Genomic DNA, 72,089 nt, shown 5'->3' with positions numbered 1-72,089 from the left:
GAGTGCATTGCACAGTCCTTGTCTCCCAGTTCTGAAGTTTCCCAAGGTTTAGCATTTTTATCACATGCTGCTCTTTACTCACTGTGTTAAAAGAACTATTAATTATTGTTATTAATTTCTCTTTTTTCAGCGCTGAGAAGTGAGCTAAATTAAGCTTTGGTGGAAGCCAAACTAACTGTCGACTTCATGCATATTTGTTCTCCATCACCATATGCACAACAGGGTGGCACCCTGAGAGCAACAGCACAAATTCCAGCGCTTCACCCGGCAGGGACCAGGGATTTTAAAGAGATTGCCCACAAACATATGACTGTTCCCACAAGGGAATGCTGTTGATTTAAAGATTTTTCATCTACCATACTGTGCCTCAGTTAGCACTGTGGGTTTGCTGTATTTCATGCAGTGTGAATTCTAAACATTGGACATAGGACTTTTCTATGTGTGTGTATGCAAGATGCACCTCTTCCCTGAATCCACCTTTATTCACCTCTCTAAAAAATTCTGAGGTTCCCTCTCATCTTTTGTCTAAGCTTGTCTGCTCCTAGTGTTTGAAGGATTTTGCTTTTGATGCTTCCCCTCAACTTTCTAGCCTCTGCTTCTTTTTTTTTTTAATAGAGATCTCCATACACTTTCATATTTCTAGACATGCAAGAATTCTTCTGGCTTGCTATCAGAGTAGGCAATACAGCTTTCTACTGTGAGACAAGTTTGCGTATTAGCATGTTCCTTTTGAATCAGGATTCAGGAATATCACTACTAGGACAAATATTAAAGAAGGGGCCTAGAGTCAGTGAGGGTGGGCCATGAACCAGGTTTGTCTCAGTGAACAAGAAATTGAAAGCTCGTCCCTCCAAGCTATTAGTAAGAAGCAGATTTTTTTAACAAGAGAAAAGCAGAACTTGCTTGATAAAGCCACGTATTACAGTGATCCTGCCCACTTGATCTTCTTGCAGCTATGACTTCAACTCGAGGAGATGGAAGCATGGTTACTTGGCTAGATCTGTTCTTGGACTACCTTAGGAGTCAAGAGTCTTGAGAAGTGAAAAATAAAAAGAGAGGAAGTGAATGTTCACCCTCTTAAAAAGGATTAACACAAAAGAGATGAACATACTTTTTCTGATGTAAAAGCAGATAGTGCAAACAAGAAAAAGTAATAATAATTTTAAAGTGCCCTTTCAGCTAAAGTATTCAGTGCTGCTGCTTTAAATTGTTGATGCTGAGTGCACAAGGAAAGCTAACAGTGCTCAGATTTGTTATAAGAACTTCTCTCTAAAACATAAAAACCTTTCCTATCAGAGAAAGCCTTTCCCTTCTCTGCTTCTGCCATCTTTTTTCATATTGCTATAAAAAGGCTAACAGTAAATGTCAATGAAAATGAAGGCAATGTGGAAATACATAGAAACTGCTGCTGTTTTTTTTTTTTTTCCCTGTGAATTCTTTTAAATAATTTTGACCTGTATCCAGAGCAGTTTATGGAAGCACAAAACAGTGCATGTGGAACAGCAGGCAAGAATGTGGAGTGAATACTAATGCACTCAAACACCCTCCCCCATGCTCTCTAAGCCTGAAAAATCCTTCTGCAGCGTAACTACCAGTTCCTGTAGGGCTTGCTTATATCCTCATGGAGGAAAGTCCTTTAGCATTTAATAGAAAATTATTATCTTTTCATATGCTTTTTGAACTGTTAGAATTTAATACAAAATTATATCCTTGCCATATAGTAGTTTGGGAAAAAAAACCCCAACAAACTACAGAAGTATCATGAATAAATTCTAAAAGGTTTTTAGGGCAGATTTTGCAGGAGAATAATATACTTTTTTATAGGACCTGCATGAATACCTCTTATTAAATACAATGGGATTTCCTCACAACAGCAGAATCTTGAACTAAATAGATAAATTTACCAGGACAAATTTTGGCCCTTTAGTGCAAGAGGAGAACAGAAAGGGGCCACTTGTGAAAAAACAAAAGAAAATTGAGAGAACAAAAAATTGTCTTTTTTTCCCCCAAGTATAATATCAGTTCTGGAAGCCAAAATACTTAAATTATTTAAACCTATTCTGCACAAAATGCCACAAAAGGCCTTTCTTTTTCTTCTAATTTCAAAGGCCTGATTGCAATCTGACATACAACCCAGAGATGCCAGCTGAAGTCAATGAGGTGCACAGGACACAGTTTGTGTCCAGGCTGGTATCAGAACATTTTTTTTTTTCACTAAACCATTAATTTTGTGAAAGGGACCGTGTGATGTCTTGGCCTGCAATAGCAGAAGACCGCAATCAGTGACATCCTCTTTTCTGCTCTCTCTGCCTCATATTTCTCATAAATTGGGTGTTCATTTTTCCTCCCATTCTGTCTATAAAATGATTTTACATGTTCAGAGTGGAAATACACTTAGGTAGCCACCCAGAAGGACGATGTGAAATTTCAGCCTAAGTGCGCATTGGATGCCTTATACAGTAGACTCAAGCAGCTCTGAGGACAAAGTGGCTGCTGTTCTTGTTCAAACGCGGAGTTTGAAGTTGTAAAGGGATGAAAAGCATCACAGTTCCATAACTAAATGCAGCAAATATGCTGTTTACAAACCCCGCATGTGGGTGGCATGGGCTGTTTGGAAATGTTTGCTAAATCGAATATTCAGCCTGATGCCCGCGGAGACAGAGATCGCCTGGGAGTATGGACATAAAAGGAGAACTTGCACATTACTTCTCCAAGGCCATTTCTCCACAAAAGGACGGGTGGCCCAGTGTAAGGTTCTTGAAAGAGCTGACTTCAGTTCTCTGCTCTGGCACCGCCTCGCCTACGCACTCCCAGCAAGACATCTACAGTGATCTCCAAGTTATTTTGGCTCTGCAAGCAGAGATGGGATCTGACTATCTTGCAAGATGGAGCCTGTCATTTATTTTTGCCTTGTTTTTTCATTCGGTTTGACTAAAAAGACATAAACTGGGATTGCTAACAGATTAATCCTTCAAATTGCGATGCAGTTGATTCTGCAGTGAGAAGAGCTATATAATTACCTTGGGTAGGTAACTAAGAATTGGTGCTGACAGGCCCTGGCATTTAGTGTGCTGACTGTGACAATGGAAAGATTTATTCAAAAATACTGCATCAATTAGAGTCCATATTTTATTTCACTGCAATATGCTTCTTGGTGTTTTGCTTTGTAGCTTATTTAGCAAAATAAGCTCCCTGTTGAATACATCAGCTGACTGTTAAAATGAGTCAAAATCCATGGCTTTCCACAACAGCACTGCACAGAAAAGAGAAAAGCAAACTAAAGCCAGACATGCAGACGAGAAGGGTTGTGAAGGAGATTCATCAGCCCCTCTGGCAACAGCAAAAGCCAGACAGTGATGGTTATCTCTCCATCTCACTCTCCCTGCCATGTAGTAGTAGGGGCTGGATCCAAGGAGAAGGGGAGAGTGAATGTGTCTGTTTGGAGCAGAACACAGATCAAGGACCTCTGAGAACTCTTGAGTGGATTTCCATTGCCCCACAGTGAAGAGCTGGGGTTTTTTCCACCCCTTATCTCCCATCTCCACATCTTCAAGCATCCTTGCTGCCTTGTCCTCATCACACCCCTCCCTCACCCCATCTTCCATCCAATAAGGAAGAGGCATAAAGCTGTGTGTGATGTTGCTTGCCATTACTACCCTATTCATTTTCCTTGCATGTTGTAACATTTCTGTTGGAGCCTTTCTTGACTATTTGCATTTTATATTTCCCTGGTTTACACTACTCATAATGGGGCTGTGGCCTCTTGAATGTTTTCTGAATAAATGAGATCAAGATAAGGTTAAGCATAAGGCAGTGGTATCCCACACACCAATTAAGAGCAGCAGTCACTGTGTTAGACATCAAATCTAAACTTAGGGGAGACTCAAATCATGTGTGGGTCCCACACATACCAGCTAGCTTCATTGTATGCCAAACCCTTGTTCCTGAGATATGTAAGCACATGTCCAACTCTGAGTGTGTCAGGAGCCCACTGCTTTGAATAGGGTTACTCACACTATGAAGCACCTTCCTGAACTGGAGCTTCAGTATTGAGTTGAACAGCAGAAAAGAAGTCTTTTAAGATCCATTGAAAAAGTTCTAATTCAAACCCCATGTAAAATGTGGGCTAATCTGAATCGGCTACATTATTTCTTTAAAAAAATATACAGCCCTCTTGGCAAAGCTCACTTGTTATTGAATTCATTTTTATACTGCAAGTTACGGGAAATTAGATAATACCTCACATTTTTCTTTGTTATGGAAACAATGTGAAAATATTTTAAGTTAACAAATGCTAACACCCTTTAGTAGCCTTCAAAACATAACTAGAAAATGAACATTTTTCTTTACGATGGTTCTAATTAAAAATCACAGATGGACACTTCTTTTCCCCTACAACAATGGGAAACCTTTTTAACTGGTGCATTTCAATGGAAGAAAATGCAAGTAGATATAGATCAAATAACATCTATATGCAAGTAGATATAGACTAAATAACATTTTTGTTTCTTTTATGCGAACCCTTGTGGAGGTCCTTTGCTTTCTCACATGCTGGATGGTTGCTTGGGGCATGTCACACTTTGTGAATTGTGTACGTTTGCCCACCATTGCATTTGTCCCAATGACTTTTCTGTGAAACCACAGTTTGTGGTACCTCCTAAGGGTATTCACAGTGAAAACTTTGTGCATCATTTTAAGGGTGTTGAAATGGCTGAAATACAGTGAATAAGAGACATACAGGAATTTCCCTCACCAGCAGGAGATGAAGTAAACAAATAAGAAAATACAATTTCATCACAAACCCATGGAGGTCGGAGTTGGGTCACCATGTCAAGCAGTATAGAAGAAATAGCTTGGTCTCCATGTTCATTAAATACACCTTTCTGCTGAAACTGCAAGCAAGAATGCTAATTAGCACTTGCCATTCTACATTGGACTGACATTGTAAGATGTCTAAATATTCATCTGGCTAAAAACCTAGTTTCTTGTGACCTAAGTTATTTCTGAAGCAATTATTTGAAGGTAAACAGTTCTGTTTCCCCTTTTCAAAACCTCTCTCTCCATCTTCTGCTATTCTAATTTTGCAAAAAATGCACAGTTAATTCTTTTAAAAACCCCAATAATTTATTGCAACAATAATGTTTTGTATGTTGGTCAAAACACCATGACAGCTGTAAAATTTTGCACTGAAACTATTGTATTGGCTAGATTAATTGTATTGGCCAGATTAATGGACTACAAATCCAGAGAGATCATTTTGCTTAGCAAACCTGTCTGCTTGTCTAATACAGGTGATGCAAATGCTCTGAACTGATTTAGAGAAGATCATGTGGAAATACATCCCATTTTGATTGTAAAAGCAGTCCCTGAAACCTTAAGGTGTTGTTCCACTGATTAATTACTACAGCATAAAAAATGCGTGGCTTATCTTGTCTGCATACATACAGCATCAGCTTCTCTTTCATGCCATGTAGTTCACAGAACACCACTCCACCTCAGTATTAAGAACCCAGCAGCTCTTGTCCAGTTTTTCCAAAGAGACATCTAGCCTGTATTCAAAGACATCAAGAAGTGGAGAATACACCAGTATTCTTGGTATTTTGTTCCAATGGTTAACCACCACAAGAATTATTTCCTGACTGTTTATTTTCAGTATCTTCTGATTTAAATCGTGCAGACAGTTCTTCCTGATGTCATTTTGAACAACTGAAGCCTCAGTCCAACACCTATTTAAATCAAGGGAAACATTCCTATTGATTACAAAGAATATTGAACCAAGCTCTGAATTATATATAGCACTTCTCTGCAGTTTATGAGGTGAATGTTAAAGAAAGTCTCTTAATTTTCCAGCAGAAAGAGAATATGAATGATAGAGAGAATGCTGCCCTCTCATGGTTTTATGGATAAATCTGTTCTCATAGTATATTAAAAATACAAAAATTTTATTTTTAGGCTGCTGCATGCTGATCTGTTCTCTTTTATGTACTGTACTGAAAGGCAAACTTGTAACAGGCATCACTTCTGCCATGATAAATGATATAAAAGCACTGAAAACACAGCCCATTAATGGCAGATGTGGAGGTAATGAAGCACAAGAAGAAAGGGTGATGCAAGAGACAAGTTTATTATCACTGTTTTCCAACCAGCTTTGTAAGCTGAAGCTAGCTGGGATGCAGCTGGGTACTCATTTTGTTCCTCTTGTCTGAAACTGTGGAACCTCATATGTTCCCAGGATGAGGACTCATCCATTCTCTAGGTGAACTGTTTCCCACACCATGCTTTCCCTGCAGGGGAGAAGAGCTGAGCAGAAGGTGCAGGAAGAACTTTTTTAATTTAAGAACAAGTCAGTTCAGCAGTGTGCACCCAAATTACAGGAATCTTTTTCCCCTCTAAATGTCCTGTACATGCATAAAGGAACAGAAATGGGTACACTGTGACTGCAAGCAAATCAGGGCTACAAACAGGTCCTTGGTTGCTGTTGAGCAGTATGGAACATATCCAGTATATGCAACATATCCAGTGTATGCAGGGCCCAGGGCAGCTACAGAACTAACCACAAAATCAGAGCTACCATTGGCCTTCTGTGCCCTCCATGTGCACTGTCTGCCCTGTTGATAATTTGACCTTTATTGTCTTCATGACCAGTTGAAATTTCACAATGAAAAACATCACATCAAAGGAGAAGACCCCATGTGGTGATTTCCCTGGAAAAGGATTCCTACAGCCTATTCAAAGAAACCTGCTATTTTTTAGTAAGAACTGGATATCATACCATATAACCTCAGACCATGAGCTCAGTCATGTCCCACATTCTGTGGAGTCCTTCATGTGCAAAACCATGAAAGAAACCAGATCAAGATGTGCAGACCGCTGGAACCTTCAAGTAAACATTACCCACTTTTATCTATCACTTCCTTACTAGGAATAACCAAATTCTATCTTGACTAACTGCTAAACTATGTCGAATTGGAAAAAAAAAAAAATGCATAAAATCACTAGTTATATTTAAACAATCCCTAGGCCAGAATAGACCATTAGGTCATGTAGCCTTGTCTCCTGCATAACATGAGTCATTGAATTTCGCCTAATTACAGCCAATAAGTTATGTTTGACTATAACATAAACCTCCATGAAAGCACTGGTGTGAAAATGTCAAGAAAGAGGATTTCTCTTTTCCTTTAGCAGTTTGTGAAGGTTAAATCTCTCTTTCTTAAGTGTTTGAGTATTTCTCCTTTACTTCTCACTGGCAGGTATCTCTCTGTCATCATTTATAGCCTCATTGACAAAGTATATCTTAATTTTACAGATAGATCTTCCCAACAGGTGTTACTCAAAGGATTTTTTTATTTAATGGAGGCTTTCTAAAAAAATAATGGCTTCATCTCCACAATGGTATTTCTTAATAGTTATGGGAATTATAATAGTCAAGACAACATAATGTAAAATAAGCTTCTGTTCCAATGTGAGGTGGTAAACTCCTGAAGTTATTGCACTGAAAGGGGAACTTCACCCTTAACACACTGTGAATAATATGACTTACCCATTTTCTCAAAATAGGACTGAGAAGTTTCAGTCTAACCATTCTAAGGCTAAAAATTGTCTTGGATACCATATGTGAGTATTCAACACATTTCAAAGTACTTTATTTTGGGGCAGGTTATAACACTGTAATGGGTTGAATGGCAGCAGAGTAATTCTGGTTTCCAGTTGGTCTCAGGGAGGAAAACCTATCATTTCTATCACAGTCAACCAGATAGATCCCTCCGAGCACAGACTGGATTTTACTAGTCTTGAGTGTCCTACAGTAAGTAAGAGTCCAGGCTTCCCCAGTTACTCATCTCTGTCTCTCCCTGGTGCCAGTGTTGTATGTTATGATAAATAATTTTTAAAGATCAGAGTAAAGGTAGAATAAAGATATACTGTAAATTCTTTTTCTCCCCCATTTCTCTGTAACAGCTTTCTGGGCTTCAGGAGTCAACTCACATATAAAACCCTATTCAAAAGATCACTTGAACATATCCCTGTGTCCCTTCCCAAAGCAATTACATAAAAAAACCACAAACAAACAAACAAACAAACAAAAAGGACAAGAAAAGCTTATTACTATTAATATTGCTGTATAGATGAAAACAGTGTAATTACTTGCTTGGTACATGTCTACACAAGAAGCAGCTTCAGACTGGCTAGGCAAGCTTACCTCTTTAATCCCTTTCAAAAGACTCAAGTGGAATAGGTGTCTGGCAAAGTTATCAGATAAGGCCCACATTGAGGAATATTACAGAACTCAAATTTCCATTCCATGAAGAGAACTGATGGTGGCAAACAGAAGGAGATGCACCTATAGAAAATCCACAGATCCAAAGGGAAATCTCCACAGATTTGCATCCTCTCTGATCCATATGATGGTGTAAGAGGTTTGTGACTCATTCAGATACACATCTTGCTAACAAGGCTATCTTGTTACCCAGGTACTCTGGGTTGGAATTATAAATGTTTCCCTAATAGAGGGTTACACTGAAATATGACCAGTTTGCATTTCTCATACTACATTGAAAAGGCATATAAGCAATGATGCAAGTTAAATAATGTTTGTCAAAAACTACCCTGACATTTTGATCCACCCAGTCTGCTGGTAAATGTTCTTTCTACCTCTTCGCATCTATACGAAATACAGCATGGCACATTTTATATACGCAGGCTTGGAAAGCTTTTAATTCTTTACACCATTCATCTTCAGAGTCTTAACCAGAAATATACTTTACAAAATATTTATGCCAGTGGCTACACCTGATGTTACAGGGAAGAGCTTCAGAAGACCATGCAATCCTAGCAAGTGATATGCAAGCTCTGTAGCCTGAAGCTTTAGAGAAGTGGATTACAGGCAGTATTACAGACTCTCCAACTTCCAACATTACATGTAGCCAGGCACAACCGCTACTATCAAAACCCAAGCTGATAAGGAGGATAAATAGTGATGCTCCAGAACATATTTTCAGTCAGTATTATCAGAGGCCAATTAAGTTTTGGGTCTGTTGCTGTAAAGGACACAAAGCTAATCCTGAAGGGGCTGAAGGATAGATGCCATAGAGCTATCCACCACATGAACTTAGTCTCTGAGCTAAAAGAAATTAAGAATGGGAAATGGCATTTACTCATCTTTGGGTGCACTGAGCCCCACTTTTACCTCACTCTTGAGCATGGTGAGGTGCCAGAGAGCCCGTGGTAGAAACTGCATGCCAGTTGCACTAGGTGCTCTCACTGTATCTCAGAGTTGCTGTTCTTCTCTGTGGAAGTCTTTTTACTAAAATAGCTGTAGAGCTAAAACATCTCCAGAGGTACAGAATAGAGACTTACTATCTCCTTTATATGAATGTTTTGTATTATCTGTGCTTTGGGCTTGGTTTTTTACCCATACCTCATCCTGCCTTATTAGTATGGAAAAAGAAGGTGATGACTACAGAGATTACAAGATTTTTTTATTTAGAATCCCTCAAGGGTCATTTTGAGCATTTTTATAGCTATCTGCTCAAAGCAGAAACCAAATGGACAAATGAAAGAGAGAGGAATGAAGCACTGTGCAAAGAAAGGACTGAAAGAACTGGGACGACAGTTGGAAAAGGGGACAAGTCTTCTAAAAAAGTTAGAAGTAACAGCAAAATTAGCCATTCTCTATCCATATTTAGCATAGAAGAGGAAGAAATCAAGTTAAAAGAGCGAGACAGGTGTAGGCTGCAGTCTGGAAAAATACTTTCTGCTTGGAAGACAATTAAATACTGGAAGAGACTGTGTGGAGAAGCTATGGCTTCAGTGTCACTAGGGTTGTATAAGGAGAGGTTAGATAAACATTTGTCAGCTATGGTTGATTTTATCTGGAGTCAGCAGAAGGTCTCCACTGGCTTCTCAGGGTCCTTTCTAGGGAACAGCTGCAGTCCTGAACAAACTCTCAACTTCTGCTCTCTATCAACTGACGTGAAATCACAAGAGCTGCAGTATGTACAAAAGCCTCAGGAAAGAACCAGGCAACATTTCCGAAAGGTTTAGGGAGAGACTTTCCAAGTATACCTGAAGACTTTAGGCCTATTATACCCACTGCCACCACACTGGGAGAGTGGGTTAGCAGAGGTGGATGCGTGAAGTCATGTGGTTAAACAACATTTGCTATTGGATGTTTACACCAGCAGACAGGAAACAAAATTAACAAACTCTTGGCAGAGTTACCAAGGGAGAGCTTTTTATTTATTGTTCATATAGATGTATTGCCATTTTCTCCTGCTGAACCTGTGTGCCTTTTCCTCCAAATACAGTTCCAGCAGTCTCCTATAAATTCTTGTACTTGGTGGCAAAGCTGTGTTATGTGTTAAGGGCACATCAGGAGGGCACAGTGTCTGCAAGAGAACTTGAGCTGTGGATGTTGGTTTCAGAAGGAGATCCACCCAGAAGCTATTTAAACCTGTCCCTTGTTTTTGCCAGTAACACCAGAAAAAAGGCTTACACACAGAAAATCACTTTCTCCTAATACTGGCAAGACACCTTTTTCAGGAAACAGAGAACAGCTCCAAGCAGAGCTTCTTTTCCTGTCTCCCTGATAGTGCTTGCCTACCAGGTCTAAGAAGCAGCAAGTAGGTGCAGAACAAGTTTGAAAAGATTGGTTAGCTATGGGGGAAGTAGCAAAGCTTGGATCTGCAAGGAGCTTAAAGTGCAGGGATGAGTTTGGGGTTTATTCTCTACAAGAAAGCAAGTGAGGTATTCATACCAACCAGGTGAGGAAGCGCAGGGGAATACACCTATATACTCTTACCACTGTAAAATGAATGTGCTTATATTCTCTGAGCAGCTTTGCAATGGCAGGGAGCATCTTCTAATAGACCCTTTGTTCAGGGGAGGCCTTGAGAGGCTGAGAGAAACCCAGCTGCACATTTAGAACAACAATCATTCCCCTGGCTACACCAATCCTTTCTGGGAAATCAGGAAGCAAGTTCAAGGATGGTTGAGGCTCTTAAATATGCCACAGTGCTTTTATCTAAGCAAGGCATATCCTCTGCCCATCCCACAGGCAGTATCAGGTACTAAATTTCCCAGCTGTCATGTAGTGTCTGTCATTCTTAGCACCCAATCAATTTTTCTAGTGGGCCTTTTCATCCTTTCCAAGCATTTTAAAGTAAGATTCAGCCTTTTGTTGCAGTCAGATGTCCCTTCCAACCATTTCTAGGATTTATCTCATGTGCACTGCAGACGTGCTGTAGGCTCTGCTCCAAATCATGTTTCAAGGACCATTTGTTTTAGTCATTTCTGGTTTATTCTGTACCGCCCAGCACAGCCTAGTCCAGGCACTTGCTCTCCCAAAACAAAAGCAATTCACGGTGCCAAAACACTGTCTTCTCCACCCCTTCTCTCCTGGGTGAACTCACTGTCCCCAAATCATTTAATCTTCCCACTTGGCTGTAGGATAGCAGCTGCCTCTTCCAATGAAACTAAAGCCACTGGCAACCAGACCTTCATTCCTGGGAGAAACACCAAGAACAGTTCATCCGTTTGTTTCTCGATCGTTTGAGGCTGTTTCTACCACAGTCAGAGACAGGAGATGGAAGGAAATGTTCTTCAGTCACAGGAAATTCAGGGGGTAGGCTTGAGGAGAGGGGAGGTAACTCAGAGAGGAAAACAATAAAACATAAAATAATGAAATGAAATAATAAATAAAATAAAATAAAATAAAATAAAATAAAATAAAATAAAATAAAATATGTTCAGTGCCAGAATCTGAGGGGCATTTATGAGCGTACAGGAAAATACAAGCATCCCTGTGGTCTCAATGTTTTATGAGTGCAATAAACCTAATATGGATTCAGTCCGATCTCTAAAATTCTACCACAGCATGTTATTGCTAATTCTTGAAGATTAAAGCAGCCTTTGGCTCTCCTTCAGTGGCCCAGTATGTATTGCAGGCTGCCAGAAAATAAACAAGCAGTATTAATTGCCCTCTGTGATGGTGTTTCTTCCAAGAATGGCTGGCAGTATCGCTGTAGCCATTGCAAGTTCTCACCAATGGCCACAACTGAGAAGTGGACAAGTAATTGTGGCCCCCTTTTTTCTGATTTCCTACATTGGCCGTAGGTATATTGGACAACAGTGAATTTGGTATTAAAGATATTAAGACTGCACCATACCAAATGCTTCTCTTCAGGCATTCATTATCTACAAGAAAAGTATTGAACGACATATCCCAATGTTAAACTTCGCCAGTAACTGGCTGGGATTTAAATTTATTAAACAGTGGAATTCACACTGGAATCACAACAGCCTTCTCCTTTCCTGGGCAAAGTTTTGACTGATGACAGGGTTTTCCAGTAAATAAACTCAATGGACCTTCAGTCCTTCCAGTTGAAGAATCTCTTAATTGTGAGTCAACTTAGAGCTGCATTCCATGAACTGGAGAGACCAATAAATACAAAAGATGCATTCCACTCCATTTTAAGAGGTTTTTTCCTTTTTGTTTGTTTGTTTTTAACTCAGTGCAGATACCAGCTCCAATACAAGTTCCCAGCTTTCCTGGTGCTTTGCATAATACGTTCCTTACAGGAAAACCTTAAGTGTGCTCTTGGATTCAGACTTTTCTATGCTTGCGCTCTTTCCAATACTCAGGGGAAACAACATGTTTCCAAAGCTTCTTCAATATTTATATTTTAGAAGTAATAACTGGTGTGTGAGAGCATTGCACACACCCAGCCTTTTCACTCTGAAGCTATTTGTGTAAGTTATAATAAAGACAACATGTTTTGCAAATTGCATTGTTTCCAGGCCCAATGATTATAATTGTTCACACATCAATTAGTACTCTACATATGTTTTCTCAGATCCTTAGATAAAGTGGCAAGAGGATGCATCAGGTGGTGTGGAATACTGACATAATTTTCTGATGGCAGAAGAAGGGAGGCTTGTGAATGAGTTCTGACAGCTCTGGGAAGTTAAGTCAGTAGAAGGGAGACTACGGATCAGAGTGTTGAATTTCCATTGCATTTTATTTAAAATGTAAGAAAGAAAAAAGAAACTGTGGAGACATGTAAGCTGTTAATCATTGCAAATGCAGCACATGTAAAAATACAAAAAACCTGCCTTACAGTACACTAAAAAATGGTGCAGCATTTCTCCAATGTAACCAATAAAGTTGAATAAATAACTCATAGCAGACAGTATATTCAGGAAGCTAGTGTTCAGTATATGCTGTGAGAATAAACAGCATTACATTATTGTATTCCATTTAAGAGATACCTGTATTTTCTGGAAAAAGGTTAATCAGGCCCTGTCCGTGGGAATTTCAACCTAATGACATTTAATAGCTGCCTGAAGAGGACAACGGGGGACAATGGGCACTGCACATCTGATCATCCTGTTGCCTGGTCCTTAGACTTTGGTTTTTGCTGTGCTAGTTTCTTGTCATTACCACTGGAGCTAGGATTTTTGCCGAGGGAATTTCTGGAATTCAGTGTTCATGAGTTACGTAGACATTCTTGTTGCTTTTTGGTAGTATGTCCTTTTCCTGACTCATGGCTTGAGACCGGTGGTCTAAGAGACGAAAGAAAGGAGGGTGTCACTCCAGCTTCAGCCTCGGCTCCCAGCTCCAACTGTATTCCTCTCACCACCGAGCGTTTTCTGGCTTTGGAGATGATGGAGGCCTGTCCCACTGGACATGACAGGCGGGCCTGCAGAGGCCCTGCTCTGCTCAGCCGTGCCCTGCCGCGGTGCGGAGTGGCCCACCCGGCTGAGGCCAGGCCGGCGGTCAGCGCAGCCTGGGGGCGAGCCTTTAGGTGCCATGCCATTCATTCAAACAGCGGCAGCGTGACACGCTCCTGGGGACTTGGAGCACTGCTTGAGAAGATTATTCACTGCAGAAGTGGCATGAGGATATTTGCAGCAACAACTTTAAGCATTTGTTATTTATAATGAGGGCACTGCAGGAGGGCAGCCACAGACTTCCTTGCAGCTGGAGTTCTCTCCAGTAGGAGAAATGAATCTCCTAAGTCAGAGGAGATGGTTTCTAGTTTCTGTTAGTTTGATTCTCAAACTTCCTCAAGATTTTAGAGTTACCTAAACTGTTCTACTTGAAGAGTCAGGTTCTCATACAGATGTTCACCCCTTTCCTTGCCCCACTATTTTTTGTGGCTAAAGCTTTGCTTAGAAGAGCAGGCAGCCAGAAGGTATGTTAGAAGTCTTCTCTTGTCTACATCGTTTATCATAATGGAGTCAATAAATATTGGCAGATCCTCAGATGCCCAAGGCTCTTCTGTTGGAAGAGTTGTTAGTTTTTTCCCTTTTCCCTCCCAGTGATATAATGGTTATGTTATGAGACCAGGACTCAAAGGTTTGTTGGTGCAACATTTTTTCTATATGACCTTGGGGAATGTAAGGAAGCATTGAGTCACTAAATAACTCTTTTCTTACTACTGGGGAAAAAAGTGAAGACGGAAGCAAACTTTCCTTCTCTCAGATTTAATGAAAAGGAGGACTTTATTCAGGTTCTTATCAGGTCAAGAAAGATTTTTGGTTGGCCTGGTTTGGGAATGGAGTTTAAAGCAATTAAAGTAGAATGATGTTGTGGGGAATTTTAAAAGGATAAAACTGTAATATATTTATTTTAAAATCATAACAGTATACACAGGCTCACATAGGCAGTGTCTAGAAAGAAATTCTTATGGTTTAAAAAGTAAAGCCTTTGAACTAAACCCAAATCTCTTGCAGCAAAAGTGAGAAGAATTTTTTTGTTCAGCAAAGGAAATACTTTGTGCGTTTTTCCTTGGTGGAAGCAGCACAAAGAACAATTCATACTGAATTGAAGTTTTGTGGTGTCTCAACTTTGTTTAAAACATTTTGGAAAGTCCAACTTTACCCTGTCTGGTAAAAAAATCTATTTTTTCAATCATTTAGCTGACACAGTGTGTTCTCCTTTGAAGGATGCAGAGCAGCCAGACCAGTTAAAGAACAGTTGCCTTTAAGACAAGAACAGGCTTGACTTTTTCTTGAAAGGCCTCATCCCTTGTTTATTGAAATACAGAACATTTCTTATTCACTTAGATGAGCTGTGGGCCTCAAAAATCCTGTAAATATTTTTGTGTTTTAATATCTACACAAGGTAAATGAATACGACAATTCACACATTCAGTGACAAACCTCCTTTGCAATGAAAGAGACTCCTAAGATGCAATTAAATGCATTGCTTTGACTCCAAGGGATGCATTTAATCCATATATGCACCTGTGGCTGTATAGGCACCTCTAGTTATTACTTCCACTCATAAGAACCACTACCTTGGCTGAGCTCAGCATTCAGAAGCTGTTCTCCTGCCTAGGGTGGTTTGGGATTTGTACAAAAGGAAACTGCAGCCATAAATTGCTTGATTCACTGGGTGTGCTCATAACATGAGCAGAGTGCATCAAGATCTGAACCCACAGCCACCTTCATTTAAAGACAGTGGGAAGAGGTGAGCTACACAGTAACCTGGAGATTATGGTACTTGCTCAAGTAGGAGAGTTGGCTTGTGGACCTTCTAAGATGATAAAGCCTGAGTCCAGAGACTAACCATCAAGTCATAGGTCACTCTGAGTAAGGAGTACACTATCCCTTCTTGTTGAAATCTGGACACTCTGCAACTGAATTTGAGATCTGTGAGTCCAGAGAGACAGCAATGAGGAGACCTACAGTTGGTAACTCAGCAGTGAGGGAGCTCTGCTTCTGAAGCAGGGCTTAGCTTTCAGGTGTTCGGTATCAAAACACTCAAACTTTTTTTGTCTTTTGACCCTTTTACCTCATCATGAAAGAGAGAGAATCTTCCAGTAGTGCTGCTTCTTTGTAACAGAGACCAAAGTGCGCTCTGAGTGGAACTGGATTGAAGTGTAGAGCCGTTGCAAAGCTTTAAATAAAACATAGTTAGGCTCCTAAAATTATTCTTTACCCCCCAAAAGTTTCCTTTCCACCTACCCTCACAAAAAGATTTACTATTCCTTTTACTTTTGTTGGGGGTACTTGTAAGTCTTAGTGACGGCTGCAGACCACCTATGTGATTTTCCTGCACTGGGTAATTTAAAACTGTCCACAGACCTAAGTCACCATGAAGTGTCTAAGAACATAAACATATAAAATTCATGGATGCATTGTTCACTTACCATACAACATAGCCAAGCATTCCTCCCTGTTATTGCCATCTTATTACTGGGAAAATGCCCAATCCTGCTCATTCTTACAACTCAGCAGGTTCTTTTTAGCCAAAAGAGTGTTTCAATGAGAGATGAGCTGGCGAATTCACTTTTAAGTTTTCATTAACTAATTTCATGTGACCTTGGCAGAAAAATACCTGTTAAATAATTTCATATGACTATGATGATCAATGCAGAACCAAGATTTGCAGACAGTGAGCTGGTAGAAATTGCTGGACCTAAGGTTGAAACAAAGACGCTCATTCTTCTAGGGGAAAAAAAAAAAAAAAGGATACTACTTTGCCATCCCTCTGGTTTTGCAATAAACTTTTCCATTTGTGCTGTGCTGTTTACGTCTTCTACACTGGTGATGAGTTAAATTCAACAGACATCAACAACAACATCCTGAACATTTCAAGCAATATTTTATTTTGGTTTAAGTCTACTGAAGGAGATAGTATTAAAGGTGAATGGATGGAAATGGGCATAATACGCTGAAGAATCAACTCCTTTGAAAGCACTGAAGAAACCGAATTTGTCATTAGAAGTACTTTAGTAGCAGGCTGGAAGGAGCATTACAGAGACACACAGAACAAATGGAGAGCTCATTAGAGATGACTGCAGTGAGCCAAGTAGATAGGCTGGTTGGATATTTCCAGCTCGAGCTTCTTGAACTTAAGACATTCAGTGTACCAGAAGAGTGACTTTTCTGAAGTTGTGTCTATTTTGCTAAAGGATCATCAAGCTGAGCCAAATTAGCCAGTCGTAAGAAGAAAGTCCACAAGCAAATCCCCATTACATCAACTCAACCAACTTGACACAAACTGCCTTCACAAAGAGGTGACACCACGATGTGGTTTGAGCCCAGAGGGCAACTGAGCAAGAAGAAGCCATTCACTCACCCCATTCCCCTCAGGAATGAGAAGGAGAAAATAAAGTAAAAGGCTTAGTAATTGAGATAAGAACAGAGGGGGATGATTCACCCATTGTGGTCAAGGGTAAAAGAGACTTGTTAGGGGAAGAAAAAAACCACTAACAACAACAACAACAACAACACTTAACAGACAGAGTGGGACAGTGAGAAGCGTTACCACATCTCAGAAAAACACTTCACCATACCCCTCCCTTCTTCCTGGGCTCACTTTTGCTCCCGATCTCTCTACGTCCTCCTCCGCAGTGGTGCAGGGGGCAGGGAATGGGGGTTATGGCCAGTCTGCCGCTCCTTCCTCCTCAGGGGGAGGACTCCTTGCATTCTTCCTTGCTCTGGCGTGATGTCCCTCTCACAGGAGACAGTGCTCCATGAACTTTGTCTGGCATGAGTCCTTCCCACGGGATGTAGCCTTTCCTGTGCAGCTCCAGCATGGGTCACCCCCACACGTTGCAGTCCTCCCAGTGCCGAAAAACAACAGTGGGGGCGGCTTCTTCCCACAGAGTCCCGGCCTTCTCTGGGAGAAGCTGCCTGCTCTGGTGTAGGATTATCCACAGGCTGCAAGTGGATCTGCTCCACTGGTGACCCCCACGGGGTGACAAGGGGATGGCCTTGCTGTCTCACCATGATACAGGGGGGTCCCTGCACTGGCACACCTTCTCCCCTTCCTCCTCCTTCCTTCCACTGGCCGTGGTGTTCACACAGGTGTTGTCTCATAACTCCTCCTCACAACTCCCACCAACTCCTCTTCCCAGGTTCCCCTTCTTAAATACGTTATCGCAGAGGCACAGCCACTGTTGTTAATTGGCTTGGCCTTGGCCAGAGGTGGGTTCCACTTGGAGCCAGAGCAGCTTCAAGAAGCTTCTCAGAGAGGGCCACAGCTGTAGCCTGCTCCCTCGCTACCAAAAACCCCACCACAGTGGCCCCCGAAGTGGCGGGGCTTCGACCAGAACAATTATGACTACTTGAATTGACTTTGCATCAGTAGTTTCTCATTGTGTCTATGTTCACAGCCACCCACACATTGCTACTTCCAAGACAGTAGTGACAGAGAAGTTCCTTTTAGTCCTGGGGCTGTTTCAAAGACTGGAGTAGCGAGGAACTCATCTGCACTGCCTAGACAGAATTTGGCTTGGGATCTTGGGAATGAGAAATATTATGAACTCGCAACACAGGTTTGGGTGATATATAAGCAAAAAGTTTGCATTTTGGCATCTAGTTCACTTTACTGGTCATTCAGGAAAGGATATATATTAGAATCACTAACTCATTCCTCAGTTCCTCGTAACAGAAGCTGTTGTTTCTCAGCTTATGTATAAAGTAAGCTTTCAGGCTAGAACTGGTATGTCTTGTTTCAGTTTCACCCTGTTACATCAGGGCTAAGCTAGGGACTGCAAAGAGTCCAGCAATAGCTCTCCTTCAGTGGTGAGAGTAAGAGAAACCTTGGCACTGAAACATCCATCAAAACAGAATTCTGTGATGACAAACACAAAGGGATCCATTATCTGCTTTCCTGTATATATTACAGACCTTGGACCTCCCTGGTTTTCAAGATCAGAGAGACTAAATATGTGGCAGGATATGAGGCCGTAAGTACTACTCAAATTCTCCATGTAGCACTGAAGTAGGGCTGGGGCAGTACTGAATTTTACGCCAGCTTCCTGGGCAGGTGTGCCTTTCACCCTGGCTAAAGGACATAGCGTTTAACTCCTGACAATTGTGGAATGCATTGCTAACCTCACCACAGCCTGCCACAAATGTGAATGGCAACCTACAACAGCATGACAAACCTTCCTCCGTGTCTAGCTTAGAGCCTTCTCCTTCCAGCCACATGCAGCCTGGCAATCATTCAGTCCCTTACTGTCCCTCACCTGCTTTTTGTGAAAATATAATTTCCATTACGGGCATCCAAAACCCAACATTATAAATATAAAAATCAGATGGCTATTCCCTCTTTCTTTATGGGATTTTCCAAGATTGTCCTGGATATATTTAGTATTCGTGTGTAATGAGTCAGAGTGTCCACCTGTGGTCTCCATAAACCGATTTTGTAAATAGCATTGACTGATGTGACTCAAAAAAAAAAAAAAAAAGGCCAGTTTCTGTTTTCCAGTTTTAGTCTGAATTCAAACACTGTTTGCAGTTCCAAGAACTCTGTGGGTTTCATGCTCTAGGTCAGTGGGTGGGGAATACTGGAAAAGGCATACTCCATCCTGTCCCCTCGTTCCGGTGGGCTGTAGGTCTGCAGAAAGATGACTTTATTTTATAGCACAGCAAACCACCTTTTCATTTAGAAACTGTTTAATATGCAACCTGTAGATGAGGCCCTGGCATACGTACTTTCCTGTGTCCATTCCTCACTTGGAGGTTGCTATTGAAAAACATTGAATTTTGATCCAGCACAAGTGAATGCACAAAATGAGCTGTGGTGTGTTTTTTCTAGGTGCTGAAAAGCATAGAAGGATGTAAGTCTCACTGACTTTTCAGTAACACTTTGGACAATATGGGAGGACAATTTGACTTCTGTGTTATGTCATCTAAGTTCAACTTAGCCTCATGCTAACAGAGGTGGCCACACTGTGAAGTGACACCCGAACTGCTTAGTTTGGACTGGAGTCACCTGTACGTGATACTTAGGGGCTGTGATACTTGTCCTTGGTCTTCATACAGCTGAACTGTAGGTCTGAAATGCTCCTGTGTGAATTGAGAGGGAACTTCCAGGCCTTTTTGGTGCAAGGGAGTAAAAGACTAGCAGCAAAGAAGAAGAGGCAGCTTGTGTCCTGTTAATAACTGAAGAGTTGTGTTAGCTGAAGCCTAGGTTAACCCCTGTGGCAGATCAATATCTGAAGTTAAAAGCACCATCATGCATAATGTAGGGATATAATATAGATTTAGGTTTAAAGCCAACTATAAAAGGGTAACTGAAATCAGCTCTGCAATGTGGGAAAACTTCATCTCCACAAAAAGCATTCCTGAAATGAGAACTCAGGTTCCATTTTAAAATTTGGGACTTCTTAAGGCATTCTTAAGCCTTTTCTTAAGTTCATGTCTTAAGATCTAGTTTCATCTACATTCTTTGTAATATTTGCACAATACGAGTAACTAGACAGCTGACTGATAGCTGTCAAAGACAGTATAAAACCAGTTCAGATAAAGGTACTAAAAGGACATGTATAAATGCACAGGTACATGCATTAGAAGACTGTAAATTTTGAAAAATAAATAAAGGAAATAAAGTAAGAGGATATGCTTGCAGAGTGCTTAAATAGTCTGTTGACTTTAGTGGAAGTTTTGGCAAAAGCTAAAACAGAGGCAGGCTGGCCCCTTACTAAACAGAATTGAATGAAATAATTGCTGATTATGGCAATATTAGCTGCATTTCTTTTAGGTTTTACATGAAGCGTGTTGTGTTTGGGGCTTAGAAAGAGACCCCTAACTCACAGCATGTATATCAAAAGGTACATTAAGGCTCACAGAATCTGATCTAAATGGCAACCTTAATAACACTGCTTCATTTTCCTTCACCAAAATTTTATGAAATTTACAGTTAGCATGTTTTCATTATGAAAGTCAGGAAATGTGATACCTTCAAGGATTTTTACATTAAAGCTTCAGAAACACTTGAATCTGGAGCTCAAAGCAAACTTCAATGCTTGCAAAACCACTTAGGTTGGAATGAAGAATACAATAAAAGGCAGTAGTCTGCATAACTCTTTGCCAACTGAAACCACCAAGCACCACACAGATCGATTAGGACATGATTCTGCCAGGTGCCAACGTGTCTTGTGAGTCACTGTGTACTCTCAGCTCTTTGAAATCAACAGAACCAAGTCAAAAGACACTCAGCACTTACTGAGATCAGGTTTCTAACAAATCAGTGTTTTCTGCTATATGCTTTGAATAGAAGAAGAAACTCAAAACACCCACTCTCAGACATAAAAATTAGTAAAATTGCCAAGGAACCAGCATTTCTCATATTGTAATGAATCCAAAGCAAGCAGCTGAGCTAGCAGATAACATGAGGCATGTTAATTTGGAATTACAGCAGCATTTGATGTCAAGGTGATGGCTAAAGTTCTATCAGCTTCTCCACTGTAAGTATTTGGTGTGTGGTTTCTGAGCCTCAGAGTCATTCTGAATTTTGCATTTGATTAAGCAGTTTCCACTGAAAAGAAATCAAAATAGTTATTATGGCATTCTAGATAAAAATTCAGCTGAAGTTTAGGAGATTTAAGTTTATTTGTGCTTTTATTACCTAGAAAACTTTGGTCCTTAACACTAATTACAATGCTTATTATTCCGTAAGTGTAAGAAAGAGCTTCCTTATTTCAAAAATAACCTGCAAAGGAGTAGAGTAATTGTTCATTCTTTGTGAGTGTGTACTAAGTGCTCCTGAGGTAGATACATGTGGCTGATAATTTGCTGGTAGTGTTAAAATATGCCCTAGAAATAAAATATAATAACTGACTCAAGCCAAGTATGTCTTCTATGTGGGAATGGTGTCTTCTCCCTATTGTGTTTTGTGTTTTTTGGTGCCTGTGATGCTATGTAAAGATTATTTTTATTTATTGGCCTAGCACAAATTTCCAGTGTTCCTCAGGCTAACAGTGTTATTTGGATATGAACCCCAGTAGGTTGGGCCTTTCCAAACAGGAAAGACAGTTCAGCTTTTGTTTCAAAGGTGTCACAAGCTAAAAAGACACAACACAGGAGCAGCAACTCAGAAATTACTGAAATCTAGCCAGGTCCCCTTGGGCATCAAGCAAAGCCAGTCACCCCTGGAAACACAGCAGCTGTTATAACAGTGCCAGCAACATGACACAGAACAAGGAAGAAAGTACAGAAGGAAGAATCATAGGCAATTAAAGCAACCAGAACTTTAAGGTAATTACCCAGTTTGTAATATAGCCAAAAGCCAGGATAGATGATGCTATTCTTGTGACGTGTCATCCAGTATTTTATGGCATGGAGCAGTCAGGACTCAGAGCATCAGTGCTGGGATTTACCTCCAGGAGAGCACCCCAGCAGGGCATGAGTGACTCAGGGTGAAGAATGACATCCTCTGAATCACAATGCCACTTCCTGTGGCACTCTGTTTTTCCTTCCAGGATTCCCCTGGCTGCCTGATACTAGGTAGACTGTAAGATCTTTGGAAAGCTGAACATATCTAAGGTCTTCAACCACGTCTGTACCCAGTGCAATACGGTCAGTATTGCTGGCTTTGCCTCCAGGTTGAAGCTTTCTTCTAGTCCTTATAAAGTAGGAATGGTAGGTCTATTTTAAAATATATCCTTGTTTTTGTTAAGTGTTGCCTAGCCTTCTGGTTCCATGGTCATTTAAGGAGCAGTCAGTGTTTCCATTACTAACTCCTCTTTCAGGGATTTATCATTGCAATAAAAACATGTTCTTATGGCAGAAATATACTCTGCACAAAATCTTTGGTGAAGCAAGGTAAATTTACGTGTCAAAAATTGCTATATCAGAGCAGGACACAAGGAAAAGGATTACTTATTTCTGAAAAAAAATGGCAAATGCTTGGTTTTAAGCACCTAAGGAATTTTACTGAGTTCCAGATGTTTCCATTTTAAATAAGCAAGCACAGAGAGCAGAATAATTAATTGTTGTTAAAAACAATTAATAAAATAAATAAATAAACAAACAGACACCATACATATACCTAGCATTTATGCAAGTAAGATTCACATCTGCCTATAGAAGAAAGGATGAAGATCACAATCCTGATACGGAACATAGTGCCATCTCGGTTGTGTAATGAATTTCAGGTGTGCTTTGTACCCTCAGCTCTCGGTCATTTTAACTATAAGAAACTCAAGCTGTTAAGAGGATTGTCTCCTACCCTCTGAATGAGATAGGTTTGATAATACAGAAAGTCTTATGCATCTTCCTTCTACCTGCTCATTGTATCTATCCTACACAGATACAATAGGAAAAATTAATATATATTACAGTTATTGGAAGAAGACTAACATATGACAGAGAGAAACTGAATGATGTATCTGTAGATAACCTCTGCTGAGGCTTGAACTCTAATCCAGCACTTCAGCGGTAGAAATTGTTCCTTGTCTCATCAACATGCTCACAAAATGATATCTCTTTTGTAAAAAGTATTTCCCTACACAAATCCAGCAGAACTGCATCTGCCCAATCCTGTGATGCAGACTTAAAATAAAGCGTGAAATTATTGTCTTCTGATACACAGAGCTACTTACTAGCACAAATTTTACTGTACTGTGTATATAGTATGTTAACAGAAGAGCCGTATCTCTTACTTTTTAAGGGTATAGTTGCAATCCTAATTATACATCTAATGGATGTAATAAAATGTTGATTCTGTCTACTGTAGCTACAAAAATAAGACATACTACAAAATTTAAGCATAACAGATGCACAATATTACTTCAAGATGAAACTAAGAGATAGAATACAGAAGAGTGAATTTTAGCATCATAACTATAGACCCTACAAGAAGGAGAGATCAAGAGAAATTGATAGAAAAGCAAAGAGAAGCCAGTGAAGAAAGAAAGATCCATAGACGTTCTGAACATATTTGTAGAGTTTATGCCTCTTAATTAAATTCTCTACTAGAGTAACCACAAAACCACATCAAATATTGAAAGAAACTGCCATACCCAACAGATTTAGTGAGCTGTAGGCCAAAAGCATGGGCCTGTGGAAATAAAGGAAAAAGGTTTTTGACAAGCAATTGTACCAACATTTTATCATCTCCTCTCCTATTGAATTGAGCTGTAAGTACTGATAAATAATAGCAACCATATCTAAAACAAAAATCCCACTTTCAACAACATCCATTAAAACACATTTTGACAATGGTTTTCTTTTTTTTCTGTTCAGTCCATCTTATCTCTAGAAATATAAGAACACCCCTAGCATATTAAAATACTACAGCACACTTTAATTACCCATTCAGGTTGTTTTAATATTTGCTTCCTGAGTGAAATGAAGTGACTGCAAACAGGTCTGCTCCATACAGACCTCCTCATAACATTGCAGCTATCAGTCCTCATGCTTCGATCTTATTTCATGAATTATTTTTAAAAGTGCTCATTTTTAGTGTAAAATCACTATATAATGTGGCAAAACTGTTACATAATATGGCATGCTGAAATTTACCTTTCTTTTTTGTTTCCCAAAGAAAGATGATCCAGTTTTTCATGTACTGGAATGGCATTTCCTTCTGGGAAAAGTACAGGGTTTTCTCCAACTCAATTCCTGAACAAACTGCTCTACAAGTTCAATTTTAGCAGGCTTTTATCAAACTTACGGAGACCTTACTGAAACAATCTTTTTCATATGTTTGGCCTGCAATGTTTGAACTACCACAAAAGTTAGTTGTATTGGCAAATAATTTTGAATAAACTTATAGAAGACACATAGTGTTAAAAAAAAAAAAAAAAAAAAAAAAAAAAAAAGAGAAGAAAATAATATGATGCAAATAACAGGTAGCTCCACAGGTATAACTTGGGGACTGGGTATGAAGAAGCTAGCTGGGTACTGTGTTTTAATTGTATCAGGATTGACTCGTATTTTTTGCTTAACATATAAGCTTGTGAGGCTGAAGAGTCTCAAACTGAAAACAAATTTATCTAGACCTGCTCTTGTTTCCTATTGGATTCCTAGTTCACTGGACAATCTACTAGAGGTATTCAGGGAAGTGAGAGTCACCTGAGAAATTTTTATAGGAGCTCTCCAAGTTAGAAAGAGATGCCTTAGTAACTAATCAATTTTTTCCGCTCACCTACTTTTTAGCTAAGGAAAAACTGAAAGTAAGAGCAAAACAGATAATAAAGCTGACAAGGAAGGGTTGTTCAAGGCTGAACACATCAACCCATCATTGACAGTCTGTGAAATCAGCCAGCTGTGATACTGGACTGATGATTAAAAGGCTTTATTTCCCTCAATTAGGTAGAATAAAGGTGTCACAGGCTTTCCACCTGCACTTCCTAAGGGGATTTGACTTCAGAGCCAACTTCACTTTAAATGCTGGCTTAGTAAAAGTCATGCAGAGATTTTATGCATGTGGTGCCTATTACATGAGCTGGAAGCAGTGCTGCCTCTCTTTCCATGGTGTATGTTTCTCCAAGTAATGAAACTACCTACTTTGATCTTGAACCCAAATATGCCTGCGGAAGGGACTAAAGACACAATTTGTAAGAGTTGCTTTGAAGCACAAGGCAAGAATCTGGGTAAAGCCTCATCCCTTTTACCCAGCAAAAGCGTAAGAGCCTGAGTGCTTTGTGTGTGTTCTGCACCGAGTCCCAGGAGTGGATGTATCCCCAAAATAACACAGGGGTCCACTCATTTTGCTGAAATAACAAATAAACCAGCTGAGGATACTTTGGTGACTAACAACTTTCCCCGTGGAGGTACTAAGCTGTTTATTTAATATTCAAATATATCAAAATGGTGCTTAGGCTGCAAATGTTGTCAAGTGTCATGCTACTTCAGACAAAGAAATATTTTACAGTAATATCTTCTCAAAACTCAAGTCACTTTTAACCAGTAGTTTATAGTTACAAACAACAGGAACTCACATGCCTTTGGGCACTTGTGTCAAAAAGCTTTTACTGAGAAGGGGTCAACACACTTAGACCCAGGAAAGCACTGCTGATGCAGAAAACTTTGACATATTTAGTCAGCATGTTACAACAAACAAGAGCTATTTGGGAAGGGCTCTGTCTTAACAATTCAACTACATCGTGGGAAAGGGCTCTGCCTTAACAGTTCAACTGCATCTTTTCATCTCCATTGGCATTACAATACACAAAACATCAGAAAAAGATTCTTTATGGAAAAGGAAAATAAATTAGGGCTGAGAACTTGTAATATATTATCATTAGATTATTCTTAAGGGTAGACATCCACATGAGGGAAAAAATCATAGGAAGGGGACAATGCGCCATAAAAGCCTACTTGGAACCTAAGCAAAACACTGAATGTCTGGGTCTGCTTGTGTTATGCAGCAGATCAGTGACAAAACCAGAAACAAGGTGTAGATTTGCCAAGCCTCAGTTCAGCAGTCTGGTGAAAGACTCAAAACAAAAAAGTGTCTCTAACAGTCATCTTTATGGCTAAAGTTGTATTTTAAAACATCTTCATAATTTGTTTTGGGGGCTGGAGGGGTTATCTTTCTATTTATTTTAAAATATCTTCCAGTTTTCTTACAATTCTGCTCTACTGTTAAGTACAAAGGCTGAATTTCTGCTTAGAGCCCACACATCATTTGTTTTTCTCCTTCTTATGCCTTGGAGTTTATACTAGCCTTTGATTTAGGTACTTGAAAAGTGACAGGTACATAGAAATGGATGAACTGATCCATTAAGTGCAGTAATACTGTACTGGTAGCCCACAGTCCATTCACATCACTGATGCTTTCAGATTATTGGACTCAATGAAAGTTTTTCTATACTGTTTACTACTTGCCACAGAAAGAGCATTAAGGGATTGCAACACTAAACTTTCAGAAGTTAGGAAATAACACATTTGCATTTGTCCAGATAGCCTGAATTTTGACACTTTGTGTTCAGGCTAGGCATGAAATGGAGAAGGGCAGGGGTGCAATGTTGCAGAATGAAGGATACTTGGGAAACCCCAGCTTTGGTACTTCCTAATTTCAAACTGTTGATTTTGTAACCAGATCTAAATTCATATGAACCAGGGCCCTAGGGAAGAAGGAGTCCATGATGAAGGCAACTGAATATCATAGCAGAACACACAAACACCAGGCGGAATTTGGGTTGGCCAGACAGACAAATATCTGGCATTTCCCAACTTCAGAGGACTTGATTTTCCACAAAAAAAAAAAAAAAAAGCATGAGTTCCAAGTGTGCATTGCTAATTTATCTTTCAAAGAAAGCCTACTCTGTTCACATGCAGCCACCTCTTCATCATCAAAGGGACATCAGTGCTGACTGCTTGTGATAGCTACACAGGAGCCAGCTGCTGGATAAACCAGACGAACACTCAGTTACCAGCCACACACAGCGTATTGCCAGTGGAGAGAACTGGTGGAAGAGGGGATGGAGAGGGCTTCTACAGTGGGGCAAAGGAGGGAGCCTCTCCCAGCCCCCTCTCCCCAGAGAGCATCAGCATCACCAAGTTGAGCTACCAGCACACTGGTGTCAGCCTGTGGTGCTGGCATGCTGCCACAGCTTCCCTGAGCTCTGGTAGGGAGAGGTGGGAAACACCTCTGGAAAAACTACTGTACAAGGCAAAAGAAATGTACTTTTTCCTACACTAAGAGCTCCCTCCTTTTTGTCCTGCAACGTACATATGTGCACACTGCTCACACAGCCATGTTTCAAAGCCCTCTAGGAAACACCAAAGATGTTAAAACTTCTCAGGATGAAGTAACAAGAACCTTTTATGTTGAAGCAGGTCAGGGCTCCCAGGCATGCAGGTAGGCCGGCTGCCACCCCAATGATTAAAGCAATATAAGATACAGCCTACCACAGAGCATCAGGTTAGAGAAAAATTTCCTCCTGCATTTCCTCCTTTCCTCCAGTGCATACCCACATATGGGGTGCCTGTTGCTGGTCCAGATTATCCCAATAAAAGTGCTACCACTAACTTTGGGATGAGAGGAACCCTCAGCAGGTTTTTTTATCTGGTGTCCCTGAATGAATCAGAATTTTAAATGTGCAAAGCAAATGCTGAGTGTCTGCCACAGCAATCCAGGAAGAAAAAGGATAATGCCGTGTAATAGCACACTTCTCTCTCAAGAAGCTTTGATTTCAGGATACAAAATCCCCAAGTACAACTGTTTTTCTAACTTGTTCATCTTTGGGGGTTGCCAGAGGAAGGTCTTTTTTGCCTCCCAGACCACCACAAAGTTGAGACATGGAGAACAAGTGATCATCCACATGACTCTTCTGTGAAAGTTCTGGCTTTTTCAAATGGCCATTTACAGTTACATGTTTATTCATTTTTCCGGTCAGTGAGCATTACAAAAATAAAGGACAGAAAAACAGAGGTTATGCTAATAGTTCCCAAGTGATGACCAAGAGCATGCAGTTTCAGTCTGATGCAGATGACAGTAGATTTTCTCAGGAAGCTAGGGGAAGACACAGCCTGGCCTTGTGAAATTGCGTAGAAGATAATAAATTGCAAATGTGTATCTATAAAGCCATATAACCAATTGATTTTTAGGTGATTATTTGAATTATTGGTAACATTCACCACATTCTCAGACTGACACCAACTGTAGTAGTTGTGGTGAGGTAGTGAGGAATGTTCCATCAGAGCTGCAAGGCCCTTAAGTGAGCAAATATATCTATGATTGATAAAAAATTCTTTCAGTTGAAGAAACTGTACCAAATTTCTGATCTTCTGACACTCAGATATATTCTATATTTTAGATATGACATTTAGACTGCTTTATTAGATTTTCTGTCTTAAGAAAAAATCAAGTCAAATTAGTAAAATTTTGTGTACTTGACTAAATACTGAGAATGATGGCCCATTTTACAGCTCTCCAGCATGATTCACTGAATAATCCAGTACGTAGCCTTGCTCCAGCAGTGACATAATAAATTGTACTTTGTTTCCTCATTGGGATGTTGATAATAGATAGCTGTTCATCAGCATTAAATGTAAGAACCTTTCTTTGTAATTTCTCCTTTTTGCAAACCTCAGAAACTTCTGAACAAAATACAGACTGATGAGCCATGCCAAAATGAAAGAGTCATGGAGACAAAGCTGTATTGTTGGGAAAAGGCACAGAATCATCTTCAATAGAAACCTTTCTGCATAAGTCTTGCTATATCATATTATTTTTTCATGTGAATTCACCCTGTATTTTTTTCTGCTTTCCAAAGTAAGAAAAAAAACAATCAGTTGGAATGGAAAGACCTTTGATATGTCCATTTTTATATTCTTCTACATATACCTGTTGCCATTGTGAGTTTATGTCAGTCTGTTGAAGAGAACCTGATGGAGAGGTGGACTGGGTTCTTCATATTTAAACACTGGATTTTCCATGCTATATAATTCACAAAGGACTTGGTACAAAACTCAGGGAAGTTAATGTGAGTTTTTCTATTTCTCCATCACAGATCTTTAACTCTTCATTGTCTTTCTGAACATTCACCTGCAAAACTGCTTCCTTGGAGTCATGCTGTTTCATTATTTGCATTCGAAGACCCACTGGAGAAGCTCATTCCAGTTCTGTAGCTTCCCTATATCTTTCTCTTTACCCGTTTCCTTCTTTCCACAGAAACGTAGCTTGGGATAGTGTAGATCCCACATCTTTCCCAATGCATCATGCATCCTCCTCAAAATGGTATAACTATGTGGGACTAAAGACCTACCTGGCTTTCTTATTCTCATTTGTGTTGGAGTTTGTTTCTCCCACAAATAGGTGCAAAGTCAAATGATTTGCAGAAACCTATTAGAATCAATTCTCCAGAGTTATGAGATACCACAGCCAAAGGAAAAATATAGTCACAACTCCTTCTGGACCTGAACTGTTCTTGGGAACAACTGCATAAGCAATACTATGGCATTGTTCCTAAACTCCTTAGGTTTTCTGGACCTAAACTGGCTCACATAAGATCATCCTAGCTCTCTCTGAAACCACTGCACTGGTTGATATGCAAACCACATCATCTTCCCATGCATAATGGAGAGATGACTCTGCTTTATGAAGCAAACTGGTTGTCTCATCTAAAAGGTTATTCAGGCAAAATGTTGAGGTTTTGTTGCAAATATCTGAACTCTTTTTTTTTTTTTTTTTCAAGAGAGACAGTAAGGAGCATCAAATGAGTACAATCAAAGTCACTAAAAACAGCCAGGCAACATCTCAGCCACCTCCCTACATGAAAAGCAGTGTTAAGACTAAAGCCTCCAACTTCAATAGCTTTGGAGTTTGTCAGCAACACTGTATGCTGCAACAAGGTAAAACAGAGGACCTCAGGACTGTTATCCAATGGAAAGCAAACCCACAAACAGGTATTGCTTGCTGTGTGCTGAAGAATTTCGCTGGTAAGAAGTGTAACACTTCAGGATGAAAGTTACAGGCTGTCTACCTGCAACATACCATGTCATAAATTGTCTTTTCGGATATAGGATGTAGAACTAGCTGGCATTTGGGCCTAAAATTGATAGAAAGTTATGAATCCGTCAAATGCAATTGTTTATTTAAACAGGCACACATATTAAATATACTTTAACAAATACGCATTGCAGAAGATCCAGTAGGTTACAAAATGAGGGTAGCTAGTCACTGGAATGGGGTAGTTGTGTTTTCACTCACTTAAAGTAGTTAAATAGAGATGATGCATCTTCCCATCACCACCAGCAGCTGTGAGCAGGAATTGTTCAGTGAAATTCCAAGGCTTATGTTACGCAGGAGGCCAGCCAGGACCATTGTAATGATCCCTTCTGGTTTTAAAAGCTCTGAATTCTATATGTAATCACTATAATTAATCTAGCTCCATAGGCTTCTGTTTACGAGTCAGTTATTTTGGCTGTCTGTATCAGGAGAAATAACTAGTTGCAGCCAGTCAGCGTTTATTAAAAGTAGGGAATTACTATTTGGAGCAAAGTCTGTTTCTAAAAAGCCTGTTGTATAAGTCTATGCTCTTTGGAAACACCGAAGTTCATCTCTATGACACATCCTATTTGCCGAAAGTTTACGGTAGATTGACTCATGCAGTTTTATGTTGTGCTCTGTTTAAAATACTTTTTTTTTTTGGTTGAGTGGTAGCTGTTTCAGTGGTTACCTTTTGGTTTGATGGTTTGTTTTCATAGGGCAGAGAAAGTTTACCCAAATTACGAGCAGTTGCCAGTACTGCCTGAAGAAAAATGTCATCCTGACATTGATTTCTTTGGGGAATGAATCATGCAGCTATATAACTTTTAGCAGTGCTGTCTGTCTAGATTTGTGATCTTTTTTCTTTCCTTTAGTACAAAGTTTGTCACTTGAAACAATGCGTGATGTCTCGTCTTCAGCATATTTATAGTTTTCCCTCTGTTTACTAACAGTTCTGTTCCGTGTGTCACTCGTGTCTGGCATATGCATCATCAGTAGTTCCATTTCAGTATAGAAACCCATAATTTCACTTTATATTTTGTCCATATGCATCATTTTTGTGGCCACGTTTTATCCATGATGGGGCATTATAAGGAGGCCTTCTTAATGATAGAAACCATAATGTGTCCCAAATATAGCACAGCATGGATAATTGCAGACAGCAGTTTAGGGATATTTTTGGTTTTGACAATTAATGACTGACTGCATAAAAGTTTTAATGCATGGCATCACATAAAAAACAACCAACAGAAAACCAATGGAACATTCTTTTGGAGAGGTCCCTTGAGCTCAGCTAATCCAAAGAAAATCAAACCTGCCAAATCTTTAAATCAGCACAAACAGAAAACCTAAGTAATGAATACAGCTTTATGGATTTCTTCAGGCCAGATCCTGCTCACTTGAAATTTTCCACTTAGGAGGAAAGGGCTGAGGAGTCCCAGGAGCATCAAAATCAAAGCAGCAGATGTTTCTAGTCTGGTTCTAATCCCATGTAATTAGAATTACAGATAAATCATAACTTCTCATTTTCTCATTCCTGCTTTCTTTTTAAGATCACTTGATTCCTTTGTTTTCTTACTCTATTACTGTGTGTTCCTGTTACTATTTTTTAAGTGGTAGCTGATGTAAATCTTTGGAGGTATAAAGCCATCATGTTTGCCATGATATTTAGGGGCTCTAGTCAATAAATCTCAGCTCTTGCCCTTTGCCTTCTTGAAAAAGAGCAGCTCAGCATTGAGTTTGTGCCTCCTTCATCCTCCCTGCCACAGTATGGAGATACACTCACTGAAGATGTGCCTGTCCATATGGCATAGCATGACAGTGGGTACGGTCATCACATCTGAGGAAGTCAGCACTGAGGACACATTGGCACACAGGGAAAGACTCACAGTTACTGACTCACTCCCTGCCACAGATCCTCCTTAAAGGAAAACACGTGCTGTCTGTGAATCTCCTCCTAGTGTAAACAGGCCATAATTCACTTTCAGATCAATTAAGTCCAGAAATTTTCTTTTAGAAAAGTTATCATTGAAAAGAGGCCAGTTCCACCTGGGGAACTGGCATAGGCAGCATTGAGTTGGATGCCAGTCTAAATCCACTTCCAGTGCTCGTCTTTACCCTTGTGAAAGTGGCTTCCCACCTCTGTGAGCTGGCACTGTGCCATCCTACTGAATGGGTATGGGGGGGGCAGCCAAGCGATCATGCGCATGTGCTGACTGTGGGCAAGAAGGGCACGAATCCAAGCCCAGGAATGCGGATGCAACAGCATGGCTGGAGCCTCTGCACAGATTCAAGAGTTAATGGACTGCATTGACAGCGTGAAGCTGGAATCACCTCCGAGATCAGTCAAACAGCCTACTCCAATGTGTGACATCATTTTTGTCACTAAGGGATCAGGACATATATTGCACAAGAAAAGAGGGAGGAGAGGAAGGAGAAGAGCAATTGGAGATTTCTTAATGATGGGTTGTACATTCAGTCTCTGCCTGCTCTTTGCATAGTCCTTATTCTTTTGATTAGGTCACTGGTCTTTGAAAAGAAAACATCTGCACAGTGATGCAGCACTGTGGATGCTTTGCATGGCAAATCTCTTCTGCGCTATAAAGCCAAGGACCAGTTAATATTAGAAGTAATCTCTTACCATTAACCCAGCTGCTCACAAGTTCACATTTATTCTTAACGGCTCTGGAGGATTATGGCCCAAGGCGTAAGATCTCTTTACCACAGCACAGGACAAAAACCTGCCAGTAGCTAGTTTCCTCCCAGCACATGCTGCTCTAGCCAAACTGCAAGCATCCAGCAGATTGGGGCAATTTCCTGTCCCTTAGACTGAAAGTGACTGTGAATCCTATAATAAAGTTGGAATCTCCAAAGCCCTTGGGGAAATGACAGTGCTACATAATGTTTTACTGACAGTGTTGGACATAGACTGATGCTGTCCTTGGAACTGATTTAATATTACTTTGAAATCCATAAATTCTTTTGGACACTGTTGTAAAAGCCCACACATTAAACAAAACCACGCACCAGTTTTTGGTGATGAGAAATACTGTGCTGATTTATGACCCTTTCTTCTATACCTATATTTATACTGCTGCAGCCAGAGAGCAGGTAGATTAAAAAGCAAACCACCCAAGCAAGTGTCACTTCCTCTGTGGGGATGAGATAAAGACTTGAAGTTTGGGGGAATCCTGCCTTGGGGAAGAATGCTGAACTCAGTGGTTCCCAACCATTCCCATCAATGGCAAAGTACTTACTATTCAGAAATCTTTTTATAAGCCCAGTAGCTCAATTTTTTCCTTGCCAGGGGTGGTTCAGTAGTAGTTCCAAGTGCTGTGAATTCCTCCAAATGGTAGAAGTCACAGCAGTCCTTTTATCCAGTCTGTGTTAGTGCTGTACTTTATATGTTAAACTACTGTTAAACTAAAACCCAGCCATAATGACACCACACTGTATACTTAAGCAAGTATCCACAATTCAGAGACATGCATATGCAGTGGGGACTGGAATACAGCCTTGCAGTTTTCAAATCACAGGTTAGAAGCTCCAGAGGTACTCACAATAATCAGAATTGAGCAGAAAACCCCTTCATTTTTTAGTCTTTCTTCATTACACAGAACTTGAAATTGTAAAGTCTAATTTATTACTAGATTAAAAAAACCCAAAATAAACAGCTGGATGATCAGAGTATGGACTGAATGAAGGGGCTTTTTTCCTTTGGTTTTGTAAGGCTGTCAAGCAGAAAATATGCTGCCACCATCACCCTCCCTCCCCTTCACTAGCAAACAGTCTGGCAGACAGTAACTAGGAAGGTGGGAGAATGAGGTTCAAAACTTTCTTTTTCTTGCCAGTGAGACACCCACACAGGCATGAAACCAATGTTACGATACACATTACACAACACTGTGCGTCCCCAAACACCAGGGAAGCAACTCAGGAGGTAAGATAGAGTTCACTGAGCAGGGCAGATGTCTCGAGACATGTTTGGTAGCGGGGTTCAGTCAGTGACCAAAGCCAGGAGCTCTAAGAGCAACAAATGCCCCTTTGAAGCAGTGAGCAGCCACTGTCACCACTGATGGTGTTCAACAACACAGAAAAAAAACAAAACAAAACAAAAAAACAACTCTGGAATGCCTGTTTTAGACTATGTATCACATACCTATGGGCTAGGAGGGAGGTCTTCAAACTTTCTCTGGTTTCCTGTGGATCTTTCCTTGTTCATTGTGTTTCACTCTCTCTCACCCTCCTCACACCCTTGCCTTCCGTTTTCGCTGGAAGAACTCATAAATCTTCCAGGGCAGGTACCTGTCTCCTGGTTCGCTGGGGTTTCTTTTGCAAAGTGCTGAAGAAAGTGCTAAAAGCTGTTTGTCTCTGTCTCTGTTTGGAAAGTGTGCAGCAAGAGTTTGAACTGAAAAAGAAGAAAAAAAAGAGAAACTAAGTAATTATAAATCTATATAATCTATAAATATGTGTGTTGCAACAAGAAGGTCAAATGGGTAATGCAAGGCACAGCAGCTGAATGCCAGGACCAGGAGTCTAAGGTCCTGTAGGACTGACAAGAGCTTGTGTTTTGAAGTTTTGTCATTGCTCTGCACAGTAAACAGGTTTCATATAAAATGTACATCATCCAGGTACCACTTCCTCAGTTGCATGTTTTATCCTGGGCATAAGGCTAGCATCTGTCATCTCTTGTGACAGTGTCTTCCACCCATCATACAGCTTTCTCTGGAGTACCCCACACCCCACACTTCATGGAAGGGTTGTGAGTGTGTTGGCAAGCACAGCCCAGCTTTGCACCAGTACAAGGCATCGTACAAGGCTCTGTCAGTCTGTACTTCAAGGTCAGTGACTTTTCTGTTCTCTTGAAAAAATGTTAAAGGATCAGCCTTTTTGGTTTGTCCTGGTGGGGAGTATAGCTGTTCTCTTGGGGCAACTTGTACACAATTTTGCCACTGATCCCTACTATAAACTTAGAAAGCAAACTTAAAAGACTGTGCACCAGTTCTATTTCAGTTCACAGCAGTGTGTTTAGGTCTGTTTCTAAATATAAATGTTTTCATTAGCCATGCAATCCTGTTTAATTGCTTACATGATCTTTTTTTTTAATTTTTTTTTTTTTTTTTTAAGAGAGGAGCCTCAAACCAGAATGGGAAGGGCATAACTGGGCAGGACAGAAATGTGATTCCAGGCAGAACATTACATTTGGTCCCTATTTCTGCAGCCCAAAATAACAACTCTCCATAGAGCATCAGGGATGTTCCAATTCCAGAGCCAGAACTAAGGGGCTCAAGACATAACATGATCTCTAGGAGGAGACTGAAGGAGAACTCTAAAAGACAGAATGCCTGAGATAAGAATGTAAAAATCTGAGGCTGGGTACATGCCCATAATTTCTCATGTGTAAACAAACAGTTGAATTTGTGTCAGGGAGCAGCATGTTCAGTTTTCTGAAGAAGACATGTTTCCCAGAAGGAATTACATAAATATTTATGAAAATGAAGCAGGAAATATTTTCCCAGGGTAGGACACTGTTCAGCACTGCAACAGGTCAGCAGATGCTGGGGTTTATTTTGTCAGTCTTCCCCTGGAACTGAATCACCGCCCTCTTGTTTGCAAAAATCTGTTCTGACAGAGGAAGAGGCTGCACTTAGATAAACACAATTACAGACCACACTTTCTATCACATCTCTGAATGCATATATGAATGCCTTACTTTTTGGGCAGCTTCTCCAAGTGTTTGCATGGAAAACAATAGCACTAAGTATCTGTCAGGCCTCTCAGGAGGGCTGATGATGCCACACGAGTAAAGTCAAAGTCATCTTCAGTAGAACTGAAAGCCTGCAGGCTAACTCTCAGAGAAGTATTCTCAATGAAAGTGTTCACAACTAAAATTGCCTGTAACACATTCACTGTGAGCCAGTAAATTCTTTTGAAGTGAAAAAGTAAGAAATGTAAAGTTGTAATGCAGTGCTACCTTAGTGAGCCCAAGTTACACACTGTTGAGGTCTATTTATAAAACGGAGTACATGGTTCAGTACTGCACCTCATAAAGCATCCAGCATCTCTCTGAACCTGTGGTCTGCAATCCAAGCTCCTTCTGAGAGTTAAGTGCTGACCAGCCATTCTGCTCTGTGGGCACCAGCTGTCTCCAAATCCCTCCTGCCTCACAGTAGGCACTTCCAGCTGGAATCCGGGTCAGCTTTTCTGTTTAAGGGCTAAAAGCCGTGGGAGATGAGTGGGAAAGGAGACGTTAGAGTATCCCAAGAAGGGTTTGTAAGCTCTAAAGTAGACCTAAGGCTCTCCTAGAGCACCATTCTTGTGTCAGAACACACTCCTGCCCATCCCCCAAGGTACCCAACTCAACAGGGAGTCAAATTCGATAGCAGCAAACCAGGGAGATCATAACTGATAGGGGGACGTATATTTCTACACTGCTGAGGCTGACGAAGCCCCTCAAATATCCAACAAGAATTACCTAAAATCATTAGATTCCTACAAGTTCTGTTTACTTTTACTTTTTTTTTTCTTTTTTTCTTTTTCTTTTACTGTTTTCTTTTACTTTTAGCAAGGAGATTTTAAAGAATTTTGTCCTTAGTTTGGTTCTTTTTGTCAGTTATTCGCAGGCATATCAAGGTCTAGTCATTGTTTATATCTTACTCAGAGGAACAACAACTGGTGCAGACTGTGTTTACAGGCTCAAGTAGTCATTGCGTGGTGTCAAAACCAAAAATGATGCTTTACAAAATAGCTCTAAGGATTACTTTCCTCCCTACACTTGGTAAACCACATGTTTCTGCTTTTCCTCTTCCATTCTCTCTAAGCTTTGCCACCACGATTGATGTATCTGGTATGACAGGCTGAAACACTCCAAATCATCATGACCTCTGATACTAGAACTGAAACCATATAGGATCCTAAAGCAGAGAAATATTGTATTTTATTTTTCTTTCACTTCAGATGCCCCCAGATTTATTCAGTACAGTAAAGTACAGAAGAAGAAAGTTCTCCTTAATACTAAATTTGGGTTAGAAAGGATGCCAGTGGACTCTCAGCACTTCTGTCTGAATCAGCCCATGGTTCTAAGCAGGATGTATTAACCCGGAGTCCAGCCACAGGATCTGGGACTCTATGAATTATTAAAATCGTTTGTAGATCTGGCCACCTGTTGATGAACACTATTTCGGGATGTTGTCTGTACTCCTTATAGTCTATTGACATTTAACTACTAACATCTGAAGAATAAGTAAGTGAAGGCAATACAAATTACCAAGGAAGTGCTTGGACTCCAAGGAGGCAATGCACTGCACAAAGGTTACGTGACTACTCTCATCTCAAAGGAACAGAATCTTTCAGGATTTTCTTTTGTGTCTTCTCAGGGTTTCCTTGTAAAATATTCACACCCAAGGCAATGTTTGCTTTATGTCTTTTATGCCTGGACAACACTGCCTAGTTTGTTTTTCTTTCCTAAAGACATTTCTCTAAGCCTGATTCAGTGAGAATTAACATGCACAATAGGCAATATGCTTCATTAAATTTCCATCAGCAATGAAGCTGCTTGAATATTTTTCAATGAAACTACTTTGATAAATAACCATTTGCCAAAACCCAAGCTTTTTGTGCTAGTATATTGGGTTTGATGTAATGCCTGTTAAGGCAGATTTCCTAGCTCTGGGACAGGATTTCTGGTCCAGCATATGGGAAGACATAACTGATTAGCAAACAGCCTTGTAATAATGCAATATAACCTTAAGGCTCTAGTGCAAACACTGGTTTGAATTAGGCAGAGAAAGAATTTGAATCTGGATCTCCTACCTTTTAAGTAAGTGCCTTCATTACAGAGTTCCTGGAAATATTAAACTTCATTTCTCACTGTGTGTTTAGGGGTTTGTGACTGTCAAGGAGGGGAAAAAAAAAGTAGGGTCTTGATTACTTTTCTAATGTGCAATGAGAACATTTTTAAATGATCACAGCAATAGTAGCATCAGAAAAATGTTCCCTGCTTAGTCCTGGTCAGTGACTGAAGTGGTTAAACAAATGGTTTCCTCTCTCACTTACACTTACCCCTCTTTATCCCTAATAAATAACAAAGAAGTCACTGTAAGTCTCTCAGTACTGTGGAACAGATAGCATCATTCACATCAGTTTGGCAACATTTCCCAAAATGCCTCCTCCAAAGCTAAGTACACTAGCTTCCCACTCCTACGCTCTCTATTCTTGCTCTTACATTGACCTTCTGCTCACAAAATGGAAAGTGAAAAGAAGAAAAAGATAAATAAAACAGATTTACAGTGTACAAGTCAGAGGCACAGTGCCAACGCAAATCACAGAGGAACAAGTTTATTCCTGGTACGACTCTATCCATCCATAATCCCAGCTTTCTCTTTCCTCGCCCTCTAGCCATGATGTATCCGTTATCAAGGCCACATTTGAGGATGTTAGTTAGATGACTTCTTTAGGACACAGACTACTATTTATTTCTGAAAAGCACTGTATACAGTTTAACAAAAACAAAAAGTGTTTTGAGAAGTGGGACAGTCTGTGACCAGGCCAGAAAGAGGGAGAGAAGTGTCTTGATCCCTCTTGGGATTTCAGCCAACATTTCATCCCAGATGAAAACTTGAAATCAAAGCCTTCCTTCAGCCTTTAAAAAAAGGTATTCAGTTTTACATCAGTGCTCCTACTTATTCTGTCTACCAAAAGGCATGTTGTAGGGCTAAGGAGTGAATATTCTCTTAAATAATGAGGAAAGCATCTCAGAAGCTATTATCATAGGAAATACATTTTTTGTCTAGAATGGAAAGCAAACACATGCTCTGACACACTAGGCAGTTTCAAAGCATAGTTGAGCTTTTCGAGTAGCTGTCTCCTTCTTGTGTGAGAAACCAGAAGTTAATGAAATTCCTGGAAAGATTACAAATACTCATCTCCCCTTTCTTTTCTGCCAGGCTACCTCGAATGGTCTGCTCTCCCTGGTTACTGTGCTCTCTGTAAGAGAAAGCTAGAGGGTTTTTTAGGAAGGTACTGCACTCGCATGGATATCTGTCACAGTTCCTTCCAAGAAAATATATAGGGGTTTTGCATGGTACCTCTACCTCCATCCATAAGGCCTCCTTCACCTGGTTTCAGAGTCCCAGCACCCAGCTGAAAAGCTGACAGCCACTTCATGTGGATTTGAACCAGCAGCAAGTTCCTGGACAACCCAAAGATGATGTTCTGCTGGGACCTATGCTACACCACTGTCCTGATAAATGGCCTCTCTCAGTACAGGGAAAGATGGTACAGGAGGAAGTACTGCAGTCATTCAATCTCATCATGCACTGTGGCTTCAATCTTGAAGTCTGTCATTCTGTGCAGTGTCTACCAACATAATCTGGGCTTGGAGAAACCATTGTGGAGCAATCTGTAAGCATAAAACCATAATTTGTGGGATCCTGGCTCAAACACCCATTGATAACATCAACTTTGCATTTGCTACTCTGGGGACTGTGGGTACATGGAATCCAAAAGGTGTGAAACCCTACCAGTGATTTCCACCCACAGCAGACTGGCAGATCATCCATTGTCACTAACAGTCTCCTTGGAGAAAAGTGTTTGTGGAAAAGTCTCTCTACATGTTATATAGAGTCTGCATTACTCTTCCATAACAAAGCGAGCCACAAGTATCCTATAACTAATTAGTACGCACTTGGATACAGTAACAGCGTTTTTTGTCTCTTGAGTAAGTGAAAATCTGGGCATGAAGAGTCAGTGCCGAAAGAAAAAAAAATTACAAAAGAGATATTCCCATATATTGCTGAAATTTTCCATGGCAAACACTGCTAAACTTCTCACAGATAAGAGATAAATTGGAATAAACAGCTGTCAGTGTTAAATAAATATCCTGGATAATGTGCAGGACAGAAATAACTACAGCATCATAGAACTCCTTTCTTCATTTTATTTAGCTGTTCTTGCATGTAGCTCCCATTCTTTGCACTGCTTCAGTTAGTGGAGCATTTATTTTTGAGTCAGCTACATTTCTTAAGACTGTAACAACGAAAGGCATTTCCTGAGAAGCTGCAAGGATGAGCAGCAAGAAAGAACAACAGCTAAGGAAATACGGAACCCTAGTAGTGCTTTTTATCTTCCAAGTTCAGATTTTTGGTTTTGATGTTGACAATCGACCTACAACAGATGTCTGCTCGACACACACAATTTTACCTGGACCAAAAGGTGAGGAATATCAGGTTACTAATGCTGAGACCAGTACTGATAAATGCTGATTTTTAAAAATAGAGACATGGAGGGCTTGTGGCATGGGCTGGGAATGAAAGAAATGAATTACTGCAGACTGTACAAATATCTAGAAAAATGGAACTGTGATGGGGAAAAGTGATGAAGCAAGGAGATTTAAATCTGCTTTTCTTTAGTTTCAGGAACAGTGTCACATATTCTCTTATAAATTAGAGGTATCCTTTTGCATCTTTCTCCAGCCACATAAATCTTCTCTTAATTCTTATATCCATCCCACAACCGGTTCAGCTAGCAGCCACAAATTGAGTGACTTTGTCTAAAAGTAGCCACCTATTGTGAACTGTTAATGGTTCGCTTTGCACCTACAGGTAGGGAGAGTTATGCAATATTTAAAATGACTGAACTGTCATTCAAATGTTTACTTGTAAACACAGCTCTGCTGCACTCAGACCTGATCCAGCAGCTCTTATTGAATTAAACAGGACCTTTGCTACAGATTTCAACAAGAACCAGATCAGCTCTGGCATGTGCAGGTCTTCTATCTTCAAAACACTTTGCAAATATCTGAAATCAAATTTTCTGCATTAACTTAATTTTTGTGTAACACAACTAACATAAATGGAAAAGCCTGGAGGGTATCTCAGCCAAAAATTAGGTCCATGACATACAGATCTATCTTGCAGTGACAGATCTAAAATATATATTCCACACCACCGCTATTCCAGTTTGAGATATTGCTTTCTTTTTAGTAATTCATTGCATTTTTCTATAGGCTACAAACTGAGAGAAAAAAAAAGCAACTGATTTAAATTTTAAGCAGAAAAAAGATTATCAAGTCAAAAGCACTGCTACAGACTCATTTGTTTTTATGATGGATTATTCAAATGCACGTTGCTTAAAGGACCATTTTTAATCAGCAAGTTAATTTCTGTATGATTACAATCCAAGCTTAAACTTTTGCTGCCACAGCATAAATGCAGAGAGATGTAATGATCCCCAAGGGAGCTAGTGGGAGTTTGTTTAGTTAGTATCTGAATAATGGCAGGCTGGAGAACAAAGTTTGACAGAATTGTGTGTAGCAAGTCACAGGGCTAATGGTCTGGTGACAACACAAGAGTAGCTGGGACTCCCGCTGGTTTCTGTGGTCTAGTTTGTATAGGGAGCATTTAAAGGTTAGATATTATGGTTCTCTGCAAGCGTGATACTGAGAAAGTCAGGATTTAGTCATTACCAGTCCTGCTGCCTCCTGGCTGACACCAAGACACAAGAGGAGCCAAACAGTACATTGGCATGGTCCTCACTACTACTTTAAAATTAGATTACCATACCCAAGCTACATGATTGGTAAAAGGAGGATCAAGTAACATTGGAGGAATAACCTCCAAATTACTGGCTCATATCCAGTGCAGGTCATCAAATAAATTTTGCAGCCTATGTGATATGATCCTATAGACTAATTTCAATTCCTGCCAGAGCTAAGCTCATCCAGGACAGTTACAAGTGGCTCTCGATGGCACTGGTGACTGACAGTCAAAACAATCAGGGCAATTAAAGAGTGAGCAGGCTGGGTGAGTGAACTCCCCTGTTACTACTCAGGCATCCCTTGTATTCAAGGATGAAGCATGCTGACCTAATATGGCAGAAGAAAGTCTGTCCTGCTTCCAGTTTTCCTCTATCCATCTTGTGTCTATGGACTCAGAATCCCCCGCCTACGACCGCATCACAGCAACAGGCAACACCGCTGCTCAAACTTTAACCCTAACAATGGACAAACCTCTGACTTCTGTTGTGTGAGTTTTATTTTCTGTGCTACATCTGTTGTGCCCCTTTGTCCACCATTCTCCCAAAAATGGGTTTTGACCCACCCTGCACAAGTTTCACCCCCTCACCTCCATCTGCTCAGCACCTTCAGCTATGGTAGATCACAGTGGTGCTCCCGCAAGACAGAAGTGCTGAGCTCACACAGTACGTTGGCCAGCTTTATCTACCACCACCAGCCAGATTCCTGTTGTGGCAACTTTCTCCTTCCATATAAACATGGTAGTGTCTAATGGACCAAAGCAACTGTCCCACCTTACCTATCCCAGTACAAGGCACAAATTGGCTGGTCAGCTAGATGTGGGCTGCAAGTGGGATGGTCCCTGCTTCTATGCAGCACAAATACTGTTCCCAGCACACAGCACCATGGAGTGGAGAAAGCTGAGGGAGAAGTGAGGCTGTTCGGAGAGGCTCAGAATTTATAAGCTTTCATTTCTTGAACTACTGGAGGTTGCATTACTCACTTCATCATCTAGGCATTCACAGTTTCTACAGAAGTAAACACCTGACCTCTCCACATGCTCACCCTGAAAATCACCTGTTCAAAAATGGTCATTAGTGTTGTGAAAATGGGCCACTTCTTTACAAGCCACATGTAACTTGTCCAAGTTAATTTGTGCAAGCCAAATTCTTCCACTTCAAAAATATACTCTTTGTTATGCTCATACATGAGATGTCACAAAAAGTATGATATGAGTGATGGGATGAAAAGAAAGTGTAATTCCAGGCTGATTATCAGGAAAGTCTTCAAACCAGCTGTGACAGTCCCACCAGCTCTGAAAAAGCATGAGGCAAAACCAGAAGCCTTTGTGTATAATACAAAGCACTAGAAAATACTCTGGAAGGATGCAGTCTCCCAGGAGCAGTAGGAATCCAGTAAATGTCCTGTAAGCCGTTGGCACTGTCTGTTGCAATAATGGAAGTCAGTCTGAATTAAACCGCTCAGCATTAGAAAGGAATCGGAGGTTAAGTCTGACCTCTGGTGGTTCCGCGTCACGCAAACCAGGCGCCTTGCAATCCCGGACCTCCTCCATCGACCTGCTGCTTTGCCATCGCTGGTGCAAGCACGTGAAAGTTGAAGTCTGTTTGTAAAGAACTATGCAAAAAGAATTTTCCAAACAGGCACTCCATAAAAAGGGAAAAAATGGGTAAGAGAAAAGCAAAAGCTGGCACTCTTCTCCCAGTTTCCTTTTCTAGGCAGTGCTCGGGTTTCTTCTCAAAAATATATTATTTTAATGAACATAGCCCTAGTGCAATGACTGTCTTGTTCTGCCTTCCTGAAAAAGCTTTTGAGGTGCACTTATATAGAAGTTAAAAACAGAAATATGTGAGGCATTTTCTAGGACTATTACTGAAATACCCAAGGAAACCAAAAAGGCAAAAAAATATATGCTTTGGACCAAACCAGATTTTCAGTATTCATAACAAGTGACTTTTGGTGTTTGACCCAAGATATTTACTAACAACTTGGTCTTAGCTGGAGTGCTGTGCCACAGGACCTCTGAAAATGCTGATCCACAGCTGAGTAACTAGGGCAATAAAGGCCAAGTTCTGTACTCCATCAATTTCTTGGGTCCAAAGAGAACCAGATCAAGCATAAACAAAACAACGGATTTTCCAGGGAGGCCAAGTGCTTCGCCTAGCAAAATTAGACATGGTCCTATTGTTTGCTTTCCACCATTCCAAGCCCAGAAGCAGCCTAGCTGTTGCTGCTGCTAAGAGAGGACCTGGGACTGGCAGGAGGCAGCAGCTAACGCAGTGAGAGCAAAAGCATCGTTGTCGGTCCATGCCCTGGCAGAGCAGGAACACCAGGCTCCATTCCCCTGGGCTCTGCCTTCGACCGGTGTTCCAGGTTTGTCCTTTCTTCTAGCCTGCTTTTGCCTGGAGACTGCGAGCTCAGTTTTGTCTAACCTGCAAAGGAAGTTTTAAACATGGGATATTGACATAGGTGAGATGGGATCTGACCTGGTCTGAGTAAATCAATAAGCAGCAACATGACGGCAGAAATAAGCAGAGGGCCCCAAATTTTGACTCCTAAACTCCCGTTAAAAGCATGAGCAGGGGAAGCAGATGACTGGGGCGGGGGCTGGCTCTGCAGAACCGATTTCAAGTGGATTTGTGGGAGCTCACTGCTTCAGAAGACTGGCTCTAGATCTCCTAAGTCCCAGCTCATTTCCTTTGAAATCCACACACAGGAACTTCAAAGGTATTGAATCAGATCCAGGTTGAGAAACTGGAACGAGATGAAATCTGAAGAACACCGGGAGTTTCCCATACCAATTTAGATGTAAAACATTTCCTTATTATTATTTCTGACAAATGATGCTTATAAACTCTATGACATTGGCTGGCACCTCAAAATAGCATTTACTGTGGTGTCCAGTATAGCTGTCCATCTCTCAGCTTTAATTGCACTTACGCAATTCCACTCCTGGAAAATATCAAACTCCCTCAGAAACCAGATATGCTGTTATCCACATTTCCTTCCAAAAATATAAAATGCCTTACCACATCCTATAGGCTGTTCAAACCTATAACTAAACTTGCCTCTTAACACCTCACATTTGATCTGAAGAGCCCGTTAATTGCAACACATAATTCTGGTTTTCATCTCTTTTAGACTTCCTCATTTTAGCATACATTAAGTTTCTGAAGTTTATCAGCCTGAGCTACAAAGCATGTATGTGAGGACTTAAGCACATAAATTCAAAAGATATTGGGTCTGTATTTCTTACCAATGTCAGTCTGATTCCTCACTGAAGCCACCATAATTCATGGGTCTCTGACATCATGTCAGAATGGCAGGGAAATAGCCGGGAAAATTAAATTGGGCCCATCAAGTGAAAAGAGAATCAGGAATAATTTAGATTATTTCTGTGTTATTAAAGAAATAATCTACATCACAGTCATGCACAAAGGCCAACACTTCAAATAATATAAGACAGCAGAGCTTTGCTGAGCCTACTGAAGGCTTGGGTCTGTCTCTTTGTGACAGTTTTGGCTGGGACAGAGTTAATTTTCTTCATAGTAGCTAGCATGGGGCTGTGTTTTGGACTTGTGCTGAAAACAACATTGATAACACAGGGACGTTTTGGTTATTGCTGAGCAGTGCTTACACAGAGTCAAGGCCTTTTCTTCTCACCCCACCCCACCAGTAAGTAGGGTGGGGGTGCACAAGAAGTTGGGAGGGGACACAGCTGGGACAGCTGACCCCAACTGACCAAAGGGATATTCCATACCATATGACATCATGCTCAGCATATACACCTGGGGGAAGAAGGAGGAAGGGGAAGGACATTAGGAGTGATGGCATTTTGTCTTCCCATGTAACCATCACCTGTGATGGAGCCCTGCTTTCCTGGAGATGGCTGAGCACCTCCCTGCCAATGAGAAAAAGTAAATTCATTCCTTGTTTTACTTTGCTTCTGTGCACAGCTTTTTCTTTACCTATTAAACTGTCTTTATCTCAACCCATGAGTTTTCTTACTCTTACTCTTCTGATTGTCTCCCCCATCCCACCAGGGGAGAGTGAGCGAGCAGCTGGGTAGGGATTAGTTGCTGACTGGGGTTAAACCATGACACTCCTGCATTGCAATAGAAGAGGGTATTTCCACTCAAGTTAGTGGACATTTGTAAGTGGAAAGCAGAAAAGTGAGCAGAGAATCCAGTTTATTCTTGAAGATTCTTTCTATTTCACCAGCCCCTGCTATCTAAATTGGACCTGGGTGAAAAAAGACAGGTCCAGGAACTTGTGAGCAAAAAGCTTTATTTCTCATGGTGGAATCTGTGGGAGCCCTACATGTTCCTGCAGAACATCTGGGAGAGTGGGTATGGGTGCAGTTGCACACTACAGCTGCACTCATCTGCCAGGTTTTCTGCCAGAAAGGGAGACCCAATATCTTCTTGTTCCCCCACTCTGACCATGTGGTCCTACCTTCACCTTGTGCTGGCTCTGCTGTTTACTCATCAGACTTCACACTGAGCTGATTCAGATCACTTACTAAAAACATGTATTATTTGCTTTATTACTCTGTTTAGTGAATTGAATTCCTTAAACACAGGGTCAGAAGAGTGCTCAACACCAGACAGAGGGGAGGGAGGCATGCAGGCCAGTGCTGGGGGCTGAAGGGAGGAGGAAGAACAGAGAAGAGGACATCACGTCAGATAGATAGGCAGAAAATCCTGTCCTCACTGGCCATATATAGCTTGAAAGCAAGAATCCCTACTGCTATGGGAAATTTGCTAAGGATCTAAAAGACACTGAAAGTGCAATTAGAGGAAATTTTGAGGCTTTCCATTGACGTAGTTGTGACGCGCTTGTACACTGGAAAGACAAACTGGGCTGTATTTTCTTATTTCTTGGAGTCTGCGACTCCCTCTGGTGACAAAACCTCTCAATTAGAGACTGTGCATGTGCAAGTGCTGCAAAGTTTCCCCGCCTGGCCAGGGTTGCTGTGTCCACAGCCTGCAGACTGAAGATGATGAGAGCTAATCCTGTGCTTATCTGCAAGTCTCTTCTAGGAGGGCAAGGCATTCGGTTGCTTCTGGGGGAGTCTCAGGGTTTCAGAATTATGCACATCTCCTTATCCCTTTAGTTTAACACTCAGGACAGGCAGAAACCACCTGTACTCTTCACACTCTGTGGAGGAGGGGTGGGTCCCTATGCCACCTCAGGTGGGACTAAGAGCATGAAACACGGAGCTCAGAAGAACTGTCTCATGCATGATGAGAGGGTAAAACTGCATAACAGATTCCATACAAAATCTTTGTGGTGGGACATTGCTCATGCCCAGAAATGCTAAATGCATAAGGCAGTGCAAAGCAGCCATGCCCATACTAATCAAGGTTAACCAGACTGCCCTCCCCTCACAACAAATCAGCCATGCCTCCACAGCCTTTCAAGGACTTTCTGGCTGGTGGTGGACTTTTTTTTAAATTCAAGGTGTCTGATATAGGAGGACAACTGTGCGCCAGCCCAGCAAATGTTGTGTTTCTATCATTTGAAATGGTGGGTGTGCTCTGGGGTGTGAAGAAAAGCATACCTGCAAAAGAGAGGCTGAGAAAGCATTAATATTTCTGTAGTATTTTTGGTCAGAAGACAGGAACTGGAGCTGACCTGAAGTCATGACTTGCCAGCACATCTGGTGGCGTGTCTCAGTAAAGCCCTGTGTGGACCCAGGGAGTCTTTCAGCAGAGCTCTGAGTTAAAAGGCTGGCTGCTGTGTGCTCCCAGAGAGACACATGCATAACCCCAGCTAGGAGTTTCACCTCTCAGCTTTATCCTTTAGGCATCCTGCAGACATCTTCTCACCCTGATGCAGGGCTGCCTCTACAGCTAAGTGTGGGCTCCATAATCTCTAAGAATTACATCTTGATTCTCCAAGAACCAGGGTCAGCCCTTGATCACAAGACTTGGGAAGTCACTAAAAATATGTGAACAATTTAACCTGGAAATTTCCTCCATTTGTGAATACAAACCCAATAAATTGCCTGCAAAAGATTCAGCAGGGAAATCTAAGTCATCTGAATGTCAGTAAATTCTTACTAATTTAATTCTTAGCAAATTTAACCTCTCTAAAGTTGTGTTATTCAGTGAAACTCCTAAAGAGGCACAGACCCTTTCAACTGCCTAAAAAATCCTGCTGATTATTAGAACTTCAGAATTTTCCTGAGCTTGTTTATAGGAGAAGGAGGGACTGGGGTTCCTTCTCAATTACAATTAAAATTTTCTAATGACTGCAAAAGTAATTTACTGCTTATGGCTTCTGCTTTCCTTCTGTCTCACACAGTCCCAAGCTGGAAGAGTCTAGTAATTTATCGTTTCATGTGTTCACTTTAATAATCTGGTATTTTAAATCTGTGACACAGAAGAAGTGAATCAGCTTGAGGGAATATTAACAAGGTTGTGAAATGGTTTTGCTTCAGCTACTGGTTCCAGGTGCTTCACCCATGCTTCAAATGCCAGTGCAATGCATTATCTGACATCCTTGCAACCACAGCTTTAAGGTCAAAATCTGCTAATTAGGCTAAAACTTAACCTGACACTGCCCCAAGTTTAAAGCAGCACAAAGGTATAGACTATAAGCATAAGAGGTCAGTGATCGGATGGGGTTTTTTCTCTAAGAAAACTCACGTTGCACAAAGCACAGTAATACAAAATTCAAAAACCCAGCCCAGAATACTGCCAGGATTTAGATTCAGCTTTCTGGAAGATTACAAAAAAGTGGCTAATACAGTGGGATGGTCTGTCCACATGAAGACCCAGAGGAAAGGGAGAGATGCATATTATAAATTAGAGACAAAGCCAACTCAACCCCTGCCATCAACAAAGTCAGCCAGCTTCTCACCGTCCCTCGTACCTGGTTGTAAATCATAGCGAGACCACAAGGGGGGAGCATAACCCAAGGGTTCACGTTTCTTGTCAAAATCTGAGATCACTGCACACAACAGCTAAAGAAGGGCACAATGCATTTATAATTGTAACACCATATGATCAAGCACTGGGCATAATCCAGCCTTAAATTAACAATGACATGGTACCACTAATTAATACTCTTAGCTTCTACTCTTGCTTTGTAATAGCTTACACATTGTCAGTTACAATATGGGGAGAAAAGCAGGATTTCTCTCCCTTACACGTACACAAATTATCATTCTTCCCATTTTTCTAGGCAGGGAAACTAAGGCAGAGTGTAGTAGGCTGCTTTGCGCCAAGATGAAACAGGGAATAGATCTTACTTCCCTCTCCCTTAGGCTTTTAGAGGGCTTGAGCAAAAACTGGGACTACATGAGGTATTAGCAATAAAAGTTGAGACACTCCCTAATCTCTCAAAATCTTCAGAACAAATTTTCCCACACCTTTTACCCCTTTCATCTGTCAGGCGCTCAGTCTGATGGCCCGTACAGGGCAACCTAGCTTCATCTCCAGCAGCCCTGTGTGTGAAAAGCTTGCTCCAAAGTCTTTCAGAAAACATCTTCAGAAAGTAGATAATCACAGCTTCTCCACTGGTACATTGACCTTCTTTCCTATGCTCTATTTCTAAGATTAACTGTCTAAACAATGTTTTTTATTTAAAAATAAAATAAAAAAAAAAAAAAAAAAAAAGCATTTTTCTTACAGAGGCCTTCCTTCTGCAGAAAACAGTGTCTCTAGAGCCTTTAACCCGAGCAGTCTGCAAGCCATGGAGAATGTTAACTAGCTGGCCTGAAAGAGGTGGTAACTGCCTGGGTGATGGGCAGTCCCCTGGTTTGGAAGGTCAGCAGGAATCTGTTTTGGTCTCCTGCATGACACAGGCCAAAGAAACTCCCTCAGCAGTTTCTACCCCAGACCCAGAGTTACAGCATACCTTACACAAAGGAATTCATTGCATGGGGAAAGGTTGGGCATGAAGAGCTTCCTACTTCTCCCTCCTGTTCTAGAGAGCATGATCCATTTGTTAAATATCCTCATGTTGCATTTCTAGTCAGGAGTCATCCAGCTTTTCCAGCCTTTGAATCATACCCTGATTCCTTTTTACTATCACACACTTCTCCCCCTGCACTGGTTCGCAGACTGTGATCAGATCAGCTTTTAACCTTCTCCTGGAGTTTCGTTTCACAAGCCCTGTGTCAGCCTCTGGGAATCTTTTCTGAATTTCTGAACTACTGAGAAGTGACTTTTAGAGTTTTCTCAAGGGTTTCATAGATGGTTTTGGAAAGGGCGATTTCTTGGTTTCTCAGTTGTAAATGTTGTTAGCACTGAGGTCAACAGCAAAATTAAGCTGTACATTCTCTGGCTCTGTTGCTTGATGATCTCTAGACAAGAACCCAGTACAAGAAAGGCATCCTTCCATCAGCTCCAGGCTCAGACCCACAGCTTCAACGGGATATTTAAGGAGCTGATAATACTAATATATAGATAATACTAATAATACTGATATATATAATGAAATATATACTGATTTTTCCAGCATTTTTTAAGATCTAATGAAAATAGAAACGTTTACATTTTCTATTGCTGGCTTTTCCCTTCCTACTTTGTCCTGTAGCATCTGGTGTTAAACAGAAACAAAGCACTCGAGTGAGCCAGCAAACACCCCACATCATATTTCCTCCTTGTCCATCCTTCTAGCAAATGCTTCCTCCTCTAATGCAGACAGAAGTTCAGCCTTTTATCTTCCTCAGCTTGGACCACTGACCATCCCCCTCATAAGGCATCCTGAATGATGGGGTGAGTCTGCCCTCCACAATAGAGTCCCAACACTGAAGTTTTTTTTGGCACACAGAGACAGAGAGCCCAGTCCACATAACTGACGTGGAAAGGAGCCAAACAGCTAATATTACATTTTATATACTGCAGTTAATATGCATCACTTCTCATCTGTCATCACCCCACAGAACAGACCACCTATGGCTACATAGCCGATGGCTACTTCAAGTAGAAGTTAAATCAGGAATGAATGGGCAGTATTTTTCAGAAAATAAGATGCAATGAAACGATCAGTCTGAAAGCAATCATGGGAAGCTACTTTCTCACTCAGCACATAATTAAATCATTGACCTCTTTGCCATAGGATATTATAGGGGCCAAAAATATAAACGGTTTTAAGATGCACATGACTAATCTGTGCAGGGAAGAATCACTAGCGGCTGTTCATGAGTTCTTGGATGCAGTGCTTCGCTCAGATAAGCCCTTTAAACCACTGCTTGCAGGAGGCTGGAAGTATCTGCCTGGGTCACAGTCACCTCACCCCCAGTTCCCTGAACACCTTCGGCCAGGGCTGGAGGCACCATTCCCAGTGAGACAGGTTATTGGTCTTGTCACATAATGCTGTTCTGTCCTTGCTTCTCTTTTGCTGTCATCCAGAGTTCCCTCCCTTGGGTCTCCATATGCTGAACTGCAGCCTCTTCTTCACTCTGGGCTGCAGGCACAGACACAACCGGCTGCTGCTCACACATGAGATCCTGTCTTGGCCACAAGACCATTGCTTCCCACCGCACGGCAAGGCTTATTGCAGACAAGGGTAGGGGACGGGGGGGAGGCTTTCGCAGGCTGCCTGTATGCAGTGCTGGTTGTTTGGTACAAAGGGGTGCAGGGGTTTTCCCCCCTCAGCATTTGTCTAAAAAAAAAAAAGGAAAGGTGTTCTTGGGATTTGGCTCAAAATAAGAAGTAGAAGATAAGAAAATCATCTTGCCTCCAATTTCCTGCATAATGTGAAGTGAAATTGTATGCTACCTAATAAGATAACATTTCCTTCCTACTAGTTGCTGGTTTGGTCCTTCAGACTCTAAGCTGCTCAGTGTATGATGCTTTCAAAATAGAGCATCAGAGTAATTGCAAAACACATTTGTTATATCAACATATAAATGTCACCTGCCAAAAACTCAAGGCAAGACTTCTGCCATACTAAGTGCAAAGGCCTAAGTTAAGATGTATTTCAATGTATTTACATTCCTCCCATTCCAAAAGCATCTGCATACCTTGAACACAGGCACTATGAACAGTCACTATGAACAATTAATAAATTCCTATTGCCTCATCTGGCAGTTCTTCCATGTGTGTGCAGGTTTCCCAACAGAGAAAGATTGGCTATTTATCAGCTTTATAGCTAACAGGGCTTAAATGCTAGGACTAGAAATTGATGGTGTGTTATTCTCATGTTGGAATAGCCTCTCCAAAAGGGAAAGTTTTTAGCCTTTCCTAATTATGGTCAGATTCATCAGCTCTTCTCTGGAAATTTATCCCATGGATACTGTGCCTTCAATGTGAAATAGAAAGAAATTAGTAGAAAAAAACCCAGTGAACTTTACTTTCTGAGAATGTACAGTTGCACTTACTGCATTGAGAGAAATGTACCATGATGCTTTATTTTCTGTTTTTTTGGAAGGGGATGGAGGTGAAAAAGGAGATAGAGGAGAAGTGGGCAAACAAGGAAAGGTCGGACCAAAAGGACCAAAAGGTATTTACAACAGTTTGTTGTCTATTACTTGTATAAAAATACTATATACAACTGTACTGGTGCATATGGTCAGTGATGTTTAATGCTTTTCATTCCTCTTGCACCAGTGGATTTCACAATCCTGTCAAACATTAATCAGTGAACCTAACAATACTCAGAGATCACGGTGCAATTCCTACTGATATGTAAGACAGCTGTATATGGCAATAAATTTAAAGAGTCGTGTAATAAACCACTACATTTACTGCTCCTCTGCCAAGTGGCTGTCATGAGTGTGGTACAGAAGGCCAAGATCATACATATAATCATTACTGTTCTCTTAGTGAAATGATCCTTTAGTTGAAACTAAATTTTGAGAGTTAGTTCCTAATAATACATCAGGATGCACAACAAAATTTGGTCTCTGTTGTCCCTATTTTGCAGAAAAGCAAATGGAGGCATACACTGAGAAACAAAGTTCCTCTGCTCAAATAGCATCTGAGCTGAGAACAAGGAGTCACAGATGTCTCAGGACTTGGCTCTATTAAACATATCCCATATCCACAGTGTGAACGGGGCAGAACATCCAGAAGTACCAGATGTGATGGTGTCAGCCTTGTCTGCATGCTCGAATTCAAAAGCTTAATTTATCATTAGAGTTTAATGATAATACATATCCATGGTCTGTCTTCTTCAACAGTGGTTTAATCAGGAAAGTTTTTACTTTTACAGAAACTTTAAAATCATACTGTTATTATTATTATAATAAAAAAACTTTTTCATTTTTAAATGCATTCATGTGACTTTTTCCCTCTTACCTTAACAACACCAGGTAAGATACAAGGGAATTGGGTAACCAACCATTTACAAAGCATCTTAGCCATGTTAAATTCAGTGTGCAAACCGAGAGTCCCTAAACTGGGCTGTCACCATTAGCCAGCTATTTTAGAACTGAAACTATTCATCAGTTAAAAAGGCATCCATTATTTTGGTGCTCTGAGGGCTGGGAAAGCACATACAGCAAAATTAGCAGCTCCCTATTTGCAGTCCTGCTTTGAGAAGGATTCCCGGCAAAGCTGGACTTCACCTCAAGGAAGAAGGAAAGACTTTTGTCTGGGGTGGAGAAAAAAACCCAAACAACCTGCTGTCAGCCTGGTTCAGCTGTGAAGCAAAATCAGTATTTGAATACTCACTAACAGTTCCAGTTTGTATTTTCTGTGAGAAAACACACCATTTCTGGGCATATGAACAGGCAGTTCTACTAAGGTGCCTTGCAATGTCCTACTGTTGTATTCTACAGTAGCAGAGACCTGCACTGTCCTCCTCCAACTATCCTTGGGGTTCCACTCATTTGCCACACATGTGGACTGGCCATGCTCAGGAAAAATAGCAGCAGTAGAGACCTAATTAGTGCCTTGGGAAAGAAATGACAGAAAACATCTATACTATTTTCCTTTTTATTTCTTCTCTTAGGAAACAAAGGACCTGTGGGGGATGTTGGTGACCAGGGAATGCTTGGGAAAATTGGTCCAATTGGTGGAAAGGGTAAGCTCTAGTCTGGGAACCTTCCTGTTTTTCCCTTAAGGTAAATATGTGTTTTGTGAGAGTTCCAGGTATGGAGTAATATCAAATAACAGCTGTGATCAATGCTCTCCAAATAAAGTTATGCATAAAGATTGGTGACAAGAGCTAACTGACATATTCTTGTTTTATTTCCTATGTGCAGTATATCCAACTTACTTGGCTAAAATAAATTGCTTTATGAGTTAAGAAATCAATCCCCTTTGATAGTAAAAGAGAGAAATCCAGCCCTTGTGAAGTAAATCCTCCAAATGCTCTAAAAGAGAAAGCCAAATTTGTGCCTGTGCTTTGAATGGTAAAGGCCTAGGTCAATGTTCTGCTGCTGCTAAGGATGCCACACATTGTCACCTGCACTGCTGTGGGACATGTGAGCAAGCAATGCACAGGACAGCTCAGTAAGGAAAGGATTTTAGGAGTTTTAAGAAAACACTCACATAACCAGGGATGATAACTACTTGCAAATCAAGGTAGACTCCAAGTCTACCTGGACAATAATGTAATGAAATTATCATCTAGTCATCTGAGAAGAGACTTAGGCATTCCTTTCCAGTATTCCTAAAGAGCTACTTAAGATGGAATATTACTTCTGCCATAAGGAGACCTGCCCTGAAAGCTGAGCCAGGACTCTACCATCCCCAAAGGGATCTCTGTGGTCTCTAACCAATGCGTCAATGCAGGCATGGATGCAGGTTACTGGGTAGAACAATCTCCCCGGTGAGCTTCTCACACAAATGTTTTTAATAAGCCTTTGATGGCCTTTAGCCAGACTCAGTATCAGAGAAGAACAAAAGAATTTGGCCTGAGGGAGCAATTTCCAGAAGCACTTAGACAACTGAAAACACAGATAGTTATCTCCTAAGATGTCTTCAATCACCAAAAGAGAGGAGAATTTAAGAATCCCACAAATTGCATATCTTTATCTGTAAGTAAGCCAATGGTCTGAGCTTTTAAATTAAGCTTTCTCTCAACCTGAATGTATGATTTATCACCACCTTCTAGTTTTTCTCATTTTCTTTCTTTATTTGCAGAAGCAAAGGTTACTAAGACACTGTTTAAATCTACCATTAAACATACAAGTTCTTAAGGAAGCAACTGTGAAATTTCAGCTTGTAAGTGTGCAGTGTCAAGCAATGCTAATTAAAATGAGAGCCAACACCTAATTTCTTTAAAAAACCACAAATGTATGAAGGAAAAACCACATCAAAACAAGGCCATCAACAAGGCAGAGCAAGTATTAGTATTTTTTGACCCCTGAAGGTTTTAATTCACAAAAGAGCTGACATGAATTTCAGATAAATTCCAGTAGTTCCTGATCCAAATTACAGCTGAGATTCTTTTAAAGCTACTTATACAGTAGCACTTTGTATTTGGAGAAGTATTTCTATCATATTTATGATTTACAGAAGGAGAGGAAAGTGGTTTGATCAAAATAAATCACATTTCTATGAACTATATCTGAAATGAAACACTGCTCCTTACTGACCTCATTCGTGCAGGTGCTGACTGCTGCCCACACACATCATCTGTAGCACACATGAATTCAGTGGCTTAGTGCACATCAAGCTTCATCTGTTGCCTCGTGCCATCATGGAGCTACTGAACCCAGGGAAGAGCTCTATCCTGCAAGGCAATGAGAGAACCCAGGTCTCACCTCTCACAGATTTCTTGAGTGCTTTCAGCCTCTTAGAATCATTTTACAGTTTATATTTAAAGTAAGTGGTACCAGGAACCAGCAGCAGAACAAGATGCCTGTGTTATCAGTAAGTTAGCTATTAAAGGGTTCTCCTTATTTCCATACACCAGAATTAATCATGGTTTGTTTGAATTGGCACATCTGCCAGTAGAGTACATCAGGGCCTTCTATTAGAAGCACACCGTTAATATATTATTAAACAGGTTTTTCAAATATGTTCCCCTAACATGTTCACTGTCTTAGATCTGAAAATATAATTTCCTCTTTATTCAGGTGACAAAGGAGCCAAAGGCTTATTGGGGGTTTCTGGAAAAAAGGGAAAAGCAGGTATGCTATATATCTTTCTCTGCAGAATGCTCAAGTCTACTGGGTCTTTGATTTGTCTAGAGTTTCACAAAATGTTGAGGCCCATGGAAAAACATGAGAATAGATTAACAGAAAGAGACTGAAAAAGTTGTGTTAAGCAAAATAAAGGCTTTGTTAGGGACATAACTGATGCCTATGAATATACCAACATACACAAACCATGAAAAGTTACCTAAATCAATGGGCAATCATAAAAATTAACACATAGACAGGCCATTTATTCAGGACATTTATATTGGAAACTAGAAGAAAATTTCTGAATACTAAAGGAATGAAGTCTCTTAAGAGTTTCCTAATAGGAGCATGGGGATGAAAAAATATGTGATTTTAGAGAGCATAATCTATTGTCAGATGAATGCAATGCATTTGCTTACAGGAGGAGAATTTGGATCTGATGACCCAAAAAGTTCTTCTCAGTCCTAATAACCTTAAATGTTTTCCCACCTTGAATGTGCAATTCTGTTTATTTTTAAGATATTTCATATGCGATGCCAGTTTGGTTCTTAATGGGAAGCCATCAGAAACTTATTTTCTTCATGAGAATAACAGAGGAAAAAACAAAAGCTATAACAAGCCAAATGTCAGTTTACCAGCAAAAATATAAATGAGACTTCAGTGCTTGAAAGTTATTGATTATTTGACTTGGCATTGACTATTGCTGCCGTGCCACAGCTGCATGCAGCAATTAACTAATATAGTCCTTTACATACTCACAAAACTCCTTCACTAAAAAGCAGCAGTTTCCCATTTAATGGATGCTGTTGTTTCTATTAGGAGGCCGGAGAACCTGCGCTGTTTATGGATACAAAGGTAGACCTTTGGCATTCAGATGCAACACTGTAGTGATCACCATGATAAGTCACATCGCTGCAGCTAGATGTAATCAATAATGAGATATGGGTGGAAAGAAGATGGCAAACTCTTCTATCTGCATTTTAAAAGTAGGGGTTCTTAAGCCAGTTAGCAAGGGAGAGTACAGAGCCAAAATAATAAGCGCTTTAATCAACAGAAATATGGCCAGTGGGGCAGGGTGAGACTGGCTCTCCACAAGTGGACGCCAGGTCTTCAGAAGGTTTGGAAGTGGTCTATGGACAACCCTCCACGTGCACACACAAATGCTTCTAAACAGATAAATCCTCTATCCTTTGTATTGCATCAGGCACGGTCTGTGACTGTGGAAGATACCGCAGAGTTGTTGGGCAACTGAATATCAATGTTGCTCGTCTTAACACGTCCATCAAGTTTGTAAAGAACGGTAAGGATCCTTATGTATTTGATGTGATTTATTTGTTTCCTATAACATTTATCATTACTGTTTTTCTGCCATTGCTGCTCTATGGCAGCATCTGTAGATGACCCAGAGAGATGGTCCCACTGTGCAAGGCACTCCAAAAACATACAGAAAAGTGACAGTCTTACACCTGTAAGGATATAAGCAGCAGATGACTAAAAGCAAAAACAATACAGGAATTATCAACAGCACAACAGAAAGAATCATGAAAAGCAGAAGGCATGGCTTGCTAACCACCTCTGCACTGTCAGTCTGCTCAGGGTCAGCAGCCACGCAGGCAATGAAAGGAAAAAAGTTTGTGCCAATCTGCTCCAGAGAGGCAGGAAAAGCAGTAGGAATCTCTTGATCTTTCTGTTGTGCAGGAAGGCTGCAGACCTTCTAGTGCTCCCCGCAGTGCAAGCATCATTTTCCTGTTACAAGGGACCAACACTCAAAGACATGGGTTATAAGAAGCCAGGTTTGCAGGCTGTGCTGTCAGGTGGACAGTGCAAACTGCCCCTACTGAATGGAAAGAAGTGAGTTTCCTGGCATAGCAGAGATTTTGAGAAGGCTCCACCACTGCTTCTAGGACTAAGTCTGTATCAGTAAACTAAATGTGTTTGAGACTGTTCTCTGGCACTGAGGACAACCAGCACAGAACAGCATTCATCTATATTATAAATCCTACAAAACTGAATACCATATTATCAGGAGTATCCCTCTACTAACTTCTAAACTGTGCCAGGGTAACTCATGAATTTTTTGTGAGAGTGTTAGTTGCCCCAGGCCAAAGCTCTGCTCAGGACCATTCCAGCAATACATCAACAGGGACAATCAACTTCTAGCCGCCCAGGCATGCTCCTTGGCACTGCTTAATTCACTAGGATATATGCTGGTTGAGAAGTCCGCCTTTTAAAGCTGCTAAGCAGACACAGTTTTCTTCCTAGTCAATGCCACTTAGTGGCTACAGCAGCTCTGAATATCAGGTTGTATTTAAAATGTTTTATCTTAGCAGTCCCATTGATTTTCCTCTATATGGAAAGGGCCTGAAAAGCTATCTATACCCCTGCATTTCGATCGCAGGGCACCCTTTCACAAACATGCAAAGTGACAGGGGTGATCCAGAGTTAGACACTGTGATTTGACCATTTAACATGCCTTCATTTGATTAGTACTAGATATCTGTCAAGCGAAACTTAAGTGCCACAGGAGACATATGCCAATCAGGACTGAATAGTTCCTGTCCTAACATGTGCAAGGTGCTTGTCTGTCCCATTAGTAGCATCAGTCTCCAGCCATGTCCTCATCATTCATCACAGATTCAGTGGTGGGAATACTTTTCCTCTCTCCCTTTTATTAATTCTAATGTAAAAATAAACTCATTGACATATTGGAACAGAAGCACGTTCAGTATCTGTTGTCATGCCATTAAGCAAATTTTTTTTGCCCTTTAAAGTTATAGCAGGTATCAGGGAGACAGATGAGAAATTCTATTACATCGTGAAAGAAGAGAAGAATTACAGAGAAGCCTTCAACCACTGCAGGGACAGAGGAGGAACGCTGGCCATGCCAAAAGATGAGGCAACCAACGCCCTGATTGCTGACTACATCTCCAGCAGTGGCCTTTTCCGAGCCTTCATTGGTCTGAATGACATGGAAAAAGAAGGACAGTTTGTGTACGCAGACAACAGCCCACTGCAGAACTACAGTAACTGGAAGGAAGGGGAGCCCCATGACCCAGCTGGCCATGAGGACTGTGTGGAAATGCTCAGCACGGGGGAGTGGAACGACTCCGAGTGCCAAGTCACCATCTACTTCGTCTGTGAATTCCTCAAGAAGAGGAAATAAAAGGGCTGCAGAATGTGCCTGGCACCTGCTGTACATATAATAACTCCTCCTCATTCATCCACTGTAGGGAGAACAGACAACCAGGGACAGGGCTCAATCCAGCCTTCACCTCACTGGGCTAAGCAAGAGTAACTACTGTTACGATGGCAGTGACCACAAAGTCAGCACAGGTCTGCAGGAGGTATCCAGCCAGTTGTGAATTTTTATTTCATTTCTATGTGCAATTTAGGGTGGGCATTTCAAAGTGTAATTTAGAGGCAAATTTAGAGCAATGCAGGGATGAGTATGATTTCACTAACACCAGAAAAAGTAAACTCACTGGTATATTAATTACTGATGTGCTTCACAAAGTCCACTAATGGAAAAATTGTGATCTTTACTCATTGATCTGCACTGAAGTCCCAGTAATTTCCCTGGTGACTTCAGAGCTGGGAGAACAGACCTGCAGTTTCTCTTGAAAAAATCCTTCTTTTGTTAGAATCATAGAGTAATTTAAGTTGGAAGGGATCTCTGGAGGTCATCTGGTTGAATCTTCTATGGAAAGCAGGGCCAACTGCAAACTTACATCAGAAGTTTTTATACTGTCCTTTATTTGGCTGCACAATTACATTGCCTGATATGCAGAGGAGGACTTGCTTACCTCTGCTTCCAACTCTATTATCCATCATGCTGGTCTGAGGTGTGAAGAATCAGCTTAGCAAAGACACCTGCATGCAAGCCTGCGCAGCTTGTAGGCAACCTGAGAATAGTTGGAGAAGCTCTGGCCTCTGATGTCCCCCAAAATCTGTGAAAAACAGAGAAGTCTACACAAAGAGAACAGAGCAAAGGAAGGAACACCATTGCTGTAGGCTGTAAGCAGGCACATGTAGTAACAGCCATACCAGTGTGCCTTGCTGGTTTAACAAGTCATTCTAGGAACGTAACAACTCCCTAATTCAGTAGTCAGTGATGTTTGATGTCTAATGCTAAAATCACCTGTGCCTTTGCCACACAGGAAGCAGCTACAGAACAGGCTTTATCCCCCAAGAACCCAGATACAGGTGTGGTTGAGTGCACTTCATGCACTTCAAGCACTTCATGCACTCATGCACTTCAGCAGGCCTCTCCACAAATGACAAGCAGCAAGTATGAAGGCTTTGCTGTCAGTGCCCAGCTACTCAGATCTCCATGTCAGTATGTCCACAATGGATCACATTTTCATATCTTTGATTATACTGAAGGAGCTCTTTTCTTCAGACACAGCAACGCTTTTGGCTTCAAAAGTGAGCCTGCTCTTAGTCATTGTTCATCTTAGAGCAGGAGATGTCAAGAGAAACCCCAGGGCCCCTGCAATGAAGGTCTATAGATTTGCTTTCGCACTTGACACTAAAAATGAAGGAATGCTATCTGGGGGCTAAGAAGAATGCTGAACACTAGACACAGCGCAGCAATGTATCCTGCAGGTCACTGAGCACTGGTTGCACGTAGTCTTCCTCTAAGTATACGAATAACTAGACATGCCATCAGCCAGTAATGCAGAGGGTCAGCTCCCAGTCTCCATTCTACTGCTGTGTACAGCACTGCAAAGGCAACAAGACAACAGTCATACTTCCTCAACCTCACCCACAACAGAAAAATCCTCCAAATCATTTAGCTGGTTGTTTAGCTTGACTCCAAGCTCATCTCTGAGCAATGACCAACGCAGAAGCATCTCAGGAGACTCTGTGACTCAGGCCACTCTTGTAATCCAGTTTCTCTGCTACTTGTTCCTCCAGAAAACCACCTGTTATTACCAGCAGTAAATTATCCGTGTGCTACACACCCTCCAGGGAACGATTCGGACCCATGAATGAAGGGGTGGGACCACATTTCTTTTCATTGCTCCACTACTATGCTATGAGAGTATTTGGTCAAACAAGTTCACTTAGCACAACACATCTCATCCTGAATTGTTCCCTTCCTGGGAATTGATATTCCTCAAAATTAAGCAGAATTACACATTTTAGGATCATTAGTAATAAATTCATTAAGCTAAACACTTTGGTTTTAGAATCATTAATGGGTAATGATAAAGAATTAATGACTAATTCAAGGCAAAGCTTCTTGAGGAAAAGTAATGCCTTTTAGAAGTTCAAGCCCAGGTCTGCTAGCCTCACTCACAGCAGGTCAGTGCAGAAGAGGCACAGTAACATTCCTGTGGGTAATCATAGTCATACCTCTCCACACCTCATCTTAACTTCTGACCCAAAAAGTCACCAAAACATGCTTGCCAGACCAAGAGTTCAAATTCTGAGACCCCTGGCTGACAAAATCCAGAGGTGTCCTTAACACTACAAACATCATGGACAGGTCATTTGCTTGTTCTTTAGGAGGAAACTCAGAGCTGGGAGAAGGTGAAAGAGGAGCAATACTTTGCTGCAGGATCAAGCTCTGCCTGAGATTCAACGAAGCACTCTCCTTCATGTACAAAATCAGGGAACACATGTCTCAATTGAAACTCTGGTCTTTTTGAGAAGACTGAGTTATGAGTAATCCTGAAGCATGCTCTGTGTACAGGAAGGAATGACTGTTGCAGTCCCTAGCTGCATGGATGAGGGAAGCGAGTCAGAAACTTGTGCTGGTTTCTGCAGTGGAAAGGCTGGAACAGCTCAATTCCTCCATCCTCCTCCTCTCCTACCACACCAGCTTCATCCTTTCTTAAATAGAAAAAAAGAAACAAAACCAATCCTTCTACCCCCTATATACTCATGTGACACTGGGCAAAGCTATGCTAGTTGAAACAAGTAGACTTGGGGTGGCTGTTCCTTTGACAGAAGAGGGACAGTAGAGGAGCACACCACAGATGTTCAAGCTAGCCAGGCATAAGTGTGATCAGGTGCCTATCCAACCCATTCCTGCAGCACTAGGTCCCAGTTAATAAATTTTGCCAAGAAGCCTAACTCATAGGCCAAGCCAAATAAAAAAGGCTATCCCACACAGGAAACCTGGCAGGTAGGTCCATACAGCTCTGTTTCATGCCATGCAGACACAAGCTTGAGCCTGCACTAACTCAAATACTATAGCTGTGTTTTGCAGAAAAAATATTCGTTATAATTAAGAATTTGGGCTATATCACAAGTTTTACTGCTAGCCAAAGGAAATTCACTGTGGTGGGTAAAGTACCTTAGGTTTCTACATGAAGTGGATGGAGCCAGCAGCACAGGAAGTGGTGTCTGACTATTCAGGATTTATGGTCTGTTACAGCTCAGCACCTAAACCATTTTACCCCATCCCAATACTATGTTTTTCCCATGTTTTTCTTTTCATTATTCTCAGTCTGAACCTTTCTTGTTTCAGTTTATGCCCGTTGTTGCCTGCCCACCCACTTATCACTACTGTGAAGAGCCTGGCTTTGTCTTCTTTGAAGACCCCCTAGTAGGTTCTGGCAGGCTGCTATGAGGCAGGAGGTAGGTCTTGGCAGGAGGCTATGAAGCCACCGCTTCTCCAGGCTGAACAAATCAAGTTCCCTCAGCTCCCCCTCACATAGCTCCAGCTCCAACCATCTTGGGGGCCCTGAGTTGAACTTGGCTCCAATTTTTCAATGCCTTTCCTGTACTGGGGGGGCTCAAAAGCACACAGTGTCTAACTGTGGTCTAACAGGTGCTGGGTGGGAAGATAATCTCTTCCCTCAAACTCCTGGCTTTGGTCCCTCTAGCACAGTCAGGATGCTGTTAGCCTTCTCTGCTGCCAGGGCAGACTCCTGACGCACAGGCAGTGTGCTGTCTGCCAGGACTCCCCAGGGCCCTCACAGTAAAGCCAGTCAGCCCCAGCCTGCATCAGTGCAAGGACTTGGTATTCCCAGATGAAGGAAATGCTGCACTTGTCCTTGCTGAATTTCATGAGATTCCTGTTGGCCCATTCCTCCAGCCTGCCTCTGTCCCTCTGTATGGCAGCCCTGCCTGCCAGTGTATCCACTGTTCCCTCCAATTTGGTGTCATCTGCAAACCTGATCAAAGTGGAATTCATCACCTCCTCCAGGTAACTGATAAAGATGATAAACTGGACAGTCCCAGTATATAGACACCTGTAGCACTCTTTGACCCTGGGTAGAGTACAACCCATTAACCACTCTCCTCTGAGCCCCATCCAACCAATTCTTACCCATCTGTTGTCCACCCATCCAGACCATAACACCCTAATTCAGATGAAAGAATGTTATTGGAGATAGTGTCAAAAGCCTTGCTAAAGTTGAGATAAGTGATATTCATTGCTCTCGCCTCATCCACAAATCCAATCATTTTATCATAGAACACAATCAGGCTGGTCAGGCATGATCCACACATGGTAGATACATGCTAAACATTCCCAATCAGCTTCTCCTCCTTCATATGCCCAGAAACGTGCTCCAAGAGGACTTGTGCCATTAAGTTCCATGGGTACCAAAGTGATGCTGATCAGCTTACAGTTCCCTAGATTGTCTTTCTGGCCTTTTTGCACTCACCTATTTCCAGTCATTAGGAACCTTCCATGATCTCCATAACCTTTCAAAGGTGGTAGAGTGCCCTTGCAGAGACATCAACCACTTCTCTCAACACCCTGGATATGCTCTGTCTGGTCCCATGGAGCTTTGCAGTTGAATTCTCTCAAGTAATCCCTGGCTCAACCCTCAGCTACTACTGGTGGATCTCTTTGAACCCTTGCCCTAAGCACAGAGGAATGTGATAACTTGTTGTTAAAGAAGGCAAAGAAACCACTGAATACCTCAGCTTCACATGTGTCTGCTGTCACTCCATCACTTCCTCCATTCAGCAACGGTCCCACATTTTCCTTGCACAGTCTTCATCTTATGCTTCCTAGTCTCAACTGCATTTAAGCTTTGGATTTCCTGAGGCTACCCCTACGTACTCAGGCAATGTTTTTAAATTCTTTCACTGTAGCCTGTCCCTGATACCATCTCCTCTATACTGCCTTTTTGCATTGGAGCTCCACCAAGCTCCCCACTTAGCCACACCAGTCTACTAGTATAGCTGCTTGTAGATGCACAGTGAACACAAGACAGCTGCCCAAGATCTTGCTGCTTCATAGCAGGAGTACTACAGTGTTCTTCCTGTGCTTGGGGAGCCATGATTTTATGATTTATATTCTCAAGATTGTTATCTCACTCAGGGCAAACATTAACTCCTGTTCTCCCCAGGTCCAGAATGCACATAAGATGTGGATAACCATGGTAAAGATAATGTTTTTAAAACTGTATCTAATGAAAATTTTCACAGAATCAATATATCCCATTAAGAATACATTTTCCTCAAACTTTCAAACAATCTCACATGGATATTAAGCAGATCCACTTCTTTCACTGCCTTTAAAATGTTCAATCACTTTAAAAAAAAAAAAAAAAAAGGCACCTAGAACAGTGGAATGCCACATTCTTGACCACAGTCACATCTGTTGGAGGGACAACACAGTGGGGCATAAGCACTACAGGAGGTTCTTGGAATGCACTGATGATAAACGCCTGCTCCAAGTGATAGAGGAGACAACAAGGAGAGGTGCTATGCTGGACCTTGTTCTCACCAACAATGAGGGGCAGGTGAAGGTCAAGGGTACCTTGGCTGCAGTGACCATGAAATGGTGGAGTTCAAGATCCTTAGGGCAGCAAGAAGGGCACACACAAAACTTGCTACCCTGGACTTGAGAAGAGCAGACAATGGCCTCTTCAGGGATATGCCTGGCAGAGTACCATGGGATAAAGCCATGGAGGAAAGAGGGACTCAAGAAAGCTGGTTAATATTCAAGGATCACCTCCTCAAAGTTCAGGAGTGATGCATCCTGACAAAGATGAAGCCAGGCAAAAACACCAGGAGGACTGCATGGATGAATAAGGAGCATCTGGATAAGCTCCAACATAAAAAGGAAGCCTACAGAGGTGGAAACAAGGACGGGTAGCCTGGGAGTAACAGGGAAACTGTCCAAGCATCCAGGGATCAGGTTAGGAAGGCCAAAGCCCTGACAGAATTAAATTTGGCCAGGGACATCAAGGGCATCAAGAAACACTTCTATAGGTACCTTGGTGATAAAAGGAAGACTAGGAAAAATGTGGGCCCTCTCCAGGAGGAAATGGGACACCTGGTTACCAAGGATACAGAGAAGGCTGAGATCAACAACTTTTTCCCTCAGTCTTCACCAGCAAGTGCTCCAGCCACACTAGGCAGAAGGCAGAGGTGGGGACTGGGAGAATGAAGAACCACCTACTGTAGGAGAAGATCAAGTTTGAGACCATCTAAGGAACCTGAAGGTGCATAAGTCCGTGGGACCTGATGAGATGTAGTCACAGGTCCTGAGGGAACTGGTGGATGAAGTGGCTAAGCCACTATCCATCATATTTGAGAAGTCATGGCAGTCCAGTGAAGTTGCCTCTGACTGCAGAAGGGGAAATGTAACCCCCATTTTTAAAAAGGGAAAAAAAGAAGATCCAGGGAACTACAGGCTGGTCAGTCTCACCTCTGTGCCTGGCAAGATCATGGAGTGGATCCTCCTGGAAACCTGGCTAGGGCACACAGAGAATAAGGAGATAATTTGTGACAGCCAACATGGCATCACTAAGGGAAAATCGTACCTGACAAATCTGGTGGCCTTCTATGACTGGGTTACAGCACCAACAGATAAGGGAAGAGCAACTGACGTCATCTACCTGGACCTGCAAAGCATCTGACGCTGCCCTGCATGACATCCTTGTCTGTAACTTGGAGAGACATGGATTTGATGGATGAACCTCTCGGAGGATAAGGAATTGGCTGGACGGTCGCACTCAAAGAGTTGCGGTCAACGGCTCCATGCCCAAGTGGAGGGGGGTGACCAGTGGCGTTCCTCGGGGGTCGGTGTTGGGGCCAGTGCTGTTTAATGTCTTTGCTGGTGACGTGGACAGTGGGATTGAGTGCACCCTCAGCAAGTTTGCTGAGGACACCAAGCTGTGTGGTGCCGTCGACACGCTGGAGGGAAGGGATGTGCCATCCAGAGGGACCTGGACAGGCTGGAGAGGTGGGGCTGTGCAAACCTCATGGAGTTCAACAAGGCCAAGTGCAAGGTCCTGCACATGGGTTGGCACAATCCCAAGCACAGATACAGGCTGGGCGATGAGTGGATTGAGAGCAGCCCTGTGGAGAAGGACCTGGGAGTACCAGTGGATGGAAAACTGACTATGACCCAGCAATGTGCTCTCACAGCCCAGAAAGTTGTATCCTGGGCTACATCAAGGGCAGTGTGACCAGCAGGTCGAGGGAGGGATTCTCCCCCTTTACTTCACTCTCCTGAGACCCCACCTGCAGTGCTGTGTCCAGCACTGGGGCCCCCAACACAAGGAGGACATGGATCTCCTCACATGGGTCCAGAGGAGGCCACAAAGATGATCAGGGGGCTGGAGAACCTGCCCTATGAGGACAATCTTAGAGAGTTAGGGGTGTTCAGCCTGGAGAAGAGAAGGCTCCAGGGAGACCTTACAGCAGCCTTCCAGTACTTAAAGGGGGCTACAGGGAAGATGGGGAGGGACTCTTTATCAGGGGGTGTAGGGATAGGACAAGAGGTTGGTTTTAAATTGCAAGAGGGTAGATTTATATCCGATATAAGGAAGAAATTCTTTAATGTGAGGGTGGTGAGACACTGGCACAGGTTGCCCAGAGAAGTTGTGGATGACCCCTCCCTGGAAGTGTTCAAAGCCAGGTTGGATGGGGATTTGATCAGGAGCAGCCTGGTCTAGTGGAAGGTGTCCCTGCTCATGGCAGGGGAGTTGGAACTAGATGATCTTTAAGATCCCTCCCAACCCAATCCACTCTATGATTCTGTGATTATATGTATATGCAGGCATCTCTGTTTAGTTTCACATACAGTCTTAAATAGTACATTGTAGCTGTAGTTCAACTGGCTGAAACCGATATTAAGAGATGTAATTTGACACTGTGTATGATGATAAAAATAGTGAATGTGTCACATGTATGGTGATGGTTATTTGGAAAGCGTTGCTTTTGATTGTCTTGCTTGAATATGTTTGCATAGGTACAAAATCCATGAATTGTCATTTTGTTTTTTCCTCTCTTATTTATTAAAGTCATAAATAACTTAACATGTATAAGAAAGAATGAGCAAGATCAAAGCAATAGCTTAATCTGGGTTGCTTTTATGTTTGTGTGGTAAGGGAGAACAGCAAATGCTAGAAGAATTCTTTTCCTACCTGCTGCATGCAGCATACCCGACTGCAGCCCCTGGGCCCCACCCACACCTGGCCTGGAAAGGTTTCTCCACGCGGATGTTTCAACACAGGGAGGAAGAGTTTCACTTCATTTTCATTAGGTGGGTGGGACCAGAAACTTGCATTGCCTTGTTTTGCAGACAGTGGTAGCAGCCCACCAAAGCACAGTTGCTAATTACACAAAACTCTCCGTGGCCAGACAGTGTGTGTGATCATGGGCATTTCTGAGTTCTGAATTCCTAAAACCCTTAATCTCCTCAATGCTATACCTAAGCTTAAATCCCATGGCAAACCTGTGTCTAATTAAGTGCAAATCTACAGATTTTGGGGCAGTAAAGGGGCTATGGCTCCTCACTGGTATCATGCAGTACAGCATGGGAGCATCTGCAGAGCCATGACCTTCTCATACAATGCAATTTCATTATATATCTTCCTTTTTGATGCATTTGTCTTTGCTTAAGTATTTTACAAAAAAGGCATAACTTTTTAAAAGTAGTCAGATGCCAATTATTACTTTGGTCTTATTGTTGCAAGCATAGTTCAATGCTTAAGAGTACAACAAATATATGTAATGTCTTTTTGGAAACAGATTTCAGTCATGAATTCCCTGTTAATTTTTCCCCCTACTAAATGTTTCAAGCACTTGCTATCTTACTAACTTCTCAGCAACGAATTGTCTAGCAAGAAATGCTAATTTTACCAACTTCATATAATAGAAGTCTTTATATTAGTTGCCCCACAACATTCCCTGAGCACGTGAGGCACTCTACCATGTGGAGGGTGGAAGGAGCAACAATGATGATCAGTCAGTAGAAGATTAAGTAAAACTGTGCAGAAAAATGTAAATACAGAGTTGGCGGATGCTTAACATGTGAACTGAGGAATTTATTTCCCACTGTGAGCCAGTTTCTAGGTCTTGAAAATGCTTTAAAACTTGTCAGAGGAAATCTAAAAGGTGGTCAGTAGATCCAAATCCCAATTCAATAGCTCAGGAATCCCAGAGCTTTCTGCAAGTTCACACATGCAAAAGAGAGCTTTCTCAGGACCTGGAAAAGCAGAAATAAATTTTCTTCAAAACCGAGGACAATTACAAGCCTTTCCTTGTGAAAGGCACAATTTTTACACTCCTACTTTCTCAGATATGAACATTTTCCAGTTTAGGCACATGCCAGTGGACCCATTAAAGTTCAAGCAAGGAATGTATATGACTGCACTGCACTGTTTTCCCCCTGAACAGGATAGTGCGTGACAGATGGCAGTGACCATGAACGCCATGCCACTAAAAGAATCTCGTAAAAGAGAAAATAAAATACTACTACTAATAATAATAATAACAACAACAGTAGAAGAACTCTACATCAAAACTATCCAAATATCCATGAGAGTCTGGGAAGCAGAGGAGGGAATGGAATAAAGACAGGTATCCTTGCTTATCCTCCCCAGTTGTTCTAATTACATATAACTCATTAACTTCTGAGGATTCAGGCTGTGGTTCCTCCCAACACACAAGGATCTGATTCATATCTTAGAGATGTAACACTACATATGCTATCATCTGTCCCTATATCCATCCCCTTTTGATTGTTGCAGACAGGCAATTTTCTCTGCGCATGATGAAGGGGAAGTGTATTAGCCAGATCCTGTTCCAATGGAGGTGAGGCTTACCAGAAAAGCTGGAAATGAGGGGTGCTGCTTGTATGGTCAGCAAAAAATAGGAAGTAGAGGAGATCTGGAAAACGTTGAAGAGAGCGACTCAGAAGCAGAGGCCTGCATTGGTCCATCCAGAAGACCAATTCTGGGAGAAGGAGCTGGAGAAAGCCCTGTAGGAACACAACACAATCACACTGAGAAAGTGGGGGGGGTGTTTTTTGCTAGTAAGGATAGCAAAAACCTGAAAATAAGGTTTCTTCTTCTTCTAGAGAAGGTTTCTTCTTCTAGAGAAGAGCCAGCCTAGGACATGCAAAGATGTTCCTGAAAGGAGAGAGGTGGTTTAGGTTTGAGGTAAAGTGTGCCATTCAGTATTGGGCATCCAAAATGTGCATAGATGTGCATTCCACTGATCGTCTGAACAACTGCTTCTGTGGGGCTGGAAGGACTCTCGGCAGAAAACAATCAGTCTAGCGTGGGAGAAGCTGGAGAGAGCTTTGTGTCTGTCATAGATCAAGAAGGAATGATGGTCTTATATTTGCTTTGTGTTTACCTTACCACAGACCACATGAGACTATGACTCAGCTTCAAGATACCACTTGCACTACTGACTGGCACGAGAGGCTGAGAAGCTCACAGGTCTCTGGAAGGAAGCTAGGGAGGGCTGATACAGCTTCAAGTCTGGATGGGTTTGCTCTGGGACCTTATTCTGCTAGGTTTTGACAGAAAAAACCCACAGACTTGGGAGGGCAAAGAGTGCAACCACATTTGTCACTGATTATGTCCAACATGCTTGAAACCAAGTATGAATGTATATGGCATACACAGTCTCCAAGTTACATTGAGTCAGTCCCTTCAGTCAACCAGCCCAGGCTTTTATGTGACTCGTTTTAAGCAGCCCTTATATTTACTTCCAAATCACTGCTGAAAATACTGAACCAGTCTTGTCCAGGGGATTTCTCTCACCTAACTTTAGTTATCTGCAAAGTAGATGTCTACATCAGGCCCTGCCACAATAAACTTCCTTTGCAGCTGAGAAGCAGACACAAAAAATTCATATGATCTATTTTCAGATACCTGCTTTAGTACGAAATAAATTATAACTCAAATGTGACTATTTCTTTCCTGTTTGTAGTGGGGGTTGTACCGGGTAGCTCAGAGATACACATAGGCACTTGACCAGCTGAATCCACCCTGGCTTCTTTCACTGTGCACCAGAAACCCAAAAGGACTTCATGTGAGGTTAATTCTTTCCAAGCATAGCTAGATGTAGAAGTATATGAACACAACATTAGTTCTGTACAACAAATTACATCTTCAAAGTACCCTATAAACTCTAACTATATAGCAATTAGACTATCCTATTAGTAAAATAATGCACAGAATACTGACCTGTCTATTCTTTTGCTATAATGTAGAATTAATGAGCTGTGTTTTTTGACCACTGACTCATCCTGCTTCCAAACACCTGTGGATTAAAATTTAAGATGCTTAAATAGCTCCACAAAATTACTGGTAGGTAGAAAATGTCAAGGCAAGTATTTGACATGCACTGCTACAGACTGTAAATGCTCGAAAAAATATGTGAACATAAGGTTCCATCCCAAATCAGATTCCAGAGTAGAAGAATAATTTTAAGGGAGCCTGCTGTTCTTTTTTTTTTTTTTTTTTAATTACTGCCTTGTAAATAAACTACAAAATTTTCCTGGTAGTTAATTCATCATCTCTTTCCCTCCTCTCATCCAGCATCCCTGAGAACAATGTGCAAGCCCACTGTGAGGAGTTATTTACTGTAGAGGATGAAAACACTGCATAAGAGGAGCATGTACAAGAATTGGAAAGATGTCAGGAAACAAAGCACAAAGAAAGTCAGACACTAATGAAGACAAGAAACTTAGCAGCTGAGGATGAATTAAAATATTCATTAACATTATCTGTGTGAGTAAATTCAGTGGTCACATTGAAAATCATGAAAGGAAAGTGAGATAGCTGGTGTTTAACTTACTTTTCATAGTCCAAGCCACATCTTAGCAGACTGTGTCTCAGTGCAAGGACAGTGAAAACCACCTTCATTAACGATTCGTAAGTTAAAGGATGCTATTAGAACCACAGATTGTTTTCTATTCAGAAATTGCATACATACTGTGTGTAATACTTATTTCTTCACAAAGGATGCCAGGCTAACAGGAATGCAGTTTAACTGGTTTAGGATTTATGAAAGAAAGGAAAAAAACCTCAAACCTATTTGTTCTCCTATGAATTAAACCCTACTTGAGCAAATGCTTAAACTTACCAAAACATTGTGATAGAACCAGGGGTTGGGTTTCGTAGGAACTGAGTATTTGAGATGGGCCTTAAGAAACAGATTCACAGTAATACCTTCATTATAAATACTTGTCAGTTCATTGCATTTGCATCTGAGATTCTTCCAGCCTCTTCCCCAGAACGGGAATCCCTTATGCAGGTGAAAGTAACCACAGATTTTTCCCAAACTCATGGTCTTTTGAAATAAAGATATTGTTCTTATGTGTGATACTAACTTCTGATGTTTCTTCAGCACTCGGTGAATCAGTCAGTCACTATTTGGAACCTGCCATCAGTATCAGGACTGGTTTTGAGAGGATGTAAGCACATCAGCAAGCAGCATTTCTCAATCTGACATCAGAAAATTGTGCATTAGAAATAGGGTTTGTGTTCTGCAAGAGGCATCCGGATCCTGCAGACACCTGAGTGCCCTATATGAGTTTATCATTGCAGAGGACAGGTAGCTCATAATCTAAAGTTCAAGGTTATAGAACATATATTTGTATGTAAGTATAAGCAAGTAACAACAAATGATACAAATGCTGATATATTGTGACCCATTCATCTCTATTGAGACCTTGGAGTCCTCCAGGATGTAAAACACTGTAAACTTCACTCAAGAAAATACACTTCAGATACTAATTTTCCTAAAATCACCTATACATAAGAACATTCAAATACCTCTTTATGAACAATTTGAATTTCATAATGAAATCAATACTCTTTCAGGACAAACATATCACTGTAATGATCAGATTTTTCTCTTAGTTTGGTCACAGCAGCACACAGTGTCTAGAGGTGCAGAAGCATGGCTCAGACCATGTGAAGGCTTCTAGAGGCTGCATCAGCATTTTTTATCTAAAAGAAAAATCGTAACAATGGCTTTCCATGTGTCATCTTAAAAGAGAAACAACATCCATGTACTGTACATTCCATAAAGAAGATAAAACATGGCAGCGTATCTGGCTCATAAATTTTGTGTTTATTTTAAACTGATGTGCTAGTACTGAAAATTAACTCATTTCAGCACAA

At 41.3% G+C, this 72,089-nt stretch overlaps 1 protein-coding gene across 1 annotated transcript; it reads left to right on the top strand.

Moving 5' to 3' along the window:
- Positions 1-40,176: 40,176 nt before the first annotated feature.
- COLEC10 (collectin subfamily member 10) lies at positions 40,177-61,015 on the top strand. The gene is made up of 6 exons (XM_074897596.1): positions 40,177-40,393; positions 52,098-52,169; positions 53,622-53,693; positions 55,696-55,749; positions 56,948-57,043; positions 58,515-61,015. Exons 1-6 carry the CDS (start codon positions 40,246-40,248, stop codon positions 58,904-58,906), a joined length of 834 nt encoding a protein of 277 aa, XP_074753697.1. The 5' UTR covers positions 40,177-40,245; the 3' UTR covers positions 58,907-61,015.
- Positions 61,016-72,089: the final 11,074 nt, after the last annotated feature.

The sequence above is a fragment of the Athene noctua genome, chromosome 2 (genome assembly GCF_965140245.1).
Source record: "Athene noctua chromosome 2, bAthNoc1.hap1.1, whole genome shotgun sequence".
Classification (NCBI taxonomy): Eukaryota; Metazoa; Chordata; class Aves; order Strigiformes; family Strigidae; genus Athene; species Athene noctua.
Note: the sequence above shows the minus strand (reverse complement) of the source record. Positions and strands in the feature narration are given on the sequence as shown.

Bases quoted from the DNA above. Each gene is read 5' to 3' on its own strand.
- COLEC10 (XM_074897596.1), top strand. From the start codon at position 40,246: ATGAGCAGCAAGAAAGAACAACAGCTAAGGAAATACGGAACCCTAGTA. The intron at 53,694-55,695 runs GTAAGCTCTAGT...CTCTTTATTCAG, and splicing joins TGGTCCAATTGGTGGAAAGG to GTGACAAAGGAGCCAAAGGC. The intron at 55,750-56,947 runs GTATGCTATATA...GTATTGCATCAG, and splicing joins TGGAAAAAAGGGAAAAGCAG to GCACGGTCTGTGACTGTGGA.